The 66,005-nt window shown below is 45.9% G+C and overlaps 1 protein-coding gene across 1 annotated transcript; it reads left to right on the top strand.

The window, feature by feature from the left end:
• The first annotated feature begins 21,921 nt into the window (after positions 1-21,921).
• Positions 21,922-39,777, top strand: LOC141108994 (uncharacterized). Its single transcript, XM_073600951.1, has 3 exons — positions 21,922-22,592; positions 23,084-23,248; positions 38,463-39,777. The coding sequence occupies exons 1-3, from the start codon at positions 21,922-21,924 to the stop codon at positions 39,775-39,777; spliced, it is 2,151 nt and encodes a 716-aa protein (XP_073457052.1).
• Positions 39,778-66,005: the final 26,228 nt, after the last annotated feature.

Below are 66,005 nucleotides of genomic sequence, written 5' to 3'. Positions count from 1 at the left end.
GATGGGTATGTCAGGTATCAGTGGTGATTGACAAGGAGTATTGGGGATGGGTATGTCAGGTATCAGTAGTGATGACAAGGAGTATTGGGGATGGGTATGTCAGGTATCAGTAGTGATGACAAGGAGTATTGGGGATGGGTATGTCAGGTATCAGTAGTGATGACAAGGAGTATTGGGGATGGGTATGTCAGGTATCAGTAGTGATGACAAGGAGTATTGGGATGGGTATGTCAGGTATCAGTAGTGATGACAAGGGAGTATTGGGGATGGGTATGTCAGGTATCAGTAGTGATGACAAGGAGTATTGGGGATGGGTATGTCAGGTATCAGTAGGTGATGACAAGGGAGTATTGGGGATGGGTATGTCAGGTATCAGTAGTGATGACAAGGAGTATTGGGGATGGGTATGTCAGGTATCAGTAGTGATGACAAGGAGTATTGGGGATGGGTATGTCAGGTATCAGTAGTGATGACAAGGAGTATTGGGGATGGGTATGTCAGGTATCAGTAGTGATGACAAGGAGTATTGGGGATGGGTATGTCAGGTATCAGTAGTGATGACAAGGAGTATTGGGGATGGGTATGTCAGGTATCAGTAGTGATGACAAGGAGTATTGGGGATGGGTATGTCAGGTATCAGTAGTGATGACAAGGAGTATTGGGGATGGGTATGTCAGGTATCAGTAGTGATGACAAGGAGTATTGGGGATGGGTATGTCAGGTATCAGTAGTGATGACAAGGAGTATTGGGGATGGGTATGTCAGGTATCAGTAGTGATGACAAGGAGTATTGGGGATGGGTATGTCAGGTATCAGTGGTGATGACAAGGAGTATTGGGGATGGGTATGTCAGGTATCAGTAGTGATGACAAGGAGTATTGGGGATGGGTATGTCAGGTATCAGTAGTGATGACAAGGAGTATTGGGGATGGGTATGTCAGGTATCAGTAGTGATGACAAGGAGTATTGGGATGGGTATGTCAGGTATCAGTAGTGATGACAGGGAGTATTGGGGATGGGTATGTCAGGTATCAGTAGTGATGACAAGGAGTATTGGGGATGGGTATGTCAGGTATCAGTGGTGATGACAAGGAGTATTGGGGATGGGTATGTCAGGTATCAGTAGTGATGACAGGGAGTATTGGGGATGGGTATGTCAGGTATCAGTGGTGATGACAAGGAGTATTGGGGATGGGTATGTCAGGTATCAGTAGTGATGACAAGGAGTATTGGGGATGGGTATGTCAGGTATCAGTAGTGATGACAGGAGTATTGGGGATGGGTATGTCAGGTATCAGTAGTGATGACAAGGAGTATTGGGGATGGGTATGTCAGGTATCAGTGGTGATGACAAGGAGTATTGGGGATGGGTATGTCAGGTATCAGTGGTGATGACAAGGAGTGTTGGGGATGGGTATGTCAGGTATCAGTAGTGATGACAAGGAGTATTGGGGATGGGCATGTCAGGTATCAGTGGTGATGACAAGGAGTATTGGGGATGGGTATGTCAGGTATCAGTAGTGATGACAAGGAGTATTGGGGATGGGTATGTCAGGTATCAGTAGTGATGACAAGGAGTATTGGGGATGGGTATGTCAGGTATCAGTGGTGATGACAAGGAGTATTGGGGATGGGTATGTCAGGTATCAGTAGTGATGACAAGGAGTGTTGGGGATGGGTATGTCAGGTATCAGTAGTGATGACAGGGAGTATTGGGGATGGGTATGTCAGGTATCAGTAGTGATGACAGGGAGTATTGGGGATGGGTATGTCAGGTATCAGTAGTGATGACAGGGAGTATTGGGGATGGGTATGTCAGGTATCAGTGGTGATGACAAGGAGTATTGGGGATGGGTATGTCAGGTATCAGTGGTGATGACAAGGAGTATTGGGGATGGGTATGTCAGGTATCAGTAGTGATGACAGGGAGTATTGGGGATGGGTATGTCAGGTATCAGTGGTGATGACAAGGAGTATTGGGGATGGGTATGTCAGGTATCAGTAGTGATGACAAGGAGTATTGGGGATGGGTATGTCAGGTATCAGTAGTGATGACAAGGAGTATTGGGGATGGGTATGTCAGGTATCAGTAGTGATGACAAGGAGTATTGGGGATGGGTATGTCAGGTATCAGTAGTGATGACAAGGAGTATTGGGGATGGGTATGTCAGGTATCAGTGGTGATGACAAGGAGTATTGGGGATGGGTATGTCAGGTATCAGTAGTGATGACAAGGAGTGTTGGGGATGGGTATGTCAGGTATCAGTAGTGATGACAGGGAGTATTGGGGATGGGTATGTCAGGTATCAGTAGTGATGACAAGGAGTGTTGGGGATGGGTATGTCAGGTATCAGTAGTGATGACAAGGAGTATTGGGGATGGGTATGTCAGGTGTCAGTGGTGATGACAAGGAGTGTTGGGGATGGGTATGTCAGGTATCAGTAGTGATGACAAGGAGTATTGGGGATGGGTATGTCAGGTATCAGTAGTGATGACAAGGAGTGTTGGGGATGGGTATGTCAGGTATCAGTAGTGATGACAAGGAGTATTGGGGATGGGTATGTCAGGTATCAGTAGTGATGACAAGGAGTATTGGGGATGGGTATGTCAGGTATCAGTGGTGATGACAAGGAGTATTGGGGATGGGTATGTCAGGTATCAGTAGTGATGACAAGGAGTATTGGGGATGGGTATGTCAGGTATCAGTAGTGATGACAAGGAGTATTGGGGATGGGTATGTCAGGTATCAGTGGTGATGACAAGGAGTATTGGGGATGGGTACGTCAGGTATCAGTAGTGATGACAAGGAGTATTGGGGATGGGTACGTCAGGTATCAGTAGTGATGACAAGGAGTATTGGGGATGGGTATTTCAGGTATCAGTGGTGATGACAAGGAGTATTGGGGATGGGTATGTCAGGTATCAGTAGTGATGACAGGGAGTATTGGGGATGGGTATGTCAGGTATCAGTGGTGTTGACAAGGAGTATTGGGGATGGGTATGTCAGGTATCAGTGGTGATGACAAGGAGTATTGGGGATGGGTATGTCAGGTATCAGTAGTGATGACAGGGAGTATTGGGGATGGGTATGTCAGGTATCAGTAGTGATGACAGGGAGTATTGGGGATGGGTATGTCAGGTATCAGTAGTGATGACAAGGAGTATTGGGGATGGGTATGTCAGGTATCAGTGGTGATGACAAGGAGTATTGGGGATGGGTATGTCAGGTATCAGTAGTGATGACAAGGAGTATTGGGGATGGGTATGTCAGGTATCAGTAGTGATGACAAGGAGTATTGGGGATGGGTATGTCAGGTATCAGTAGTGATGACAAGGAGTATTGGGGATGGGTATGTCAGGTATCAGTGGTGATGACAAGGAGTATTGGGGATGGGTATGTCAGGTATCAGTAGTGATGACAGGGAGTATTGGGGATGGGTATGTCAGGTATCAGTAGTGATGACAGGGAGTATTGGGGATGGGTATGTCAGGTATCAGTGGTGATGACAAGGAGTATTGGGGATGGGTATGTCAGGTATCAGTGGTGATGACAAGGAGTATTGGGGATGGGTATGTCAGGTATCAGTAGTGATGACAAGGAGTATTGGGGATGGGTATGTCAGGTATCAGTGGTGATGACAAGGAGTATTGGGGATGGGTATGTCAGGTATCAGTGGTGATGACAAGGAGTATTGGGGATGGGTATGTCAGGTATCAGTAGTGATGACAGGGAGTATTGGGGATGGGTATGTCAGGTATCAGTGGTGATGACAGGGAGTATTGGGGATGGGTATGTCAGGTATCAGTAGTGATGACAAGGAGTATTGGGGATGGGTATGTCAGGTATCAGTAGTGATGACAAGGAGTATTGGGGATGGGTATGTCAGGTATCAGTGGTGATGACAAGGAGTATTGGGATGGGTATGTCAGGTATCAGTAGTGATGACAAGGAGTATTGGGGATGGGTATGTCAGGTATCAGTGGTGATGACAAGGAGTATTGGGGATGGGTATGTCAGGTATCAGTAGTGATGACAGGGAGTATTGGGGATGGGTATGTCAGGTATCAGTGGTGATGACAAGGAGTGTTGGGGATGGGTATGTCAGGTATCAGTAGTGATGACAGGGAGTATTGGGGATGGGTATGTCAGGTATCAGTAGTGATGACAAGGAGTATTGGGGATGGGTATGTCAGGTATCAGTAGTGATGACAAGGAGTATTGGGGATGGGTATGTCAGGTATCAGTAGTGATGACAGGGAGTATTGGGGTGGACATTAGTCAGATGTCTATGAGGAGGGCTCGGTCAGGTGACAGGGGGTACCTGGAACTGCTCTATGGCTTTCAATGGCTCTGTACAGTTGGTCAGGGTCTCCTTCAGATCCTCCCCGTTTGCGATGCCGATCTCCTGCAGACCGGAGAACATCCCCCCTGCATTCCCTCTCTTTCTCCCTCGGATCGCGGTAGAAGCCGAAGCCCCGGCCCCTGGTCCGCTCTGCTCCGGCATTTTTCCACTTCCAGCTCGGCTCATCTGTTTCCCGTCACTTCCGTCCTCAGAGCTGTTCGCTACTTCCCTTTCCTGGGAGGGGTTTGTCGGAAGTTATCCTGTTACCATAACAGCACAAGACGGATCTTCACATAACGACACCTACAGGGGAGCCGAGGAAATGGAGGAGCTATTGCTGAGTCGGGCATGGAAAATGCTACCTGCCTGGCTGTTATACCGACTGAAATTATTCCGTCCGTTCAGTCCTGATGTAATGGGGGACTCTGATGGGGACACCTGGCTGATGTAAGGGGGCTCACTGAAAATTCACAATAAATATTATTTTAAAGCATTAGAAATAGTACGGTGCTTAGTTTTTGATATACAAAAATGACTACATATAAACAGTTGTGCTCAAAAGTTTACATACCCTGGCAGAATGGCTATTAAAGGTTTGAATGGCTATTAAAGGTTTGCCTGTAATTAGTGTGTGTATATAAAAGGCCAATGAGTTTCTGGACTCCTGACAGACCCTTGCATCTTTCATCCAGTGCTGCACTGACGTTCTGGATTCTGAGTCATGGGGAAAGCAAAAGACTTGTCAAAGGATTTGCGGAAAAAGGTAGTTGAACTGTATAAAGCAGGAAAGGGATATAAAAAGATATACAAAGAATTGAGAATGACAATCAGCAGTGTTCAAACTCTAATCAAGAAGTGGAAAATGAGGGGTTCTGTTGAAACCAAACCACGGTCAGGTAGACCAACTAAAATTTCAGCCACAACTGCCAGGAAAATTGTTTGGGATGCAAAGAAAAACCCACAAATAACTTCAGGTGAAATACAGGACTCTGAAAACATGCGGTGTGGCTGTTTCAAGATGCACAATAAGGAGGCACTTGAAGAAAGATGGGCTGCATGGTCAAGTCACCAGTAGAAAGACATTACCTGGGACTCTTCAACTCTGGAAATCTCACATCAATCTCACACCTGGGTCTGAGTCCACCTGAGCGGTGAAACACCCTCTTCACAGTGTTGCTGAGACCTGCAGTTCCGCAGAGGGTTCTCATGCAAGTAGACTGAGCAGGCCTGAAGCCTATACTTCATAGAGAACTGACATTGTGCAGTTCAGAGACAACTATACTGGAGGCAGTTATAAGTGCGTTACACATCAAGAACAGTTTCAATCATCAGTTTATGTTACTTCTTTGCTTGTTAAACCCTTGGATTACAAACACTACAGTATAATAGCTAGTAGAAGACAGTAGACCAGAGACTACATCTTTCACTGAAAGGCCTTGTGTTCAGTTACAGTAACAAAGGACTACATCATACCTCAGGGTGAGTTCTTGAGTAATTGTACTGTGCTGTGTTTGATAACCTTGCATTACTGTGCTTAGTGCAGCGTACTGGAAGTGGGAAGGTGCCCAGTGTCAAGTTATTGTCACTCTGAGCATTCGTCCCACTTGGAGACGCGCTTGCAGGGGTCATCCAAGAAATCTTTACACATTAATAATTTGTGAATACTTATCACATTGTCATATTACGTTTGTATGGCAATGCAGTTATTGTGATTACCGTTTATACCAGTCTCAGTAAAATTACACAATTGGTGTGAAGTGTTCATTCTTCTACAGGTGGAACAGCGGATACCCAGGTAATGGTAAAGGTACATTGTTGGTATATTGTTATTGTGGGATTGTTCTTTGTTGTTTAGCTTCACACTAAAACTATCCCACAGCTGTGTCAAGAGGGTTGAGCAAATTTATTGGGGGTGAAATAGCAGAGTATAGGCCCAATTAAATATCAGCAGCTCCTTCGGGGGTCAGTGATACACGTGGGTGCTCTTCCAGGATTTCTGTTACTCTGCAATCAAGCCCACCCTCATGAAATCCAAAATGGACCCTCTTGCAGTGGTGTGAAGCAGAAGGCGTTCGCTCAGAGGCAAGCATGGCGATTGAGCTCTGGGGAGATGTTTGGGAGGAAGAACAAATCAGCCGAGTGGTGAAGGCACTGTCCCCAGACAGAAAGGCAATGGTGGTCGCTGTCAGACCAGACCATGGGACCTCCCGCACTTATGCATTGTTGGAGTGGAGGAAGGGAGTCCCTGAGAAATTTAAAGGCACAAGTGTGAAATTAGCTGATAAGACCAAGTTTTACCTGACACACCCAGAGGGACCAGGTGAAAGCCCTACCAGCTCCACGCAGGTGAAATCAGCCAAAGCAAAAGTTTCCACCCTGTCACGTCCAGCCACAGTTGAACCAGAGCTGTTTACAGCCTCAGCCTCGGTTCACACCAGAGGCGGCACGACTTGCAGGTCGCCTCACCGAGGCGACCTGCACACAACTGCCCGGGCGACTTGCAAAACGACTTCTGTATAGAGGTCTATGCAAGTCGCCCCAAGTCACCCCCAAAGTCGTACAGGAACCTTTTTCTAAGTCGGAGCGACTTGCGTTGCTCCGATTAGAACGGTTCCATTGTACTGAATGGGACGCTACTTGTCAGGCGACCTAGGTCGCCTGACAAGTCGTCCTAGTGTGAACCGAACATTAGGGAACTTTGTGGCAAAATGCCATAAGAGCAACCCCATGTACCCTGGAAATGCATACCAGAAACTCAGAGTTTTCTCTCGAAGACAGCCCGTACCTCCAGAGGAAGACAACTTTGAAGAATGGTTGGAGCAGACCACACAAGCCCTGGATGAATGGGTGTAGTATGGGTGTAACTTTAGTTATTGAATTACAAGAAACTTAGTAATAGTTTTAAGGTGATTACTTTTATATATATATATATATATATATATACATATATATATATATATATATATATATATATATATATATATATATATATATATACCCTGTTTCCCCGAAAATAAGACCTAGTGTGATGGTCTGTGATGGCTGCAATATAAGCCCTACCCCCCAAATAAGCCCTACCCTGTTTCCCCGAAAATAAGCCTTACCCTGAAAATAAGACCTACAAGGACTTTAACTAGGGCTTATTTGGGGGGTAGGGCTTATATTGCAGCCATCACCGACAATCACGCTAGGTCTTATTTTCAGGGAAACAGGGTATATATATATTTCTATATATATTTCTATATATGTAAAATGTATGTTTCTGAGCTAACAATGGACAATGGACAATAGTCCAGCATTTTGTGAAAAGAAGAGCTGCAGCTTTAGACTGTATTTGTGAGAGTCTGCTTGAATGAGACGATCCCTAAGAGAGGGGGACAGAGTTTGTTGCAGATATTCCCCCTCAAACCCCCCCCCCTGTAAAAAAACTTGTGCCTGTGAAAGACGGGACAGTGCTGAACATTTAAGAAATGCTTAATTATGTTGAAAAAATAACATTCTAGTTGAAATTGTTAGTTTTTTAAATCTAGGATTATTTGAAACAAAGAAAGTAAATGGCTGATTGATGTTAACACCCTTTAAAATCCTGAATAGCAGTCATGATTATTATAATTCTATTGGTGAATGTAATAGTGTCATGTTCTAGAATATAACACTAATGTTTTTTTTCTTTAATACAGAAGGAACCAGATCTATTCCTAGAAGTTTCGTAGATCTGTATGGTATTGAACAAGAGGTTGCAATAGAAACATCAATATGAGTTTTGTGATGTATAATGTTTGTGCACAAATGTAATGAACACCATATAATGTTCTTGTGAATTATTTCTACCATGGTTAATGACAACTTTGAATGGATGTCCTTTAATGAAAATCCACGTGGTGATAATTAATTAAGTAATATGAGCTCAATTAATAAGGGTAATAGAAGTGCACTCATGAATAACAGAAATAATGGCCATATGTTTTGTTGTTTGTGGAAAGTGTTGGTTAAATGTGTTTGTTGCTAACTATTTGTTACTTTCTAGGAAGGAACGGTAAAAATTTCACACTAAATACCTTTTTATTTTGTTTAGTTCCTAGACAATATTAAACAGCATCAACCCACCTGTCTGATATGGTTTGATGTCCAAGAACTAACGATGAAGATTACAGTCAAACTAAATCATTTATGTTGTTTTTATTGTTATTTTTATGCAATATGCAAATGTACTGAAAGTTTTCATTGGAACTGATTGTAAACCAGAGCAGCTAATACTCTCGATGCTGCATAATGGATTTATAAGGGTTTCCTCTGATTGAGTTGAATACAAAATGATATAGAACAAATAATGTTTGAATATTGACAGCAAGATTGTTTTGATATCTGGAATTATATAATACTTGAAATGGTTTGAAGGGTGTAAGAATACCCAAACATTTACATATTGTTATTTTCTGTGTATATGTAAGCTAAATTATGGCGGCATCTACTTCTGTATATTCTGCCATAATTATTTTGGTGGAACTGTAAGGCATTACCACTGTGGGAGTGTGTTTGGGGTTTTACATAAAGTACATTTTCCTGCATGATTGACAGTTGAACCAGAGCTGTTTACAGCCTCAGCCTCGGTTCACACCAGAGGTGGCACGACTTGCAGGTCGCCTCACCGAGGCGACCTGCACACAACTGCCCGGGCGACTTCCAAAACGACTTCTGTATAGAGGTCTATGCAAGTCGCCCCAAGTCGCCCCCAAAGTCGTACAGGAACCTTTTTCTAAGTCGGAGCGACTTGCGTCGCTCCGATTAGAACGGTTCCATTGTACTGAATGGGACGCTACTTGTCAGGCGACCTAGGTCGCCTGACAAGTCGTCCTAGTGTGAACCGAGCTTTAGGGAACTTTGTGGCAAAATGCCAGAAGAGCAACCCCATGTACCCTGGAAATGCATACCAGAAACTCAGAGTTTTCTCTCGAAGACAGCCTGTACCTCCAGAGGAAGACAACTTTGAAGAATGGTTGGAGCAGACCACACAAGCCCAGGATGAATGGGTGTAGTATGGGTGTAACTTTAGTTATTGAATTACAAGAAACTTAGTAATAGTTTTAAGGTGATTACTTATATATATATATATATGTATATATATATATATATATATATATATATATATATTTCTATATATGTAAAATGTATGTTTCTGAGCTAACAGATGGTCATTCACAGAGGGTCATTGTCTCTGGACCATTCTCTGTTTAGCCTGTTGTTAGTACCAGATTAAACCAGCTTTTCGCGCCTTATATTTAGCCTTTATAAGGTCAGACAATAGAGCAGGGCAGCGAGCCTCGTTAAGGGACGTAAGTGGTCCTGGATCTTGAACAGACTGTCGGCTTCCAGAACTATCTGAAAATTCAGAAGTTGAGGGGTTCCCTGGATTGAATGCTGAATTTATCCTGTATTGTAACATCTGTAATACATCTTTAATCGAAGCTAAGTAAATCTCTTTTATTACATTCTTTGTTTTGTGTGTTTTAATCATTGCATTACTGACCACATATCTAAAAGGGTAAATATATAAATGAATCTATGAATAAATGTAACACAGAATTTAACCCCTTGTTACAATGGGACATCCCTGAGAATCACAAGAAACAAAGAATCGCAGAGAGCTTAAGAGAGCTTGCTTCAGAAGCTATCCGAAATTTGAAGCTCAGCAAGCGAAACTGTGTGGCTCAGGACTACTTAGACATTCTGCAGGATGTGTTTGGGTGAACAGAGAAAGTTTCCGACCTGATCTATCAATTGGAGCATACTTATCAAAATGAGGGAGAAAAGCTGTCAGAGTACATGAGGTGTTTGGACGAGATCATACACCAGATCTTGTTGAAAAAGCGTCTAGACCCCCGAAAGGTGGATGAAATCTGAGCCAAGCAAGTCCTGAGGGGTGCCCTGCCTTTGGACCCCATCACGCTCTAGTTAAGAACCCATCAAGATGGTGGCATCCTGAAATATCCAGACCTGATCCGAATTGTGCCTGAAGAGTAGGCCATCCTTGAGAGGAAAAAGGAAAAAATCCAAAGGCCAAAATCTGTTGTTGGAGTCAGGACGACTAGTGCAACTGATGGCGACCCTCAGATCGAGCTTCTCAAGACCCAGGTGTCACAACTGATAGAGATGATGGCTCTGTTGACCGCCAGGTCCACTATTCCACCCGATCGAGGGAGCTCAAACGCCCAAGTTGTCAAGCTCTACAATTGTGAAAAAACAAGAGTCCTGTTTCAACTGCGGAGGAGTTGGACACTATAGAGGAGTGTGCCCAAATCCAAAGCCAGAAACATTGCACCAAAATCCGGCGGGAAACTTCAGAGGGCCCAGTGAAGGAGTCAGCCGGGCACCCTACTACATCAGTAAGCTCCAAAAAAATCAGCGACACCAAGAAACTGCAGCAAGATTTCAAACACCCCCACACGAGGCCACAGTTGTCACCTTCAAGCAACCCAGTGTCCACCCCCTTTGACTCAGACTGCCCAGCATCAGGGAGTTAATGCGCACCAGACCCCCAGAGCCAAACAAAAACTAAAACAGGATCAGAATCTCCGAAAGGGAGGAGCAAGGATACGACTCACCAAACAGGCTAAACCTGCCACTTCCCATGGATTCCCTCCTAAACTGGTGGGACCTTCTCCAATTGTCCCCATCCAAGTGGAAGGAATCTACGTCAAAGCCCTATTGGATACTGGAGCCCAAGTTACTACTTTACAGAGACTTCTATGAAAAGCATCTTAAACACTTGCCACTACAGAAACTGGAGGAATTAGAGATATGGGGCCTAGGGACCCAGAATTTCCCTTATGATGGCTACCTACCCAATAAGCTCATCTTTGACCCGAGTGTGGCGGGTAAGGCTGAAACCTTTGATTCCTTGGCAGTGGTGTGTCCTCGCCCCCCGGGGGCTGATAGAAGTTCTCTCATCATTGGGACCAATACTGACCTGGTCCGGAGACTCCTGACACCGCTTGTCAAAGGACAGGGCACTCCAACCATAAGGGTACACTCAATGCTAGCACAAGCATACCAGAATCTAGTGCAAGAGCAGAAAGCCCCATCAGAAGGGGTGGGAAAAATTTGGCGCCTAGACAGGAGTGAGAAGGTTGTGTAATCAGGTGAAGTAGTCTGTTCAAAAGCCTCTATCAAACTTAGTTGGAGACAACCTGGCCCTTTCATTGTCCTTGAGACGGACAGAGAAAAGGAAGATAAGGGGTTGGAAATAATCCCAGAAGTGTTGTCGACCAAGGCACTTCAGAGAAGCGGAGGGAGGGTCTCAGTCAGTGTCTGTAACACAACAACCTCACCGGTGAAGAAGCCAGCCAGTGTGTTGCTGGGGCAGGTGAATCAGGCAACCCCAGTCTCACCATGTGGTATCGTGGAAGGACAAGAGGGAGAGATTCCCATGGAGGAGTTCTACCCGAAAAACACTCCCCTTACACCTGGAGAACTGTCTTTTCCAAAAGTGAGTTCGATGTGGGGCTAGCAAAAAGTGCTGAACACAAAATCCGATTGGAGGAAGATAAACCCTTCTGAGAGAGGGTCAGGGCGGATTCCACTGGGAGACTTGGAACACTTGCGGGAACAGCTGGCTGAGCTGAAGAACACAGGGATTATCCGAGAGTCTCGGAGTCCGTATGCTTACCCTATAGTGGTGGTGAGGAAGAAGAATGGGTCATTACGGTTGTGTATTGACTATAGGACACTGAACCGAAGGACCATGCCTCACCAATACACCACACCCTGAATAGAAGATGCCTTACAGAGCCCGTCAAGGGCGAAGTGGTTCAGTGTGCTGGATTTAAAAAGTGGGTACTACCAGATCCCCATGCACCCTGAAGATAGGGAGAAGACCGCTTTGATTACCCCTGGACTCTTCAAATTCAATCGCATGCCACAAGGCTTGTTTGGAGCCCCAGCAACTTTCCAGAGATTGATAGAAAAGACTGTGGGCGACATGAACTTGATTGAGGTGCTGGTATATTTGGATGATGTCATCGTGTTTGGTCGAACATTGGAAGAGCACGAAGAGCGCCTGGAGAAAGTTCTGAAGAGACTCCATGATGAAGGCCTGAAGCTCTCTATGGAAAAGTGCCAATTCTATCAACCCTCAGTGAACTACCTAGGCCACTTCGTGTCTGCAGAAGGAGTGGCCACAGACCCTCACAAACTGATAGCTGTCACCTCTTGGCCCAGACACACGAATGTGACCGAGCTTAGATCATTCCTAGGGTTCTGTTCGTACTACTGGAGGTTCGTAGAAGGGTTTGCCAAGATAGCTCACCCACTTACTGAGCTATTGAAGAACCAAGAGGAAGCTGGTCTAGACTCAGATAAACCTGGAAAACCAAAAGAGGGACCCAGGAAGAAGAAAGAGTCCATCCAGGACCAGTGGACTCCGCAATGCGAAGAGACCTTCAGACAGCTGAAGTGGAGCCTTACCACTGCTCCGGTTTTGGCCTATGCAGACCCTACCAGACCCTACGAACTGCATGTGGATGCCAGCCGAGACGGGCTGGGCGGAGTGCTTTACCAACAGCATGACGGGCATTTAAGGCCTATTGCTTATGTGAGCCGGAGTATGGCACCTGCTGAGAGGAATGATCCCACCCACAAACTAGAATTTCTGGCCTTGAAGTGGGCTGTGGTGGACAAGCTCAAAGACTATTTATATAGCGCTGAATTTGTGATCAAGACAGACAATAACCCTCTCACGTACTTGCTCACTACAGCAAAAATTGGACGCCACAGGCCATAGATGGTTAGCTGCACTCTCGGGATTTACTTTCAATTTAAAACAGGAGTTGGGAACCAAGACGCAGATGCACTGTCAAGAAGGCCCCACTACCATCAGAACCATTTAGAAGAATGGACCCAGCTTACCCCTGAAGGAGTAAGATTGTGTTAGTGAAGGGGCAGAACAACAAGTAAGAGGTGGAGACAGGGCTGAGGAAGTCGGAGTGTCCACCGCGGGGGTGCCTAAGTGCTATTGTGATGTCACTCAAATCGTGGAAGAGGGGCTGCCTAAGTTATCTCGGAAAGTCCTCCGGAAGGATCAACAAAAAGATCCCCTCTGCAATCTGGCATTAAAGGCCTTGGAGAACCAACACCCTGATCTACTTCTCCAGAGCACTCAGAAGGAAGCTCACCTGCTACATAAAGAGTGGGATCGGTTGCAGCTGCAGCAAGGGGTGGTCTACTGAAGGGGCCCCTCTGAGGATCCTGAAGGGAAGTGGCAGTTGTTTCTGCCAGAGAAACATAGAGAGAAGGTACTGATCGCCTTGCATGATCAGCATGGCCATTTGGGATCGGAAAGGACTCTCCAACTAGTAAGGGACAGGTTCTATTGACCTTACATGAGGACTGAAGTGGAGAGCTACTGTCACTCCTGCCTCAGGTGCATACAAAGGAAGACCTTACCCCAGCAAGCCGCCCCAATAGGTCATTTAGAGAGTCAAGGGCCAATGGATCTGGTCTGCAAGGACTTCCTATGCTTGGACTCTGACTTGAGTGGGCAGGGAAACATTCTAGTAGTCTCTGATCACTTCACCCGCTATAAAAACTATCAGAGGAATCCACGCTTAGGATGTTTACAACTGCTGCCTCCCTGTAAAAAGGTTCCACCTAGGTGAAACCCAATTAAAGTATAAAAAATAATCATATACACCATGATATATATGTGTATATATATATATATATATATATATATATATATATATATATGTATATATGTCCAGCAGGACAGATCCTTCCTATCATATAATGATATAAAGTGACATGTGCTAGAAAATGATATGTGCAGATAAAATAAAAATAAAGAATAATAAATAAAAATACTCAAGTAGAAATGCAATTCAATAGATAAAATTATCAACTGGTGTTGCTAGTACCCATCAATCAGCACTAGCAAGCTGTGTAATACGTATAAAGATATAAACATTTATAAAATTGATGTAAAAGTGACTAGTAAAACTACTATTGGTGATATCTGACAGTAAAAAAATCAAAAATAAGTGTCCATAAAATGTGACATAGTGCTTCATCCAATTAGTGAAAGTTTTCTTTAAAAGTATATATAAGCAAAGAACGTGCTGGCAGTGATGAATGTGCTCCCCTCTTGCGTTTTCACTCACCAGAGCGCTTCACCCCTGCAGGGGTACAAGCGTGAAGTAAAGATGATGTGATCCCGGTCAGGGAGTTACAATAATCCCCTAGTTCCCAGCTTCAGGGCAAAGGACCAAAGCAAAAAGAAAGGAGACTCCACTGTCTCCCCTCTGCAGCGTAATTCCCAGCCAGATATCCACATATATATTATAAAAAAGAAGAAACGATCCGCCTAGCGTGACTCCGTATTGCTTCTTTTATTAAAAGTTAAATGCAAACAAATCCAAGGAAATTAAAAAGGGAGAGGGAGCTCACATGCTCACACACTCTCCATACATAGCGGGGAAGCAACGCTCTCCTATCTCGGAGCTTGCGTTCCACCGTCGTGTACCAGAAACCAGAACTCCCGGATATGACATAATGCGTATCAAGTTAGTCCTGCCTTACGCGTTTCGTCACACGGACGTCATCTGAGGTGCTGCCATCTTGATGCACCCCACGTCTTATATCCCGGGTATAGCTGTCACTGCAGCCAATCATCTGGTGTGTGCCGCTGACAAGCAGTAATCAGACCGAATCAAAATTTCACAGCCAGAGAAATCCAATCCATAATAGCAATACTCATCTGGCGCCGCCTGTTGGTGTGAAGAAAAACTACCCACACATTACAGGTCTATTTAAACCCTCCTTAGGCGCCTCCTGGTGGCAAAGAAAAAAGGAAATGTGCACACACAGAGCAGCAATGACAGAAACAACCTGGTACAATCCAGATAGTACATGGTAAAACAAAATTAACAAAAACAAATGTAATAATTAAAACAACTAATACCCATAAGTTTGTAATATACATAAAAACAGGACGGGCATGGCATGAGGAAATCTAATGTTAAAATGAAGTTAAAAAACATACAAAAAATGAAAAATAATATTAATAAAAATAAAAATAAAAATTATATATATTAATTAAAAAGGAGGAAAGGAAGAGAGAGAGAGGCTATATCATTTATTAACCCATATGTTAATAAAAATAGATATAAAAACGATCTAGATACTCATAGGAGTAGTTCGAAATATATATACATGTATTAGGAGATTGTGGGTTGTGAAGAGAATGACATTCTATAATAGAGTTCTATACTAGGAACTCACTATGTGTATTGGAGATTAAGGGTTGTGAAGAGAATGGAGTTCTAAACTAGGAACTCACTAGTTAAGACTACACGAGAAATACCTACATTAATTAAAAATTGGATAAAAAACAATTAAGATCAATGTATTATCAATGTACTATCTTTCCAACCCTCTAGGTACTAAACTCCCTAGGCGGTATATCCACTTGGTCTCGTTCTGGGACACTTTTATTCTTTTATTTCAACCTCTCCAGTGATCACTAATCAAATTGATAAATAAATCAGATACCAGGGTTGATAAACAACACTGGTCCAAGCGCTCACAGGATTGCAAGGAAAAAGTGGAAATGAATCTACTAAGCCAATAAAAAAAATATAAAACAAGTGGCAAGCTGCTGTTATAAAAGAAAAAACAAAAATAAAACCAAATATACTCTCTTATGGAAAGATAGTATTAACAGATGTTAATACTATCTTTCCATAAGAGAGTATATTTAATTAAATCGATACCATAGAAGATTAATCTTGTGGGATCCCTGTTATGAAACTCATCAAAATGTCTAGAAAGGTTATGTTTCGGAAGACCCTTCTTGATATTATTTATATGTTCTCTGATTCTAACAAAAAGAGGCCTAGTAGTTCTTCCCACATATTGTAACCGGCAGGGACATTCGATCACATATGTGACATGGGTACTGTCACATGTGATCAATTTAAAAGATACCCTTTTCTTTGGTTGTTTCTTACTCACACGACAGGGTAAGCATTGAATATGGAGATAGGAAATATGGATCAAAATTCCCTATTGAGAAATAAGAAGAAGGATACCAATCCCTCTCAAATGGAAATGGCTTTCATCACTGGATTCAACAATCAATATCGATCGAACATATTGAACATATTATGAACATATTATGATAATATGAACATATTATCAAGAAATATTGGCCAATCCTGAAATCTGACAGAACCTTGGCGAAAATACTCTCAAAGAAGCCAAGATGTATCTATAAAAAGGCCCCCAATTTGAGAAACCAGCTGGTACATAATATAGTTGATCCACCTAAGACTATAAAACTGTTCCCTCAAATGAAAGGTTTCTATAGATGTCAAAAATTCCTACCCTGTTGTGTGAGTAAGAAACAACCAAAGAAAAGGGTATCTTTTAAATCTAGAACTGGTAAAGAGTATCAAATTAGGGAATTATTAATATTATTATTCAGGATTTATATAGCGCCAACAGTTTACGCAGCGCTTTACAATATAAAAGGGAGACAATATAGTTATAATACAATAAAATACAGGAGGATTAAGAGGGCCTTGCTCAAAAGAGCTTACAATCTAATAGGGTGGGGCAGGTGGTACAAAAGGTTGTAACTGTGGTGAATGAGCTGGTGGAAGTGGTAGGAGATTAGTTGGAGACGTGATAGGCTTTCCTGAAGAGATGAGTTTTCAGGGATCACCTGAAGGTAGCAAGAGTAGGGGATAGCCGGATAGATGGAGGTAGCGAGTTCCAGAGGATGGGAGAGGCTCTGGAGAAATCCTGGAGACGAGCATGGGAGGAGGAGATGAGAGAGCTTGAAAGCAGGAGGTCTTGAGAAGAGCGGAGAGGTCCATTTGGGTGATATTTGGAGACAAGATTAGTGATGTAGCTCGGGGCAGAGTTGTGAATGGCTTTGTATGTTGTGGTTAGAATTTTGAATTTAATTCGCTGGGTGATTGGGAGCCAGTGTAGGGATTGGAGTAGAGGGTTGGCAGACACTGAGTGGTTGGTAAGGTGGATAAGTCTGGCAGCAGCATTCATGATAGACTGTAGAGGGGATAGCCTATGGAGAGGTAAGCCAATGAGAAGGGAGTTGCAATAGTCAAGGCGAGAGATAACAAGGGAGTGAATGAGGAGCTTGGTGGTTTCATTTGTTAAAAAGGGGCGAATTTTAGAGATGTTACGGAGGTGAATTGTACAAACTTTTGACAACGATTGGATTTGAGGCTGAAATGACAAGTCAGTGTCTAGGATTACACCTAGTACCCTGGCGTGAGGGGAGGGACTGATGGTTGCATTGTTTTTTTTGATGGAAAAGTCATGGAGGGGTCACGGGCGGGGGGAATATTAATAGCTCAGTTTTAGAGAGATTTAGTTTAAGGAAGTGGTGCAACATCCATGCTGATATGTCAGTTAGTAAGTTAGTAATGCGAGAGGAGACTGAAGGAGTGAGGTGAGGTGTAGACAGATAGATTTGGGTGTCATCAGCGTATAAGTGGTATTGGAAGCCGTGGGCAGTTATTAAGTGACCAAGGGAGGAGATGTAGATAGAGAATAGAGAAGGGGTCCAAGAACCGAGCCTTGGGGGACCCCCAAAGAAAGGGGCAATGGAGAGGAGGAGACAGAGTTGTAGGTGACACTGAAGGAGCGCTGTGATAAAAAGGCAGAGAACCAGGATAGAGCAGAATCTCAGAGGCCAAGGGAATGTAGTTTATTGAGAAGGAGCGGGTGGCCAACAGTATCAAAGGCCGCAGAGAGGTCAAGTAGTAGGAGTATGGAGTACTGGCTGTTGGTTTTAGCAGTTAGTAAATCGTTATTGAGTTTTAGTAAGGCAGTTTCCGTGGAGTGCTGCGAGCGAAAGCCAGACTGTAAGGGGTCAAGAAGGTTATTTTCATTGAGGTAGGAGCTAAGACGGTTGTAGACTAAGCGTTCTAGAAGTTTAGAGGTGAATGGGAGCAATGAGATGGGTCTTAAGTTGTTCAGGTCGGTAGGGTCCAGTGAGGGCTTTTAAAGAATGGGAGTGATCTGCGCATGTTTTAGAGGGAAGGGGAAGATGCCACTAGAGAGGGAGAGATTGAAGATGTGGGAATTGATCACATGTGACAGTACCCATGTCACATATGTGATTGAATGTCCCTGCCGGTTACAATATGTGGGAAGAACTACTAGGCCTCTTTTTATTAGAATCAGAGAACATATAAATAATATCAAGAAGGGTTTTCCGAAACATAACCTTTCTAGACATTTTGATGAGTTTCATAACAGGGATCCCACGGGTTTAATCTTCTATGGTATTGATTTGATTAGTGATCACTGGAGAGGTGGAAATAAAAGAATAAAAGTGTCCCAGAGCGAGACCAAGTGGATATACCGCCTAGGGAGTTTAGTACCTAGAGGGTTGAACGTGGACATTGATCTTAATTGTTTTTATCCAATTTTTAATTGATGTAGGTATTTCTCGTGTACTCTTAACTAGTGAGTTTCTAGTTTAGAAATCCATTCTCTTCACAACCCTTAATCTCCAATACACATAGTGAGTTCCTAGTATAGAACTCTATTATAGAACTTCATTCTCTTCACAACCCACAATCTCCTAATACATATATATATATTTCTAACTACTCCTATGAGTATCTAGGTCGTTTTTATATCTATTTTTATTAACATATGGGTTAATAAATGATATAGCCTCTCTCTCTCTTCCTTTCCTCCTTTTTAATTAATATATATAATTTTTATTTTTATTTTTATTAATATTATTTTTCATTTTTTGTATGTTTTTTAACTTCATTTTAACATTAGGTTTCCTCATGCCATGCCCGTCCTGTTTTTATGTATATTACAAACTTATGGGTATTAGTTGTGTTAATTATTACATTTGTTTTTGTTAATTTAGTTTTACCATGTAAGGATTGTACCGGGTTGTTTCTGTCATTGCTGCTCTGTGTGTGCACATTTCCTTTTTTTCCTTGCCACTAGGAGGCGCCTAAGGAGGGTTTAAATAGACCTGTAATGTGTGGGTAGTTTTTCTTCACACCAATAGGCAGCGCCAGATGAGTATTGCTATTATGGATTGGATTTCTCTGGTGGTGAATATGTGAAATTTTGATTCGGTCTGATTACTGCTTGTCAGCGGCACACACCAGATGATTGGCCGCAGTGACAGCTACACCTGGGATATAAGACGTGGGGTGTATCAAGATGGCAGCGCCTCAGATGACGTCCGTGTGATGAAACGCGTAAGGCAGGACTAACTTGATACGCATTACGTCATATCCGGGAGTTCTGGTTTCTGGTACACGATGGTGGAACGCAAGCTCCAAGAAAGGAGAGCATTGCTTCCCCACTATGTTCGGAGAGTGTGTGAGCATGTAAGCTCCCTCTCCCTTTTTAATTTCCTTGGATTTGTTTGCATTTAACTTTTAATAAAAGAAGCAATACGGAGTCATGCTATGCGGATTGTTTCTTCTTTTTTATAATATTTATGTGGATATCTGGCCGGGAATTATGCTGCAGAGGGGAAACAGTGGAGTCTCCTTTCTTTTTGCCCATGGATGGTGCTTTGCCCTGAAGCTGGGAACTAGGGGGATATTGTAACTCCATGGCCAGGATCACATCATCTTTACTTCAGGCTTGTACTCCTGCAGGGGTGAAGCGCTCTGGTGAGTGAAAACACAAGAGGGGAGCACAGTCATCACTGCCAGCTCGTACTTTGCTTATATATACTTTTAAAGAAAACTTTCACTAATTGGATGAAGCACTATGTCACTTTTTATGGACACTTATTTTTGATTTTTTTACTGTCAGATATCACCAATAGTAGTTTTACTAGTCACTTTTACAGCAATTTTATAAATGTTTATATCTTTATACGTATTACACAGCTTGCTAGTGCTGATTGATGGGTACTAGTAACACCAGTTGATAATTTTATCTATTGAATTGCATTTCTACTTGAGTATTTTTATTTATTTTTTTTTTTTTTATTTTATCTGCACATATCATTTTCTAGCACATGTCACTTTATCTGTCTGTTATCTTTATCTGTCCCTGCTGATTTTTCAATATATATATATATATATATATATATATATATATATATATATATATATATATATATATATATATATGTCATGGTTATGCAATAGAGTTTCTTTGTCAGCTCACCTGTCTCCATGTATTCCTCTCTAGAGACCAGCTGCCTCTCACCTGACTGCTTTTGTAACCTCTCCTCTAAGCATGGCCCCACCCCAGGCCCTATCAGGAAACCCTATATTAACCTGTGCACTGCAAGCCAGCAGTGCTGATCAACCATTGTGTGTTAGCCTCTGTGTGTACTTGCTGTGTTCCCTACGTCTGATTCCTGTTACCGACTTTGGCCTGTTCTTAACTATTCCTGTCTGCTCGTGACCCTGACCTTTGGCGTGTCCCCGACCATCCCTGTTTGCCTGTGACCCTGAACCTTGGTGTGTACTCTGTTGTCCTTGTCTGCTTGTGGCCCCGACCTTGGCTTGTCCCTTACTTCCTTGTTGTTCCAGCCTGCTGCCTCCTTCCTCTTCTCCTGTAGTCTACTGTGAGCGTGAGCTGTGAGACCCTGGGGTCCGCGACCTGGAGCCAGACTGCAGCGCAGTCCATCCTTACCACTAAAGGCTCTGGTGAACACCTGCTGGCTCTTAGACTCCGCGCCCTGGGGAATCTATGCTCTAGCTCCCAGTGGGATCTGTGTCAGTGATCCAGTAGACCTGCTTCCTGGACCTCCCAGAGTTCAGTCTGTAGCAGTCAGCCGTAGGGTCCACTACCTTGCGGTGCACTCCTGATCCCAACGGTGTGCATCTGTCACCCAGCCTCTAGGTGACCTGACAATATATATATCATGGTATATACACATAAAAAATGTTCTCACATAGAACAGTGCCATTCCCTATTTTGTTTTTTATACTTCACCCGCTATGCTCAGGCATTCACTGCCAAAGATCAGCAGGCATCTACAGTGGCAAAGATTCTAGTGGAAAAGTTCTTCGTCCACTATGGCTTACCTCAACGGATCCACTCAGACCAGGGAAGAGACTTTGAGAGTGCTCTCATCAGACGACTGTTGGATCTACTAGGCATTCAGAAGTCCAGGACTACTCCCTACCACCCACAAGGAGACCCTCAACCAGAGAGGTTTAATCAAACACTTCTCAACATGTTGGGGACTCTGGCCTCTGATCAAAAACATTGGAGTAAGAACATCACCGCCTTAGTACATGCTTACAATAGCACCATGAGTGATCCTACAGGGTATTCACCCCACCGTCTAATGTTTGGACGAGAAGGCAGACTACTGGTAGATTTAGCTTTCGGAACTTCTCTAGACCATACCTCAGAGATTTCTCACTGAGGGTATGTATACAGATTGCGGAGGAGTCTGAAAACCGCGTATGAAAAGCCTTGAGCCACGTCAGACACCAGAGGAAGTAGAAACAAGAGGAACTTTGATTTCAAGGTACAGATTCAGGATCTACAACCTGGTGACCGAGTCTTGTTATGAAATCTAGGCATACCAGGCAGACACAAGATGGCTGATCGGTGGAAGTCACAGCCATATATTGTATGCAGACAACTTTCAGGGCTGCCAGTGTATGAGATCAGGCCGGAAGGGAGCACGGGACCACTGAAGACCTGGCAAAGGAACCACCTTCTACCTCTCACAGAAGCAGTCAGAACAACCTCACAGAGGCAACTACCATCTACGTCGACTACTATACCTCGACCAGTAACTAGGTCTCAGCCTGGATCCCTAGCAACAGAGGATAGTGAGGATGAAGAAATGGAAATAAGCTGGCTGTGGCCATCTGAAATGCCAGGAGGAAATAATGGGACTCTTAGGCCGGAAGCCCCAGAATTTGTGCCACTAACTGGACACTCTGAAGAGCACTTGTCTCCCACTAATATTGAAGTGCAAGAGTCTGAAATGGGAAATAATAGTACTTGTCCAAAGGTGGTGACTACACCCAAAAGACAGAGAGTTAAAAGAGACATTCGCCCACCAAAAAGACTAACTTACGATGCATTGGGTGAATGCTCCGAACAGACTCGGGTTACTGCCAGAAGAAATTCTGAGATTCCTGGTCCCTCCACTGTCAATTCGGAGAGGGACAACCCCATCTCACCCCTTGACACATCTGTACCAGACACTATAGTGTCAGCTGAGAGTACACAGAACAGTCTCCCATCATATGATAACTGGTGGGAGGCTCCTCTGTCAGTATTGTGCAATCCCATAGAGGCAAAAATGTAAAATAGAGCTAAAATTTTGAATATCTTTGGGGACCAAAGACTTAAAGCAGGGGGAGTATGTTGCACTGGTATTTTTGCCTTCTAATGCCATGTAATGCTAAACAATGGACAATGCTATAAATTGGTATTTGGCTCCCTCTAGTGGTATAAATGTGAAAGAGACTTTGTTTATTTTTCGTTTGAAGAGCATAAGGAAAGCCTTACAGGAAGTGACTTAATTGTTTACCTTGTGAAATGACTCACCTACCCACAATGCTCACTCACCTAGCAATGAACACTGAGTGACTGCATGCTGAGTAGGATATAAAAGGCCCAGCGTGGCCATTTTCTTTCTCTTCTGGACGCGTGGCCTGCCTGCAAGGATCTGTGGAGAGGTGTTCCAGAGAGCGCGGCCTACATCTTGCGGAGCGGAGCAAGCCACAGATTCTGCTCTACCCCAGTGTGCTGGAGAAGCAGTGTGATCGGATCGGGAAGGATACAGAGAACCTGATGGAGCCATTTGAGGGTTCCGGTCATCTCGCGGAGCGGAGCAGCGTGACGGAGCTGGCTGGCAGCAGGACTGAGTCAACCGGAGCGGAGGTTCCCAACTTTCCAGGCCTGGTGTGGTGAGAGGGCTGTCGCCCAAAGTTCTTTGATGCACTTTACACACTTAGACTCATACCACAGTGTTTCTGAGACCTGCAGTTCCACAGAGGGTTCTTATGCAAGTAGACTGAGCAGGCCTCAAGCCTATACTTCACAGAGAACTGACATTTTGTGGCTCAGAGACAACTATACCGGAGGCAGTTATAAGTGCGTTACACATCAAGAACAGTTTCAATCATCAGTTTATGTTACTTCTTTGCTTATTAAACCCTTGGATTACAAACATTACAGTATAATAGCTAGCAGAAGACAGAAGACCAGAGACTACATCTTTCAGTGAAAGGCCTTGTGTTCAGTTACAGTAACAAAGGACTGCATCATACCTCAGGGGGAGTTCTTGAGTAATTGTACTGTGCTGTGTTTGATAACCTTGCATTACTGTGCTTAGTGCAGCGTACTGGAAGTGGGAAGGTGCCCAGTGTCAAGGCATTGTCACTCTGAGCATTAGTCCCACATGGAGACGCGCCTGCAGGGGTCATCCAAGAAATCTTTACACATTAATAATTTGTGAATACGTATCACATTGTCATATTACCTTTGTATGCCAATGCAGTTATTGTGATTACCGTTTATACCAATCTCAGTAAAATTACATTCTGGTTAATTACAATTGGTGTGAAGTGTTGTTCATTCTTCTACAGGTTTAACAGCGGTACCCAGGTAACGGTAAAGGTACATTATTGGTATATTGTTATTGTGGGATTGTTCTTTGTTGTTTAGCTTCACACTAAAACTATCCCCCTGTGCCAAGAGGGTTGAGCAAATTTATTGGGGGTGAAATAGCATAGTATAGGCCCAATCAAATATCAGCAGCTCCTTCAGGGGTCAGTGCTACACTACATTTGGAGAGGAGTCAACAAGGCCTCTGATGAAAAGTACACTATTCCTACTGTGAAACATGGAGGTGGATTGCTGATGTTTTGGGGATGTGTGAGCTACAAAGGCACAGGAAATTTGGTCGAAATTGTTGGCAAGATGAATGCAGTATGTTATCAAAAATTACTGGAGGAACATTTGCATTCATCAGCCAGGAAGCTGCGCATGGGATGTACTTGGACATTCCAACATGACAAGGATCCAAAACATAAGGCCAAGTTGACCTGTCATTGGCTGCAGCAGAACAAATTGAAGGTTCTGGAGTGGCCATCTCAGTCTCCTGACCTCAATATCATTGAGCCACTCTGGGGAGATCTCAAACGTGCAGTTCATCAAGACAGCCCAAGAATTTACTGGAACTGGAGGCTTTTTACCATCTGAGAAGATAAAGAGCCTCATCCACAAATACCACAAAATTCTTTAAGCTGTCATTGATGTTAAAGGTGGCAATACATGGCATTAACCACTTCAGCCCTGGAAGATTTCACTGCTCAATGACCAGGCCATTTTTTGCGATACGGCACTGCGTTGCTTTAACTGACAATTGCGCGGTCGTGCGACCTTGTACCCAAACAAAATTGACGTCCTTTTTTCCCCACAAATAGAGCTTTCTTTTGGTTTTATTTTTTGCGCTATAAACAAAAGAAGAGCGACATTTTTTTAAAAAAAACAATATCTTTTACTTTTTGCTATAAAAAAAATCCAACATTTTTTTTTCAAAAAAATTTATTTTTTCCTCAGTTTAGGCCGATATGTATTCTTCTACATATTTTTAGTTAAAAAAATCGCAATAAGCGTATATTAATTTATAGCATCTACAAAATAGGGGATAGATTTATGACATTTTTATTATTTTTTTTTTTTTTTACTAGTAATAACGGCGATCTGCGATTTTTATGGGGACTGCTGCGGACAAAGTGGACACTTTTGATACATTTTTGGGACCATTGACAATTATACAGCGATCAGTGCTATAAAAATGCATCGATTACTGTATAAATGTCATTGGCAGGGAAGGGGTTAACACTAGGGGGCGATCTAGGTGTGTTCTAACTGTGGGGGGATGGGACTGTCTAGGAGGAGAGAGATCGGTGTTCATATTTAGTATAAACACACAATCTGTCTCTACTCCCCTGAAAGAACCGGGATTTGTGTGTTTACACACACAGATCCCGGTTCTCGCTCTGTCACGATCGCTGCGGGGGCGCACCCCTAGTGTCCAAAAGGCAAAGCGACGTAAGGTAACGTCGATTTGCCCAGCAAAACCAACCTGCCGCAGTAAAGCTGCGGCGCCTGGTCCGGAAGTGGTTAAGAACTGGGGTATGTAAACTTTTGATCAGGGTCATTTGGTAGTTTCTGTTCTCATTATGATTTAAAAAAAGTAAACACAGCTGATTGATAATAAATGGCTTCAGCCAAACACTAACCATGAGTGAAAAGAAAGTCTTTGTGTTATCATTCATATTCTCTGAAAACTGGCCAAGAAATCATAAATTCTGCCAGGGTATGTAAACTTATGAGCACAACTGTATACTAGGATTGATTGTCTGTTCAATCAAAAGACAAAAAGCCAGACAAAAGCCCAGTGTCTGCAGCCCCAATGATTGAGATTCTAAGTCCTTGGTGCCCAAAGTGCGGTCCTTTGGTACTTGTTGTGTGGCCTTTGGATCCTAGCAGTTTGTAGTGAGATTGGGAAACACTCGATCCAAATCAATGTTGTTCCGGCAGCAGAAGTGAAATCTTTGTCCTGTTGCTGGAAAAGAGCCCTGTATACTGTATGTAGCTGATGCAGCATACAATTTATACAGCGCTGACAGTGGCTTATAGCACTTAAAGTGAAAGGTAAAATTAAGTTAGGCTTTATTCTGTCTGTTGCTCCAGCAGGCTTCAGTGACGTTCTCTTCTCCTTGCCTACTCTGGATTGTGGGCAGTCCATCTGTGTCATCCCATACAATGCAGGCCTATTGACCCTGCATTGTAGACAAGCAAGAAAGCTTGCAACTATTTTGATGTCCAAATGCCTTCTTCTACTGAGAACACTGAGGGGAATTTACTAAGACAGGAGCAGACAGAATCTGGCGCAGCTGTGCATGGCAACCAGTCAGCTTCTTGTTTTCATTTTCAAAGCTTAAAGGGATTATAAACCCTCATTTAAAAAAAATAAAATAAATAACAAACATGTCTATACTTACCTGCTCTGTTCCCCCCTGGTGCTCCAGGCCCCTCCTCTTCATTGGGTGCCCCCACGGAAAGCCGCTTTCCATGAGGGCACCCATACGGGGTCGCCCCCGAGTCCTGCATCTACGTCCATTGACACAGACACGAACTCGGCCCCGTCCCCTGCTCCCGTGTCACGGGATGTGATTGATAGCAGCGGGAGCCAATGGGTCATGCTGCTATCAATCTGTCCAATGAGGAGAGAGACAACAGCGGGAGCCCCTGCACTTGTGCACATCACTGAAATGGATCGGACTCAGGTAAGAAACAGGGGTCTGGGGGGAGAGCTGCACACAGAAGGTTCTTCAACTTCATGCAAATAATGCATGAAGGTGAAAAACCTTGAGGCTTTACAACCACTTTAACTGAACAAACATAAGCTACAAACTGATTGGTTACTATGCATGGCTGCCTCAGATTCTGTCTGCTCCAGTTTCATTGATTGTGTTTTTAGCCATCCTAGGTTGATAGAGGCTACAACACTCCACATTATTCTTCAGTTGCAAGTCGGCTGTGTGTGTGTGTACTGAACCCCCCCCCCCCCCCCCCCGTGATGTACAATTGTGAAAAATGATACAGAACCTTGTTTAGAAGCTCATCCATTTAGAATGTACTTAAAATGATAATAAATCCTCAGTTTTTAACGCTCAGCTCTTTAACTACTTGTTTACTGGGCACTTAAACCCCCTTCCTGCCCAGTCCAGTTTTCAGCTTTCAGCGCTGTCTCTCTTTGAATGACAATTGCGCGGTCATGCTACACTGTACCCATATAAAATTGTTATAATTTTTTCACACAAATAGAGCTTTTTTGGTGGTATTTAAACATCACTGGGGTTTTTATTTTTTGCTTAACAAACAACAACAAAAAAAAATTTTGAAAAAAAAAAGCAGTTTTTATAGTTTATTAGTTATAAAATTTTGCAAACAGGTAATTTTTCTCCTTCACTGATGTGAGGCGGCACTGATGGGCACTGATGAGGCTGCACTGATAGGTGGCACTGATGGGCACTGAAGGGCACTGATTGGCAGCACTGATAGGTGGCACTGATAGGTAGCACTGATGGGCACTGATTGGTGGCACTAATGGGCACTGATTGGTGGCACTGATGGGCACTGATAGGTGGCACTGATGGGTGCTGATAGGCACTAGTAGGTGACACTGATAGGCAGCACTGATAGGTGGCATTGATGATGAGGCGCTGATGGGCACTGATTGGCAGCACTGATGGGCACTGATAGGTGGCACTGGTGGGCATTGATAGGAGGCACTGGTGGGCACTGCTTAGCAGCAGTGGGTGTCCGTGTGTGGGACAGATGTCCGTTTACACAAAGAAATAAAAACGTGTGTCACTGTATGTGAGGCATAGGAGCAATGAATAGCTCCCAGCCTCCATCCCTAAATTGCGAGACTAACTAGGAGAGGAAGATTTGGAACTTTATATGAAGCGTGCGGTGTAAATGGGTTACAAATGTGTCTGGCAGGTAAATCATAGTAGTATAAAACCGCTATAACATTGTACAATGTAAACAGGGAACCATTTTATATAAAGATAAAAAGTTTTATTCCATACATGTAATGCATACAAGCATCAAAGCATAATAACATAGTAATACATGGTAGTGTCAGACTTTTTTGATCCATATGGATATCGCTTCACATCTAGACTCCTACTTGTTCCATAGCAGGGTGGGTTACTTAGTTGATTGCCCTCTTTCCATATTACCCCCCTCTCATATACTGATACCCATTGATAATAATTCTTATCATCTATGAATATATTTAGATCCGTACACTGCATCTGCTCCTGATGAGTGGAGTTATTCCACGAAACGCATCGAGCTACTTGATGCTACCCATGTGTTTACATTCTAGGAACTACTCTCGCATGTTACTGTATCATATTGTACAATTGTATGTGTTGTATATTTTATCTATCCATTTACACAGGCCGATAATCAACTTTTTTTTTTTTATTCCTCACGCTGTTAGCGTGAGGAAAAAAAGCCGATTGCCGGCTTCTGTTTGCAAGTGTTGTGCTGGAGGAAGTGTAAATAGCTGTACAGAAGAAGTTGTCCCTAAAAAGTTCTACTAAAGTCAAGTGGGCATCTCATAATACCCTTTTACCCATCCAAGTTTAACCCCCTAATAAAAACATACAACAAAGCACTGGACTGTTACTTGCCTCAAGTGTGCTGTGAAGATGCGGTGTGCCTGGCTGTGCAGGGTGGGGGATCCCTTTCTACTTGCGGCTCCATAGGGGGTGCGCTACACGCTCATGTTTAAATAAAGAGTTACAAAAAAATACAAATATTAATACAATTAAACCTTTTTCTTGACACACTTGAGTGGTAATGGCCATTATAAAGGGTTAGGCTATAGATCTCGGGTTGGGCTATAGATCTCTATATCACTAGTTAAGTGTGTCAAGAAAATATAGTATAAAATGAATGTAAGTATGTGAGCTTGAGAAATTATTTCAGAATTGTTTAAAACCTGAGGAAGGGACCTGAGGGGTTCCAAAAGCTGGCATCTTTAATAATAAGTTAACCAGTGAAAGGGTACCACTTAAACTTTAGAGTTGATCGATGGCTAATGTAGCACAAGACTTTGTTTTTAAAAACAGTAGACATAAAACTTTCAAAATGCAGAATTGTCCCTTAAAGCCACATTTTTCAACATTAATTCCCTATAAGTAGCAGTGAGATGCATTTCCCATAGCTGTGCACACCAGGGATTTAATCGCAGTTAAATACAGCCGTTTCCTTGTACAAGACAAAGGAAAGGTAACACTTGGCTGAGCAAACACTATAGACTCAATAATGATCTCACCATATAGCAGAAGTATCATAGAAACATAGAAGAGTGACGGCATAAAAAAGTCCAAGTGGTCCATTGAGTCTGCCCTTTATCATAATACATAGCTTCGGATTCTGGACTGCATACATTGATGACCAGGTATGTATATATAACATTATATACTGTATGTGTGTGTGTGGACCAGATACGCAGGTGTCTAAATCTGCTACTTTTTCTCCTGCCAGTCCAGTCTACATTTCTTTACATTTAACTCCATAAAACTCCAGCTCAATAACGTTTTAATTTGCATAAGTACAGAACACAAATGGAAGTTCTGTACTGTAGAATTCAATGATGTATTGATGTACAATGATGTATAACGCGTTGTTCGGGTGGGGAGAGAAGGTTGTAAGTCCGAGTGGTCGTTAGGTAAATCGTTAAACAAGGAGTATCTGTATATGCAAAAATATAGCAATCAAAAATCAAATTTTCTTTACACTGTGTCAATCTTAGATCATGTGAATGCTTTTTGTTCTAAGCAATGTATTGCCGGCTCCATTTAGTATATATTGAGAAACATTCCTTGCAAGTAGACAAAGTTAATTCCACAAATTTACGAAGACATTCAGACACGCCATTCCAGCATTTTCTGAGGCAATAGAAGACAGGAAAAGGACAGCAAGACAGGGATCAACTCATTAGAAGAAGAAATGAGATAAAAAAAAAGAGAGTATAGAGAGAAGAAAAAAAATAAGTCATTCCTTCCAAGCCTTCAATAAATATTCTATCCACAGATTCCACTTTTTATCAAATGAGTTTTGTGTATTGTACAGCCAGTCTACATTTCTTTAGATTGGTAGTTCAGTGCTGTTGCTCTTATTATGTTTGCTGTGTGTAATTTTTAATATCTGTTCTTATTATGTATATATAGATGCTGCACAGTATCACTTCCCTGTTGTTCTGTATGCTGGGTATAATTCTCAGTATCTGTTCTTATGGGTGTAATTCTCAGTATCTGTACTTATTCTGTATGTACAGACACAAATTTATATGTAAAAAATTAAAATGTACATGTGAAAGCTGGTCCTAATGTAGGGTGACCAGACTCCCCGATTTTCGGGGTCAGTCCCCGGACTGAGGACACTGTCCCCGGACCAAGACTGTCTCCAGTTTTGTCCCCAGCAGGGGCGGCGCCAGGCAGGGCAGCTGATAAGCCAGTCCAGCTGGTCCTGAGCTCAGCAGAGGGGGCCCGGGCAGCCTCACAGATGATCTGTGCGTCAGTGGGGGGAGTTACAAGCACCGATCTCCCTGTGTGGCTTTCAATAAAACAACTGACAGCCGCTTCTCCTTCTCCTCCCCCCCTCCAACGCCTCTCAGCTGCTTTATTGAAAGCCACACAGGGAGATCGGTGCTTGTAACTCCCCCCACTGACGCACAGATCATCCCCCGCTACCCATCAAATTTCCCTAATCTCTGGGCCCCTGTGCCCCTCCTGAAGCTCACTGTGTCTTCCTCCGGCTCCCTACCTCCTCCTCCCTAACTAAACAGAGTCAGTGATCACTGACTGTCCATTCATAACTGAGCATAGTAAACTGTGTGTATGATGCTTCAGTTTATGAATGGACAGGAGCCTCTGTCTCCTGTCCATTCATCTTCAGTGCAGCTGAGGCTACAGAGAAAGGTACTGGAGAATCTGTGTCCTCAGTCCCTTTCCCTGTCTTAAAGGGGAGATGTCAGGGGTTTGTTTAGGGCTGATGAAAAAAAAAGAAAGAATTGTAATAAATAAATGATAAACTACATTGTAAAAAAAAAAAAAAACACTGAAAAAGCCCCCCCCCCCATGGAAAGCATTGTAAAAAAATAACTAAAAAATATAAATTGTAAAAATAATTAAAATAGATAATATCGTAAAAAAAAAAGAAAAAAAATTACTGTTGACACCATCCACTTCTCTACTGACACCATCCACTTCTCTACTGACACCATCCACTGCCCTACTGACACCATCCACTGCTCTGCTGACACTGTCCACTTCCCTCACAAAATGTTTGTAACAAAATAGCACAAAAATAAAATTGTAAAAAATATTAAAAATAAAAAATAAACAAAAAAAATTGACACTGTCTATTGCTTTACTGACACTATCCACTGCCCTGCTGACACCATCCTGCACATACTACCCACCGCCATATACTCCACACTCTTCTCCTGCACATACTACGCACTTCCATATGCTCTGCACTCCTCTCCCTTAGCTGATCATTATATTAGTGTCACTGTTGATGTCAGTGTCAGTTAGTCAGTTAAGACAGCCATAGATGATTAGAATCTTGCCTGGTTTAGCAGGGACAGGCTAAGATTCAAACCATCTATAGGCGCACCCCTGAAATCTGCACATAGCGCACCTCTGAACTCTGCACACATTGCACCCCTGAACTCTGCACATAGCACACCTCTGAATTCTGCTCATATCACACCCCTGAAATCTGCACATAGCGCACCCCTGAACTCTGCACATAGCGCACCTCTGAACTCTGCACATATCACACCCCTGAAATCTGCACATAGCGCACCCCTGAACTCTGCACATAGCACACCTCTGAATTCTGCTCATATCACACCCCTGAAATCTGCACATAGCGCACCCCTGAACTCTGCACATAGCGCACCTCTGAACTCTGCACATATCACACCCCTGAAATCTGCACATAGCGCACCCCTGAAATCTGCACATAGCTCACCCCTGAACTCTGCACATAGCGCACCTCTGCGCTTTTTTGGTAAGAATAAAATACAAAATATGCATTGAAAAGTTTGTTCTCTATCTCATCTTCTTAACATTTGGTAGTCATATCCCCAAAAATTCTAGAAGTATCGTTTTTTTTTTTTTTTTTATCTCATAGACGAAATGTGAGAAATAATGTATACATCATACATACATTCCATAAACACATACCACATACACTGCATATATCATTTGAGGAAAATATGCTTATATAATATTTTACCATTTTCCAATAAAAAAAAAAAAAAAAATGTCCCCAGATTTCACTTTAAAAATCTGGTCACCTTATCCTAATACCTCCTGCAGTCAGTCTGGATGGAAGCCCTGTGAACTCATCCATAGTTACTATCTGAATTGATATGTTTTAATATTTTATATGTTTATATAAACGTAATAGGTAATGCTATACTTACCTCCTGTTACCTGCAAAGGGAATTGAACTCCCAGTTATCTCTCAACAGGAGACATCACTAGAATACAATCACTGGAAAGCCCCTGGTGTAAACATTGTCACCATGACTTCTTGGAACAAAATGGTGAAAATGTCCTCTGCAAGCTTAGCTAAAAATCGATCTCCAATATAAATGCAAGTAAATGCATACAAAGTGAAATTTCCCAAATCTTATTGAAACATGTGGAGTTTTGGAATGCATCAGAACAGAAGTGCAGTGGACAAAAGTGCATAGTTTGAACAGCAGTAGCTGGGTAGGTATGTTTAAAATATTTCTGATTGCTTTTCTTAAATTGTTTACTTTTTAACTTTGGTATTTTAGATGTTCGTATTGGTGATTGCTTAACCACTTACAGCCTGGAAGATTTGGCTGCTTAATGACCAGGCCATTTTTTGCGATACTGCGCCGCTTTAACTGACAATTGCGCAGTTGTGCGACGCTGTACCCAAACAAAATTGATGTCCTTTTTTTCCCACAAATAGAGCTTTCTTTTGGTGGTATTTGATCACCTCTGCGTTTTATTTTTTTTGTGCTATAAACAAAAAAAAGAGCGACAGTTTTGAAAAAAAAACAATATTTTTTACTTTTTGCTATAATAAATATCCCCAAAATGTTTTTAAAAAACAAATTTCTTCCTGAGCTTAGGCCAATATTTATTCTTCTACATATTTTTGGTAAAAAAATTGCAATAAGTGTATATTGATTGGTTTGTGCAAAAGTTATAGTGTCTACAAACTATGGGAAAGATTTATGGCATTTTTATGACATTTTTATTATTTTTTTTTTTTACTATTAATGGCAGCGATCTGCGATTTTTATCATGACTGCGACATTGTGGCAGACAGATCGGATACTTCTGACACATTTTTGGACCGTTGACATTTATACAGCGATCAGTGCTATAAAAATGCACTGTTTACTGTGTAAATATCACTGGCCGGGAAGGGATTAACACTAGGGGGCGATCAAGTGGTTAAATGTTTTTTTTTTCCTGGGTGTGTTCTAACTGTGGGGGGATAGAGCTGACTAGAGGAAGAGACCTATCATTTTTCCTACTTAGTAGGAACAAACAATATGTCTCTTCTCTCCTGACAGAACAGGGATTTGTGTGTTTGCATGTTCCCTCTGCGTTTCTTCCGGGTATGCTGGCTCTGGTGCTGTGAGTGGCCACGAAGATGTCACTCCCGTGCATGCGTTCTGGCAAATTCCGGCAGCATACACCGGACCTGCAGAGTGTATGCGCCACTGACGTCAACAGCTGCATGCAGGGTCAATATCTCCTAAACCATGCAGGCTTAAGAGATATTCTTTTTACCTACAGGTAAGCCTTATTATAGGCTTACCTGTAGGTAAAAATCACCAAACGAAGTATACAACCGCTTTAAGGGGCCCTTATGTACTTAGGAAAGGTGATGTAAATAGCATATGGATGTTTGAGTATCAACATTTCTCCCTATTCCCTTGTAAAAATCCCTGCATTAATGCCCTGCTCCACCATCTTCATAAAATGTGTTTTGAATTTCTTAGTTGAATCACCTTTGAATTCCATATACACTATATTACCAAAAGTATTGGGACACCTGCCTTTACACGCACATGAATTTTAATGGCATCCCAGTCTTAGTCCATAGGGTTTAATATTTGGTTGCCCACCCTTTGCAGCTATAACAGCTTCATCTCTTCTGGGAAGGCTGTCCAGAAGGTTTAGAAGTGTGTCTATGGGAATGTTTGACCATTCTTCCAGAAGCACATTTGTGAGGTCAGGGCACTGATGTTGGACAAGAAGGCCCGCAGTCTCTGCTCTGATTCACCTGGAAGGTTTTCTATCAGGTTGAGGTCAGGACTCTGTGCAGGCCAGTCAAGTTCCCCCACCCCAAACTCACTCATCCATGTCTTTATGGACCTTGCTTTGTGCACTGGTCAAAGTCATTTGGTGGAGGGGGGATTATGGTGTGGGGTTGTTTTTCAGGGGTTGGGCTTGGCCCTTTAGTTCCAGTGAAGGGAACTCTTAAGGTGTCAGCATACCAAAACATTTTGGACAATTTCATGCTCCCAACTTTGTGGGAACAGTTTGGGGATGGCCCCTTCCTGTTCTAACATGACTGCGCACCAGTGCACAAAGCAAGGTCCATAAAGACATGGATGAGCGAGTTTTGGCGAAGGAACTTGACTGGCCTGAACAGAGTCCTGACCTCAACCTGACAGAACACCTTTGGGATGAATTAGAGCGGAGACTGTGAGCCAGGCCTTCTCGTCCAACATCAGTGCCTGGCCTCACAAATCTGCTTTTGGAAGAACGGTCAAACATTCCCATGGACACACTCCTAAACCTTGTGGACAGCCTTCCCAGAAGAGTTGAAGCTGTTATAGCTGCAAAGGGTGCGCCAACGCAATATTGAACCCTACGGACTAAGACTGGGATGCCATTAAAGGTCATGTGTGCATGTAAAGGTAGGCCTCCCAATACTTTTGGTAATATACGGTATATGTATTCATGAGATGGTTGCCTTAACACCTCACTGCTATACAAATCAGCATCAAGGATAACAGTGCACCCCCCTTCATCAGATTTTTTTTTTATCACAATAGTTTTATCCTCACTTAACTCTTTCAATGCAATACACTCCTCTTTACTGAGATTACCCTCCTTGATATGCTGTATTTAAAGGATACCACTTTACCTGCCAACCTAGTTCTTGTTCTATATCATCTATACTAGAAGCTTTCTCAATATGCTCACAGCCCTCGGTGAGTAATGCACATAGAGTTGATAAGGATGAATAAAGACAATGATCCATCCAGTTCAACCTGTGTAGGTGTGTGTGTGAAAAAAATCACACGTATCCCACTCATATCCTCATATATTGTTTTCGCTAAGATGCCTGTCCTAGTGTCTTTTAAACCTATCCATACTTCCTGCCGACACCACCGATTGTGGAAGGGAGTTCCACATCTGTACCGCCCTGACAGTGAAAAACCCCCTACACAGCTTAACCACTTCACGCAAATCTCCGTACACGTACGTCAGTACATGGACGCTAAATACTGGGGTTATGGTTATTTTCAGGAATGGCGTGCATTTCTCTTTCACATAAAAGTGGTCTCTGCAGCGAATTTGCTGCGAGATCACTTTTATCGGTGGTGGTAGAGGTGCCCACCCCCCTCCCGCCACGCTCTGGTTGTCTCCGCCGCTTGCCGCAGCCGTTGGTAGCAGCGGAGACAATGGCATCCTGTCACCTCACTGTCTGGATGTCAAGTGAGGGGAAGATGGCTCTCGCTAGGCTCCATAGCATTGGAGGGCGGAAGCGACGTCAAACATAGGAATAAAAGTGACCCAAAATTTTTCTTTCAAAAAGACAGTGTCAAAATAAAAAATAAAAAGTAAAATAAAAAAAATGTAAAAAATTTAAAGCGCCCCGTCCCGACGAGCTCGCCTGCAGAAGTGAACGCATACATGAGTAGCGCCCGCATATGAAAATGGTGTTCAAACCACACATGTGAGGTATTACCGTGATCGTAAGAGCAAGAGCAATAATTCTAGCCCTAGACCCCCTCTGTAACTCAAAACTGGTAACCTGTAGAAAATTTTAAAACGCCGCCTATGGAGGTTTTTAAGGGTAACAGTTTTTCTCCATTCCACGAGCGGGCGCAATTTTGAAGCGTGACATGTTGGGTATCAATTTACTTGGCGTAACATTATCTTTCACAATATAAAAATAATTGGGCTAACTTTACTGTTGTCTTATTTATTTATAAAAGTGTATTTTTACCCAAAAAAAATGCGCTTATAAGACGCGCAAATACGGTGTTTCAGAAAGTATTGCAATGACTGACATTTTATTCTCTAAGGTGTTAGAAAAAAAAATATATAATGTTTGGGGGTCTAAGTAAAAAAGCAAAAAAAAAAAAAAATGATTTAACTTGTAAACAACAAGTGTCAAAAAGAGGCTCGGCCCTTAAGTGGTTAAGGTTAAACTGCTTCTCCTCCATTCTCATTGTGTAGCCCTGTGTCCTCTTACACTCCCTGGGACTAAAAAGTTTCATACTTACGCTGGGATCACAGAAAGCAAAATTAACCATTTCCTTATTATTATTATAACCTGTGCTACTAGATATAACATCACTCTCCGTACTGTTTTCATTATAGTAATGCTTTTTCAAAGTAAGACCTCTAGCAGTAATTCTCCTTTGCGTAGGTGGTCAGTAGAAGGATGAATGCCCCTTTATGGTGGCTATTAGAAGGAAAAATGCTCACTCATGTTGGTAATCAGTATGAGCAGAATTTTCCTATATGTTAAGGATCAGTAGAAGGAATAATGCCCCCTTACGTTGGTGATCAGTATGAGCAGAATACTCCCTTATGTTGGTGTTCATTAGAAGGAAGAATGCTCCTTTACATTCATGATCAGTAGGAGGAGAATACTCCCTAACATTGGTGGTCAATGGAAAGATGAATGCGCCCTTACATTGATGGTCATTTGAAGGAAAAATGCTCCCTCATGTTGGTAGTGAGTAGATGAGAGAATTCTCCCTGATGTTGGTGGTCAATAGAAGGATTAGAATAGAAGGAATTACATTGGTGATCACTAGGAAGAGAATATTTCCTTACATTAGCGGTCAGTAGATGGAAGAATACTCCCTTATATTGGTAGTCAATAGAAGGAAGAACTCTTCATTACGTTGGTGGTCAGTAGATTGAAGAATGCCCTGTTATGATGGCGATCACACTTGTACGACTGTGAATAACGTCCAGAAGGCCAGTATTTTCAATAGGAATCTAAGATAAAAAAACATAGAGATGTGACCTCAACTAGTAGGAGGAAGTTGTAAAACTAACCTTGGAAAGCATTTTATCGAAAGAGTAGTTAATGCTTGGAACAGACTTTTAGCGAAGGTTGCAAATTAGTCAAGATAGTGAATTTAAACATGCTTGGGACACACCTACATGTACTGTATATTCAGACAAAAAGGTTTAAAAATGGATGCTAACTCCTCTGGATTGAGAGAAGGAACCAGGGAAAGCAAAATATAAGAAGATTAAAGTGATATTTTTTTCTTTAAAAATAACAAACATGTTAAACTTGCCTGCTCTGTGCAGTGGTTTTGCACAGAGCAGCCCAGATCCTCCTCTTGACGGGTCCCTCTTTGGTACTCCTGTCCCCTGCCTCCTGTCGAGTGCCCCCACAGCAAGTAGCTTGCTATATGGGCTCCCGAGTCGAGCCGCAGCTCCATGTGTCCATTCAGACACAAAGCCGTGGTTCGGCTCCACCCCCTCTCTCTCCTGATTGGCTAACTGACTTTGATTGACAGCAGTGGAAGCCAATGGAGCCACTGCTGTGTCTCAGCCAATCAGGAGGGAGAGTCCTGGATGGCCAAGGCACTCGTGCACATCGCTGCAAGAGATAGGGCTCAGGTAAGTGTTAGGGGTGCTGAGGGGGGCTGCTGCACACAGAAGGTTTTTTTATTTTAATGCATAGAATGCATTAAGCTAAAAAATCTTCTGCCTTTACAACCACTTTAAAGTGATTGTAAAGGATCACCTTGTAAAACAACACGTTCAGTTTAAACTAGAAATAAAAGGCAAAACATTTTTGTATAGATATAAAAATACATTATAAATACCTTTTTCCTCTTTTTATAAGTGATCACATTCCCTTTGTTCTCTGCTGCATAAGAGCTGGGGGGGAGGAGAAGCAGCAGTACACTGAGCTTCCCAGTGAATGGCTGTGCAGTGGGGGGGGGGGGGGACGACAAATATGATCATTGGAGGAGAGCACACTTTGTTCTCCTGCTCAGTGTGGTCAGTTTTTAGTAGGAAAGCAGTGTGGCAGTGGGAGTGGCAGTAACATCAGGGATTTCACATGAAGAAAGCAATACAAAGAGAACAGGATACATTCTCATACAAGTACATGGTACAGCAGGAGCTGTATTTGCTGTCATTCCTCCCCTTCCTTTTATCTAGGAAAAAAAAGCTCTAATTCAAAGGTGGCCATTGAATAAATATTTTTTGCTTTCTTTCTTCACTTCCTTGCTTTTTCTCCCTCTAGGTATATTTTTGCTATGGCCATATTGTCTAGGAGACTTCTCACTTGTATGTTTTTGGTATCGACTGTTGCTTTTTTTGGAGGATTTTTAACTAAAAAGCCTTCAGTGGTGTCCTTTGTAGAAAGACGACCTTCATGTACATGTTGTAATGGTAGACTAACCACTGACACCATCACGCCTTTGAGAGACAATCGGACATTTATCATATCAGCATATAATGACCCCCGAGGAAGCAATAGACGCTTGGTCCGTATTCTCAGCATTATCCACCACAAAGAGGTAAAGGATTTATACTGCTGGTTTTGTTGCAGCACCAACAAATCTCTACAGGTTTCAAAAGTTTATATAGACATGCACGAAGACCGTTTTGGCTTTCCCTATGTTACTACAGACTTATTGTGCGTAGAGCCTCTAGACTGCTATGCTAAGTACTTATCGGTACAAACCTCTTTATCCACAAATGTGACACAATTTCCTCTATTCCAAATACGCAAAGACTTGCAACCATTTACAGCAAATTTTACAGTTTGTATTTCCACAATGTTTGGAAATTATAGTAATGTCCTGCAATTCATCCAGACCATGGAGATGTATCAGCTACTTGGTGCCCAAAAAGTTGTGATATACCTTAACAACTGCAGTCCTCAAGTGGAAAAAATTATGAGGTATTATATAACACAAGGAACCTTAGAAGTAGTACCGTGGCCAATTCAACAATACCTAAGACCTGGCAAAGCTTGGCACCATTCTTTGGATGCCAAAGATATTGGGTATTATGGTCAACTAGCCACACTCAATGACTGCATTTATCGAAATATGTACAGAAGTCGTTTTGTCCTTCTCAATGACATTGATGAGATTATTTTACCATTTCGGCATCAAACGTGGGGCACCCTAATGGATGAACTTCAGCAACAAAACCCAGGCGTGGAAATATTCCAGTTTGAAAATCACATCTTCCCACAAACTGTTGCCACTGATGGTAACTTTTCCAACATTTCATCATGGAAAGATGTTCCTGGCACAAGCATACTGCAATATGTTCATCGTGAGCCTGATCGAGTAGATTATTTTAATGCTCGTAAAATGATTGTCAATCCAAGGAAAGTCATCCAGACTTCGGTTCATTCTGTTTTAAAGGGATTTGGAGAGTCAATAGATGTCCCTCTGGAGACAGCCTTAGTTTACCACTGCCGAGGACCTCTGCAGAAGAACCTAGCTAGAACGTCTTTGATTGAAGATAAAACTATCTGGCGATATAATGCATCACTGATTAGCAAAGTTAATGCAGTATTGAAAAAAACAACTTTATTGTGATAGCATATTTAGCATTAAGACTTTAAGGTATATTTTAATTGCAATCAAAGTAACTCAGAGTTCAAAACCTCCCTAAAAGCTCTTGTGCTTCTGACTGACATACTAATGAAATTCCCTTTGGCTGTAAGAATCCACTCCTCTGGACTAGGGATGAGCTTTATGTTCGGGTCGAACATGAGTTCGACTCGAACATTGGCTGTTCGCCCGTTCGCCGAATAGCGAACAATTTGGGGAGTTCGCGGTAAATTCGAAAGCCACAGAACACCCTTTAAAAGTCTATGGGAGAAATCAAAAGTGCTAATTTTAAAGGTTAATATGCAAGCTATTGTCATAAAAAGTGTTTGGGGACCCGGGTCCTGCCCCAGAGGACATGTATCAATGCAAAAAAATGTTTTAAAAACAGCCATTTTTTTGGGAGCAGTGATTTTAATAATGGGGGGGGTGTCTATAGTATGCCTGTAAAGTGACGCATGTTTCCCGTGTTTAGAATAGTCCCTGCACAAAATTACATTTCTAAAGGAAAAAAAGTCATTTAAAACTACTCGCGGCTATTAATGAATTGTCAGGTCCCGCAATACAGATAAAAATCATTGAAAAAAAAAAACAGCATGGCATTCCCCCACAGTCCATTATCAGTCTCTTTGGGTCTGGTATGAATATTAAGGGGAACCCCGAACCAAAATTAAAAAATAAAAATTGCGTGGGGGTCCCCCTAAATTCCATACCAGGCCCTTCAGGTCTGGTATGGATATTAAGGGGAACCCCGTGCCAACATTTAAAAAAAAATTGCGTGGGGGTCCCCCCAAAAATCCATACCAGACCCTTATCCGAGCACGCAACCTGACAGGCCGCAGGAAAAGAGGGGGGATGAGAGAGCGCCCCCCTCCTGAACTGTACCAGGCCACATGCCCTCAACATGGGGAGGATGTCCCCATGTTGGTGGGGACAAGGGCCTCATCCCCACAACCCTTGCCCGGTGGTTGTGGAGGTATGCGGGTGGGGGGCTTATCGGAATCTGGAAGCCCCGTTTAACAAGGGGACCCCCAGATCCCGGCCCCCCTGTGTGAAATGGTAATGGGGTACAAGTACCCCTACCATTTCACATAAAAGTGTCAAAAGTGTTAAAAAAGACAATAGCCGGTTTTTGACAATTCCTTTATTTATGTCTTTTTCTTTCCTCGATTCTTCTTCCATCTTCTTCTGGTCTTCCTTCGGTTTTCTTCCTCCATCTTGTTCTTCCCCCGGTCCTCTGCTTCTTCCTCCGGTCTTCTTCTCCGGCATCTTCCTCCGGCTTCTTCTTCCCCACTTCATCCTCCGGACGATCCGCCTCAATGGGAGGCTCCCGCTGTGTGACGCTTCTGTTCTTGTGGCAGCTCTTATATAACTGAAGGCGGTTCAGTTACGTGAACGGGTGACCCTGCCCCCCTCTGACACCATGGGGAAAGCCATAGGGAAGTCCCCGTGTGTCAGAGGGGGGTGGGGTCACTGGGTGGCCCCGCCCTCAGTTATATAAGAGCTGTCACAAGAACAGAAGCTTCACACAGTGGGAGACTCCCATTGAGGATGAAGCGGAGAAGAAGAAGCCGGAGGAAGATGCCAGAGGAGAAGACCAGAGGAAGAAGCAGAGGACCGGAGGAAGAAGCAGAGGAAGACGCGGGGGAAGAACAAGATGGAGGAAGAAAAAGAAAACTGAAGGAAGACCAGAAGAAGCGGGGAAAGAAGAAGACATTGATAAAGGAATGGTCAAAAACTGGCTATTGTCTTTTTTAACATTTTTGACACTTTTATGTGAAATGGTAGGGGTACTTGTACCCCATTACCATTTCACACAGAGGGGCCGGGATCTGGGGGTCCCCTTGTTAAAGGGGGCTTCCATATTCCGATAAGCCCCCCTCCCGCATACCTCCCCATGGTGAGGGCATGTGGCCTGGTACAGTTCAGGAGAGGGGGCGCTCTCTCGAACCCCCCTCTTTTCCTGCAGCCTGCCAGGTTGTGTACTCGGATAAGGGTCTGGTATGGATTTTTGGGGGGACCCTCACGCCATTTTTTTTTTTAATTTTGGGGTGGGTTTCCCCTTAAAATCCATACCAGACCTGAAGGGTCTGGTGTGGATTTTGAGGGGGACCCCTACACCATTTTTTTTTTTTAAATTGGCGCAGGGTTCCCCTTAATATCCATACCAGACCTGAAGGGCCTGGTATGGAATTTAGGGGGACCCCCACGCAATTTTTTTTTTAGTAATTTTGGTTCGGGGTTCCCCTTAGCATTCATACCAGACCCAAATGGCATGGTAATAGACTGTGGGGGAATCCCATGCTGTTTTTTTCAATTACTTTTATCTGTATTGCAGGACCCGACAATTCATTAATAGCCGCAAGCAGTTTTGAATTACTTTTTTTCCTTTAGAAATGTCATTTTGTGCAGGGACTATTCTAAACACAGGAAACATGCGCTACTTTACAGGCATACTATAGACATCCCCCCGGTATGAAATTTAAAGGAATATTTCACTTTTATTGTTTCACTTTAGGCATTATTAAAATCACTGCTCCCGAAAAATCGGCCGTTTTGAAAACTATTTTTTGCATTGATACATGTCCCCTGAGGCAGGACCCGGGTCCCCAAACACTTTTCATGACAATAACTTGCATATCAACCCTTAAAATTCACACTTTTTTATTTTTCACGTTCGTTTCCCATAGAATTTAACGGTGTTCGCATGTTCGAACTAATTTTTTGCCTGTTCGCATGTTCTGCTGCAAACCGAGGGGGTGTTTGGCTCATCCCTACTTTGGACCATGTCACGATTGAAACATGGCAGCTGGGGGCGTGGCCGAGAGTGGCATGTGAGATGACATGCATCATGGAGCTCCCGCACTGATCCTCCAACAATCCTCTTCCCAGCCAGCTAAAACGCCCGAAATCGGGCTAAACTCTTTACCGGAACCTTCTCTGTAGTGCCCGGTTACACTGCAAAGACTCTCAGGGACCATGCAGACCTAAAAACATGCAGAGCTAGATTCAGCAATGTCAAGAAACGCCTACAAAGGCTTAGGGCCACATACGCCATGCTTTTTCCGGCAAAACTCCGGATGATAGCAGGGAGTCAGTCCCACTTCTTTGAAGCGGCTGCCGAGGCATCCTCATGGCTGGACGCCAATGAGCATATCTTCAGACAAGCAGCTAGAGGAGCAGCAGAAGGGGATTGTTTCGATACCCCCATGATTCTATAAATACACCATGAAGTCTTACATTGTTTGGCTGGGAAGCCGTTACCTACTGAACTTCCACAATTAATGAGAGCAAGTGAAGTTATTTCAAACACAGTTCAGTGACTTTATATTCCAGAATACCCACAAGTTGAACCCAAGCGGTTTCTGAGGTTACGGGTTGAGTTGTTATGTGCAACCCACTCTTGTGCCCAGTTTTTATACATACACCCAAGTAAACCCAAGTAAACCCTACCCTGTAGGATAGAGGGACTTTTCCTACTATTTTGGAGATTTTACTTTCCACGTAGCAAAAGGGGTAAGGAGATTGTTTGTTTTACAGCTCTACTTATTATTTTTATGCTATGTTACTGCCGCAGCTTCAACTCAAGCAAGAACCAACAAGCAAACAGGAGAGACTGTGATGTATACGGTTTCGTCTTCCATGCCATTCTGGATCAACATATATGTGACTCAGGTACTTTGATTTTGTTACACTTGGCGCACCTCAATTACGCACACCCTAAAGCGCCTAGGGTACACAAGATGCCTTACCCTACATTCCCTATAAGATTTTACCTAAATGTGTACTGTTGCTTTGTTTTCCTGGAACGTTAGGGGTATTCAGAGTCCTCTAAAATGTACCATGGTAACCACTATTCTTAAAAAATACTCCCCCGCCATTTATGTACTGCAGGAGACTCACTTGGTACTGGAGACGGTTTCACGTATGGGGTTCTCCTGGGTGGGATGGGCGTACCATTCCACGCACACCTCTTATTCTAGGGGTGTGAGTGTGTTGGTGCATTGTGCCGTTGATTTTCAAATGATAGACAAATTGATAGATACAGAGGGACGATATGTGATAATATTGTGTAAAATCCACAATTTGAAATGTATACTTGCTGCCATATATGTGCCACCTCCTTTTACTACTGAGGTACTAAGGTTGATATTGACATATCAGTTGGGCCACCCAGATGTTCCCTTGATTATTCTGGGTAATTTGAATTGCTACATGGATCCGGTCCTGAATAAGTACCCTCCTCCGATGGCTTCACGCACGAGAGCCCGAATGGCATTGCAGAAATTCACGGAGGAGTTTGGATGGCTTGATCCGTGGCGCAGTCGTACGTAACCCCCTGCAGAAACAATTTTCCTGTTTTTCTAAGACTCACCTCTCCCTGTCAAGGATTGATATGTGCCTCTGCACACCCCAAATGGTACATTTGCTGGAGGATATTAGATATCTGGTAAGGGGGGTATCAGACCATTCGCCCCTATTGGTTTTATTGGTCGCTAAACCTGCTGCTGACCTGCCTAAGGCACCATGGAAGCTCAACCTATTTCCTTCTCATGAGCGGGTGTTGTCTGAGATCTCTGGGTTCTGGAGAAGACATGAGGGTCATCTTAGGGTTGACATGGGAGACATTTAAAGCGTTCCTCAGGGGACTCTTGATTGCTGAGGTTTCAGTCATTAAGTCTAAAACACATGCAATTAAAGATCAGACTGAACAGTTGGTGAGCAGACTCGAGGCAGAATATATTGCAGACCCCTCTGACGCCGCCAGGGATGCGTGGCTAGCGGCGCAGGAGGCGCTGGGTCAATTTACAGGAGAGGCAGCAGATCGAAAAAGATTTTTCAACAAGCAAGCCTTTTATGAGGAGGGAGAGCAGACAGGCCGCCTTCTGGCAAAAATAGTAAAGGCCTCCCAGTCGTCTCCATCCATCAGGGCACTACGCACAGAGGGGGGGAAACTGGGGAATACTGCAACTCAGTTTATGACAGAACTAGTAAGGTTCTACTCCGACCTATATAAATCTAGGACGACCTATTCAAACACTGACCTTAGGGAGTACTTGCGGGGAATAGAGCTGCCTGGACTCCTGGACTCCCCAATTAGAATTGAGGAACTACAAGAAGCTCTTAGCCTCTTCCTGAATTAAAAAGCCCCCTAGACAACGGTCTTCCAATGAAAATCTTCAACAATATGGGGGGGTCATTCTACCTCATCTATTAAAAGTCCTTAACTATGCAAGGGAATGCCGGAACCTGCCTGATTCCATGACCAGAGCCAATATAGTTCTTCTGCTAAAACCGGGCAAAGACCCCCTTAGATCCAGGATCATATAGACCGATATCACTCTTACAGAGTGATATAAAAATCCTAGCGAAGGTTCTGGCCCTGAGACTCAACGGGGTCATTTCTTCCATTATCCACGTGGATCAGGCGGGCTTCATGCCCCAAAAGTCTACCGCTATCAACCTACGCAGGCTTTTCCTGAACCTTCAAACACAGGCAGACAACATGAGAGATAGGGCCTTGCTCTTGCTGGATGCCCACAAGGCGTTCGACAGTGTGGAGTGGGAATACCTGTGGGCTGTCATGGGCAAGTTTGACTTTGGCGAAGGGTTCCTGTCATGGGTGAAGCTGTTATACTGCTCGCCTCAGGCGGCCATTAGGGAGGCGGGACATATTTCTGCACCATTTACCCTGCATAGAGGCACTCAACAGGGTTGCCCACTGTCGCCCCTCCTGTTCGCCATCGCCATCGAGCCCATGGCAGCCCTGATCAGAGCAAATCAGGGGTTGTGTTCATTCCAATACAGAGAGATCCGAGAGAAGCTTATGCTTTATGCGGATGATGCCATGGTGCTTCTGGGAGACACATCTGACACCCTTAGGGTAGCCATGGCAATAATCTGCGAATTTGGGAACTATTTGGGACCGACCATTAACTGGACCAAATCTACTGCTGCTGGATGTAAATCCGGACAGCGTAGGGCAGATGATACAAATTATACCAGTATCAAATGGCATTAAATACTTAGGTATTCAAGTCACGTCAGAACCACTTGATTTTATATCCCTTAACCTGACCCCAATACTAAATAGAATTCAGGAAAAGACCAAAATTTGGTCCCGCCTTAAAATGTCTTTGGTCGGAAGAATTAATTTGATAAAGATGATTTTTATGCCCCAATTATTATATATACTGCACAACACACCTATGGTGATTCCTCTAAAGATGTTTAGAAGGATAAAACTAGAACAGCTACAAAAGTCTAAGGAATCGGGAGGCCTTGCCCTTCCCAATCCTTGGGCCTATTACCTGGCAGCCCAGGCACAACATTTTGCCTGTAGAGGTGAAAGGGGAGGAGGGGAGTATACAATGCAAACCCATTAGAGCCCTGATGTGCCATGCCTCCGGTCACGACGACGTACCCACTGGTATGAAGGCCCTAGCATATGCAAAATCAAATAAACGATTTCCCACGTACGCCCTGATGCAAAAGATATGGAATAAACTTAGGCAGCTGCAGGGGGTAGAGGGCTTCACTAAATACAGCCCTATATGGGCAAATAGATATTATGAGGAGCTGATGTGGCTGGACTGTGGCGCTCGGTGGAGGAGATACGGGGTTACCCATGTGAGACACATTTTTACAGTGGGAAAATTGATTCCCTTCCATGAGCTAAGGGAAAAATTCCACATCCTGCAATCAATGCTCTTCTATTACCTGCAGCTGCAACATGTGGTGAAGGCACAGGCTGGGGGGGCCCGTGGACTCTTTCACCGACACCGATCTTTCCATATATGGCTGATGTATTACAGTTTCGGGGCTTTGTCTCGAGAATTTATTCTACGGTTCTCAACATTTACTTGAGGGGATTTCCTCAGACGGCATCTAGTAAATAGGAGAGGGACATGGGAACATTTGAGGATGAGCAATGGGAGGAGTCACTCCAGGCAGTTCAGATTTGTTCGGTAAATGTAGCTCAGAGGCTATCTCAAATATATATATTGTACTCAGAGTGCACTTCACACCCGACCGATTGTTCAGGATGGGAGTGAGACCAGACTCCAATTGCCCCAGGTGTGCGAGAGATCATGGGGGATTAATACATATGCTCTGGAGGTGCCCCAAACTGCATCTATTTTGGACAGGGGTATTGACCACCATTAATAGGGTGTACCAAACCAACATTCCTACAGACCCAAAGCCATGTCTACCATGGGATACTAGATGACATTCCCATGGAGGATAATGCTAGACAGGCTGCGGCCAGGGCCCTGTTTCAGGCTCGCAAGCTGATCCTCCGGCATTGGAAGGCAACTGAGCCTCCAGTGTTGAAGGAGTGGATAGCCCAAATGAGGGAAAGCATTAGAATGGAGAAATATGTCTTTCAGCACAGAGGACGACCGGGAAAGTTTGAAAGACTTTGGGTGCCCTGGTTAGATACCCCCGGCCTCTCTCCGGTGGATCTTGTTATGGATAGAATGCTGAGATAAAGGGAGGGGAAGGGAGGTGCAAGTCAGAAGGGCGCAAATTATGGAGAATTCACCATAGGCAACTTTGATTGAGAGGCTGCCAGGAGTAGAGCTAAGCTACAAAGTAATAATACCTGCATTGGTTGGGATGGATTGGCATGGAGAGCTGCGAGAACTGATTGAATATACCTCTTGTAAGGTTTATTGCACTTGTATAGTATGACTAGAGTATATGCTTGAGATGTAAGCTGTAAAATCTGTTTATGTGCTTTGTTATCTAATAAATATCTTTGATTTAAAAAAAAAAAGAAACATGGCAGCTGCTACTGCCAACTTGTTTTTAAGGGTGCAAAATTTGACGCCATCATCTTCACATGTAGGCAGAGCTCCCAATCCGCTCCTTCTAGTTAAGTGTCTAGTTAAGCAAGGACGTGAATGACATTTGTCTGTTCCCTTTCCAGGATCTGTTTAAGCTGTGCCCCCTCTCTCAACCCTCTGTAGTCTCATTCACAAACACCTGAGCTTAAAAGGGTATTTCTAATAAAAAATTATGATTGATATAATTGTCAATGAAATCTGCAATCTAACTTCACACCTACTTAGCATTTCAAGTGTTTACCAGACCCATACCTGAAAGACCTTGAGGGACTGATCTTCAAGACACTAAGGGCGGCCATACATGATTCAAACCATTAATGGGCAGTCTGAATGTACCAGGTTGATTGATCGATCAACTTGGGTACAACCAGCCTGCCGTATTCCTCTGTCACTGCCACCAGCAGGTTAATGGGGAAAAAGCAGGAAGTGTAACCAATGTGGAGTGCAGCGCCAGACCGAAAAACTATGCCACACGCCGATCAGATGTGAAGGCTGTGTGGCTACATGTTTCAGAACCACCAAGCTCTTTTGTCAAGCCTGTTTGGTGCTTTTTATACCCTGGGCAAGTTTAACCCTTACAAATACATGTGATATAGGAAGGTGCTTCTAAGTAAAATGGAGCTAAAAGATTATCATAAATTCTCATACGTTAAGATAAATAATAGATGGAATAAAGCAATAAAATTATAAATGGATAAATAATGATCTATATGTGTATATGTAGGTCACTCCTGAACTAATATATATACGGTAAAACCTTGGGTGAGAGTAACTTGGTTTGAGAGTGTTTTGCAAGACCAGCAGATTTTTAAAATATATTTTGACTTGATAAACAAGCGATGTCCTAATTTGCAAGTAGTGTCATGTCACAACTGAGTATAAATGATTGTAGCAAGTGGTTACATTTAATGAAGGTACAACATTTAGCAACTCACATGGTTGATGATTAAAACAGGCACATCTAAGTATGCAGGCATCCGGAGTAAAGCTGTCCACATAGACCGTCCTCCACACCGCCATTGACGTCATCCCTCCACACTGTGCTCCACGAGCGCTTCAAGCCTCGCTTATAGATCGCTCTACTGCAGGGTAATCTTCCCGGTCATAATTTCAGACTGACAGCGGTGAGAGCAGGCAGTGCAGAGGGTGGTCTATGTGGACAGCTTTAACCCGGATGCCCGCATACTTAGAACTGCCTCTTTTAATCATCAACTATGTGAGTTGCTAAATGTTGTACCTTCATTTAATGTGACCATATTGCTACACTTAGAGGTGCCTCTCTTCTCTTTTATATACTGTAGCTCCTGCTGGATTTTGCTTTTAATCCCCTTGTGGAGGCTGCCATTTGTGATTTGTGGATGGACATTTTATGGTTACACAACATGCTATAATCCTTTTTTATGGACTATAAACTGAAGGACTTCTGAATAAATGGCTGTGGAACGAATCATCTGAGTTTCCAATATTTCTTATGGGAAAGTTTGCTTTGGTATACGAGTGCTTTGGATTACAAGCATGGTTCCGGAACAAATTATGCTCGCAATCCAAGGTTTATATATACCTCTCTTTGATCTACCGTCAATAAAGTGGCATAATGATACCTTAGAAATGAAATTTGTGGACCACAAAATGGACAATTGGATTAAATAACGGTGTCCATTCGATCTCCACATCGAGACCACATCGAGACCACCTGGGTTTAGAAAAGTCAGAGTGTATATCAAGTATGTCTCCTGTTCACATAATTTCTTAAATCGTTCTGCCAGGGGTTGGTCACTCTAAATCAGTTCAATGACCCAAAGGTTAAGCCAATCAGATTTTCAGCAAAATGTTTAGGCACACTATGTTATGTACTGCTGTAGACAGGGAAGGAGAGGGAGAAATACACAGCGCCTTCTAAGTGTAGCATAAAAACAACCTTTAATCCAAAATAAGAATATTACTCACAAAATGAGTAGAATGACAAGCAAAAGGAACACTGTAGTGAGGTCCTGTCTGTCATCAGTCCGGATGAGAAGCCACCAGCGGGTGATGATCGGGTCAGTAGATCCAGAGCGCCGGTGTCAGAAACCATGAATCAGACCGAGACAGAAGTACAGTTAACAAACAAGATATTTGGGGGGCACACCTTCTCATTAAAGCTGGTGCAGCAGGATTTGGTCCCGACGAAATCTCCAGACGAAACGCGTCGGTAGACTCCACTGCCTGCCACAATTTTACTACAAGCGCTTTTTTAACACAGAGAATGTAAGTGTTTTACCTTTAAAATAAATCTTTTAAAAAAAATGTCATTACACTATTTGGCCCTTTTCTTTTACTTTCTATGGGCCACCACGAGATTGAATTATATATGGAAGAGTTTGGCCTAGAGTCCTAGAAATAACATCTAGATCCTTCATCGGTTTGCTGGGAGACCCCAACTCCATTGTCTGTTGGCAATACAAGCATTACTGACTCAGGGGACGTATGTCTCTATGAGTCCAACAGTTCCGGTAAGCCTTTATTGCTTCCACACGAGGGATTCAACATTTCTGAGACACTCCCTCCAATCTGCTATCCACTTGGTGTATAATACTACCATCTATGGGACTTTTATTGTTCTCCAGATTCTTCTATATTTATTAGATGTGTACTAGAGAATCTCTTCAATATTTTTTCTGGACATATGTTATTATAAATGATTTTTTGTTTTATACCTTGGTGCAATTTAGAATTTTTGTATCTTAATTAGTGCTGCACTATTTTTTCTTGTGTTTTTAAACTAGCCTTGCTGGAGGTGAATGTTTTTTTGCATGTGTGCGCTGTAAATTTTTCTTCTATTGTATGGTCTTATGGGTGCACCAGCTTTAATGAGAAGGTGTGTCCCCCAAATATCTTGTTTGTTTATTGTATGGATTCTGACCAAATCCTTTTGGGATAGGAGCACCCTACTCCCTCATTAAGTACCTCTCATTAGTGTCCACTTGTGTCATAGGTGGAGACCTCAAGATTCTCCCATTTAGAAGAGTGTAGCTCTCATGGTTCAGAGAAGCAGGATCTCCCAAATCTATGGATAGTGTAGGACCCACTAATCATGGGGTCTGTAAATTTTTCTTCAGAAGTACAGTTAAATCACACTTGTTTAATAATAAAAGTAAATAGAACAAATGTAGTCAAAACATAGCCAAAGTTCGGTAACCGGAACGGATAGTCAGACAAGCCAGAAAGTCAGGAAGCCAAGGAACAGCGTAGTGGAACAGCAAGCAGGATCTGGAACCAGAAGGAATGTCAGCCAAGCAAGTCTTTAACAGGAACGCAGTAGATAGTCTCTGTGATGTTGACCAGAGATCATCTGGGCTGGACGGCTTAAGTAGGCAGGACTGACAAGCAGGATATCATCAACAGGTGAGTCAGTGTGGAGCGATAGGAGCTGGCAATTAGCCGACAGCTGAGAGAATCAGAGAATGAAGGGCTGAGCACAGCTCTGACAACTGGTGAATGGTTCTACTTCCTAGTAGTGGCAGGGCTGTCTTAATAGCACCATGGGCCCCTGGGCAAAGTAATGCACTGGGGCCGCTACCAGCCTGCCCCAATTTACTCACCTACGCTCAAGAATTAAAGTATAAATAGTTGATAGAATGAAATATATATTTAACAGTATTTTCAATAAAATTGATTTTAGACAATAAAAAACACGCCATAAATCAAAGACTAATCAACAGGCAGAAGGGCACAGTACGAGGGGGAGGATGGGGTCAGGAAATCACAGTATGGGGGAGGGGGATCAGAAGAGCGCAAACCTGGGATCAGGAGGGCACAGTACAGGTTCCGGGACACGGCCATTCTGGGACAGCTTAGAAAAAAACGTGACTGTCCCAGCAAATCCGGGACAGTTGGCAATTATGATGAAATACAAGGTTATCATGGGGCCCCCATACACCTGGGGCCCCTGGGCAGTGCCTGGGGGTGCCCATGCATTAAGGAGGCCCTGGGTAGCAGTGGAACGCACAATCGGGTGGAGTGATGTCATCATCTGAAAGTGATGCAGGACGTGGGAGGTTACGCGTTTGCGGAGCATGTGCTCCTTCTTCAGGCCATAACAGTGCCATGTTGGGAAAGGGCTATTTATGGGGAAGTGAGCTGGCAAACAAGAGAGCTCAGAAGAACCTCATAAACTAACTCGGGTCACATTATAATATAATACTGTAAAATAAAATATCCAAATGCTAAACACGAAACATATGCATAAATTATAAAATGTATGTATATAAGAGTATATACTGTATATTTATAGAATATATAAAAAATATACTGTATACACACACATACGTATTATTAGTTAATTAAAACCACATTCATATGTTTCACTATACTACAGTATTTTAAATCTGCCTGTGCTGTTAAAAAACATTTACTGGCTAGGGGAATACATTCCTGCTTACAAGTAAATGCATTATTATTTAGTACTTCCCCATCAGATGAGCCCCCTCCTTACATCAGTGTCCACATTAGAGGAGCCCCTCCTTACATCAGTGTCTCTATCAGAGGAGCCCCTCCTTACATCTGTGTCCCCAGCAGCAGAGCCCCTCCTTACATCACTGTCCCTATCAGCAGAGCCCCTCCTTACATCAGTGTCCTCATCAGCGGAGCCACTCCTTACATCTGTGTCCCCAGCAGCAGAGCCCCTCCTTACATCACTGTCCCCATCAGCAGAGCCCCTCCTTACATCAGTGTCCCCATCAGAGCAGCCCCTCCTTACATCAGTGTCCCCATCAGCTGATCCCCTCCTTCATCTGGTGTCCCCAGCAGCGGAACCCTTCCTTACATCTGTGTCCCCATCAGCAGAGCCCCTCCTTACATCTGTGTCCCCAGTAGCGGAGCCCCTCCTTACATCTGTGTCCCCAGCAGTGGAGCCCCTCCTTACATCACTGTCGCCAGCAGTGGAGCCCCTCCTTACATCACTGTCCCAATGAGCAGAGCCCCTCCTTACATCAGTGTCCCCATCAGCGGAGCCACTCCTTACATCTGTGTCCCCAGCAGCGGAGCCCCTCCTTACATCACTGTCCCCATCAGCATAGCAACTCCTTACATCTGTGTCCCCAACAGTGGAGCCCCTCCTTACATTACTGTACCTATCAGCGGAGACCCTCCTTATATCAGTATCCCTAGCAGCAGAGCCCCTCCTTATATCAGCGTCCCCATCAGCGAAGCCCCTCCATACATCACTGTCCCCAGCAGCGCAGCACCTCGCTGCATCGCTGTCCCCAGCGGAACCCCTCCTTACATCACTGTCCCCAGCGGAGCCCCTCCTTACATCACTGTCCCCAGTGGAGCCATTCCTTACATCAGTGTCCCAAGCAGCAGAGCCCCTCCTTACATCAGTGTCCCCAGCAGCAGAGCCCCTCCTTACATCAGTGTCTCCAGCAGTCGAGCTCCTCCATACATCTGGTGTCCCCATCAGTGGAGCCTCTCCTTACATCACTGTCCCCATCAGCGGAGCCCCTCCTTACATCAGTGTCCCCATCAGCAGAGCCCCTTCTTACATCAGTGTGCCCATCAGTGGAGCCCCTTCTTACATCAGTGTCCCCATCAGCAGAGCCCCTCCTTACATCAATGTCCCCATCAGCAGAGCCCCTTCTTACATCAGTGTCCCCATCAGAGGAGCCCCTCCTTACATCAGTGTCTCCATCAGCGGAGCCCATCCTTCATCTGGTGTCCCCAGCAGCGGAGCCCCTCCTTACATCTGTGTCCTCAGCAGCAGAGCCCCTCCTTACATCTGTGTCCCCATCAGCAGAGCCCCTCCTTACATCATTGTCCCCATCAGCGGAGCCCCTCCTTCATCTGGTGTCACCAGCAGCAGAGCCGCTCCTTACATCAGTCTCTCCAGCAGTCGAGCTCCTCCATACATCTGGTGTCCCCATCAGTGGAGCCTCTCCTTACATCACTGTCCCCATCAGCGGAGCCCCTCCTTACATCAGTGTCAACATCAGCAGAGCCCCTTCTTACATCAGTGTGCCCATCAGCGGAGCCCCTTCTTACATCAGTGTCCCCATCAGCAGAGCCCCTCCTTACATCAATGTCCCCATCAGCGGAGCCCCTTCTTACATCAGTGTCCCCATCAGAGGAGCCCCTCCTTACATCAGTGTCTCCATCAGCGGAGCCCATCCTTCATCTGGTGTCCCCAGCAGCGGAGCCCCTCCTTACATCTGTGTCCTCAGCAGCAGAGCCCCTCCTTACATCTGTGTCCCCATCAGCAGAGCCCCTCCTTACATCAGTGTCCCCATCAGCGGAGCCCCTCCTTCATCTGGTGTCACCAGCAGCGGAGCCTCTCCTTACATCTGTGTCCCCATCAGATGAGGCCCTTCCTTACATCAGTGTCCCAATCAGAGAAGCCCCCCCTTACATCACTGTTCCCATCAGCAGAGCCCCTCCTTACATCAGTTTCCCCATCAGCTGAGCTCCTCCTTACATCTGTGTCACCATTAGCAGAGCCCGCCCTTAAATCCCTTTCCCCATCAGCAGAGCCCCTCCTTACATCAGTGTCCTCATCAGCGGAGCCCCTCCTTACATCACTGTCCCCATCAGCAGAGCCCTTCTTACATCAGTGTCCCCATCAGCGGAGCCCCTCCATGCATCTGTGTCCCCAGAAGCGGAGCCCCTCCTTACATCACTATGCCCATCAGCGGAGCCCCTCCTTAAAATCTGTGTCCCCATCAGCGGAGCCCCTCCTTACATCAGTGGTCCCCATCAGCAGAGCCCCTCCTTACATCTATGTCCCCATCAGCGGAGCCCTCCTTACATCACTGTCCCCATCAGCAGAGCCCTTCCTTACATCAGTGTCCCCATCAGCGGAGCCCATCCTTACATCTGTGCTCCCCGTCAGCAGAGCCCCTCCTTACATCAGTGTCCCCAACAGCGGAGCCCCTCCTTACATTACTGTACCTATCAGCGGAGACCCTCCTTATATCAGTATCCCTAGCAGCAGAGCCCCTCCTTATATCAGCGTCCCCATCAGCGAAGCCCCTCCTTACATCACTGTCCCCAGCAGCGCAGCACCTCGTTGCATCGCTGTCCCCAGCGGAACCCCTCCTTACATCACTGTCCCCAGCGGAGCCCCTCCTTACATCACTGTCCCCAGTGGAGCCATTCCTTACATCAGTGTCCCAAGCAGCAGAGCCCCTCCTTACATCAGTGTCCCAAGCAGCAGAGCCCCTCCTTACATCAGTGTCTCCAGCAGTCAAGCTCCTCCATACATCTGGTGTCCCCATCAGTGGAGCCTCTCCTTACATCACTGTCCCCATCCGCTGAGCCCCTCCTTACATCAGTGTCCCCATCAGCGGAGCCCATCCTTAGATCTGTGCTCCCAGCAGCGGAGCCCCTCCTTACATCACTGTCCCCATCAGCGGAGCCCCTCCTTACATCTGTTTCCCCATCAGAGGTGCCCCTCCTTACATTACTATCCCCATCAGCAGAGCCCCTCCTTACTTCTGTGTCCCCAGCAGCGGAGCCCCTCCTTACATCTGTGTCCTCAGCAGCAGAGCCCCTCCTTACATCTGTGTCCCCATCAGCAGAGCCCCTCCTTACATCAGTGTCCCCATCAGCGGAGCCCCTCCTTCATCTGGCGTCACCAGCAGCGGAGCCTCTCCTTACATCTGTGTCCCCATCAGATGAGGCCCCTCCTTACATCAGTGTCCCCATCAGAGAAGCCCCCCCTTACATCACTGTTCCCATCAGCAGAGCCCCTCCTTACATCAGTTTCCCCATCAGCTGAGCTCCTCCTTACATCTGTGTCACCATTAGCAGAGCCCGCCCTTAAATCCCTTTCCCCATCAGCAGAGCCCCTCCTTACATCAGTGTCCTCATCAGCGGAGCCCCTCCTTACATCACTGTCCCCATCAGCAGAGCCCTTCTTACATCAGTTTCCCCATCAGCGGAGCCCCTCCATGCATCTGTGTCCCCAGAAGCGGAGCCCCTCCTTACATCACTATGCCCATCAGCGGAGCCCCTCCTTAAAATCTGTGTCCCCATCAGCGGAGCCCCTCCTTACATCAGTGGTCCCCATCAGCGGAGCCCCTCCTTACATCTATGTCCCCATCAGCGGAGCCCTCCTTACATCACTGTCCCCATCAGCAGAGCCCTTCCTTACATCAGTGTCCCATCAGCGGAGCCCATCCTTACATCTGTGCTCCCCGTCAGCAGAGCCCCTCCTTACATCAGTGTCCCCAACAGCGGAGCCCCTCCTTACATTACTGTACCTATCAGCGGAGACCCTCCTTATATCAGTATCCCTAGCAGCAGAGCCCCTCCTTATATCAGCGTCCCCATCAGCGAAGCCCCTCCTTACATCACTGTCCCCAGCAGCGCAGCACCTCGTTGCATCGCTGTCCCCAGCGGAACCCCTCCTTACATCACTGTCCCCAGCGGAGCCCCTCCTTACATCACTGTCCCCAGTGGAGCCATTCCTTACATCAGTGTCCCAAGCAGCAGAGCCCCTCCTTACATCAGTGTCCCCAGCAGCAGAGCCCCTCCTTACATCAGTGTCTCCAGCAGTCAAGCTCCTCCATACATCTGGTGTCCCCATCAGTGGAGCCTCTCCTTACATCACTGTCCCCATCCGCTGAGCCCCTCCTTACATCAGTGTCCCCATCAGCGGAGCCCATCCTTAGATCTGTGCTCCCAGCAGCGGAGCCCCTCCTTACATCACTGTCCCCATCAGCGGAGCCCCTCCTTACATCTGTTTCCCCATCAGAGGTGCCCCTCCTTACATCACTGTCCCCATCAGCAGAGCCCCTCCTTACTTCTGTGTCCCCAGTAGTGGAGCCCCTCCTTACATCTGTGTCCCCAGCAGTGGAGCCCCTCCTTAAATCACTGTCGCCAGCAGTGGAACCCCTCCTTACATCACTGTCCCAATGAGCAGAGCCACTCCTTACATCAGTGTCCCCATCAGTGGAGCCACTCCTTACATCTGTGTCCCCAGCAGCGGAGCCCCTCCTTACATTACTGTCCCCATCAGTAGAGCCCCACCTTACATCAGTGTCCCCAACAGCAGAGCCCCTCCTTACATTACTGTACCTATCAGCGGAGACCCTCCTTATATCAGTATTCCTAGCAGCGGAGCCCCTTCTTATATCAGCGTCCCCATCAGCGAAGTCCCTCCTTACATCACTGTCCCCAGCAGCGGAGCACCTCTTTACATCACTGTCCCCAGCGGAACCCCTCCTTACATCACTGTCCCCAGCGGAGCCCCTCTTTACATCACTGTCCTCAGTGGAGCCATTCCTTACATCGGTGTCCCAAGCAGCAGAGCCCCTCCTTACATCAGTGTCCCCAGCAGCAGAGCCCCTCCTTACATCAGTGTCCCCAGCAGTCAAGCTCCTCCATACATCTGGTGTCCCCATCAGCGGAGCCTCTCCTTACATCACTGTCCCCATCAGCGGAGTCCCTCCTTACATCAGTGTCCCCATCAGCGGAGCCCCTTCTTACATCAGTGTGCTCATCAACGGAGCCCCTTCTTACATCAGTGTCCCCATCAGCAGAGCCCTTCCTTACATCAGTGTCCCCATCAGTGGAGCCCCTTCTTATATCAGTGTCCCCATCAGAGGAGCCCCTCCTTACATCAGTGTCCCCATCAGCGGAGCCCATGCTTCATCTGGTGTCCCCAGCAGCGGAGCCCCTCCTTACATCTGTGTCTCCAGCAGCGGAGCCCCTCCTTACATCTGTGTCCCCATCAGCATAGCCCCTCCTTACATCAGTGTCCCCATCAGCAGAGCCCCTCCTTCATCTGGTGTCCCCATCAGAGGAGCCCCTCCTTACATCAGTGTCTCCATCAGAGGAGCCCCTCCTTACATCACTGTCCCCATCAGCAGAGCCCCTCCTTACATCAGTGTCCCCATCAGCGGAGCCCCTCCTTAGATCTGTGTCCCCAGCAGCAGAGCCCCTCCTTACATCACTGTCCCCATCAGCTGAGAACCTCCTTACATCAGTGTCCCCATCAGCGGAGCCCCTCCTTAAAATCGGTGTCCCCATCAGCGGAGCCCCTCCTTACATCAGTGTCCCCATCAGCGGAGCCCCTCCTTACATCTGTGTCTCCATCAGAGGAACCCTCCTTACATCACTGTCCCCATCAGCAGAGCCCCTCCTTAGATCAGTGTCCCCATCAGTGGAGCCCATCCTTACATCTGTGCTCCCAGCAGCGGAGCCCCTCTTTACATCTGTGTCCCCATCAGCAGAACCCCTCCTTACATCACTGTCCCCATCAGCGGAGCCCCTCCTTACATCTGTTTCCCCATCAGAGGTGCCCCTCCTTACATCACTGTCCCCATCAGCAGAGCCCCTTCTTATATCAGTGTCCCCAGCAGCGGAGCCCCTCCTTGCATCACTGTGCCCATAAGCGGAGCCCCTCCTTAAATCAGTTTCCCCATCAGAGGAGCCCCTCCTTACATCAATGTCCCCATCAGCAGTGCCCCTCCTTACATCACTGTCTCCAGCAGCGGAGCCTCTCCTTACATCACTGTCCCCAGCAGCGGAGCCCCTACTTACATCAGTGTCCCCATCAGCAGAGCCCCTCCTTCATCTGATGTCCCCAGCAGCGGAGCCCCTCCTTACATCTGTGTCCCCATCAGCAGAGCCCCTCATTACATCTGTGTCCCCAGCAGCGGAACCCCTCCATACATCTGAGTCCCCAGCAGCGGAGCCCCTACTTACATCACTGTCCCCATTACAGAGCCCCTCCTTGAATCAGTGTCCTCATCAGCGGAGCCCCTCCTCACATCTGTGTCCAAAGCAGCAGAGCCCCTCCTTACATCACTGTCCCCATCAGCAGAGACCCTCCTTACATCAGTGTCCCCATCAGCGGAGCCCCTTCTTACATCAGTGTGCCCATCAGCAGAGCCCCTTCTTACATCAGTGTCCCCATCAGCGGAGCCCATCCTTCATCTGGTGTCCCCAGCAGCGGAGCCCCACCTTACATCTGTGTCCCCAGCAGCGGAGCCCCTCCTTACATCTGTGTCCCCATCAGCAGAACCCCTCCTTACATCAGTGTCCCCATCAGCGGAGCCCCTCCTTCATCTGGTGTCCCCATCAGAGGAGCTCCTCCTTACATCAGTGTCTCCATCAGAGGAGCCCCTCCTTACATCACTGTCCCCATCAGCAGAGCCCCTCCTTACATCAGTGTCCCCATCAGCGGAGCCCCTCCTTAGATCTGTGTCCCCAGCAGCAGAGCCCCTCCTTACATCACTGTCCCCATCTGCTGAGCCCCTCCTTACATCAGTGTCCCCATCAGCTGAGCCCCTCCTTCATCTGTGTCCCCAGCAGAGGAGCCCTTCCTTACATCTGTGTCCCCAGCAGTGGAGCCCCTCCTTACTTCACTGTCGCCAGCAGTAGAGCCCCTCCTTACATCAGTGTCCCCAACAGCGGAGCCCCTCCTTACATTACTGTACCTATCAGCGGAGACCCTCCTTATATCAGTATCCCTAGCAACGGAGCCCCTTCTTATATCAGCGTCCCCATCAGCGAAGCCCCTCCTTACATCACTGTCCCCAGCAGCGGAGCCCCTCTTTACATCACTGTCCCCAATGGAACCCCTCCTTACATCACTGTCCCCAGCGGAGCCCCTCTTTACATCACTGTCCCCAGCGGAGCCATTCCTTACATCGGTGTTCCCAGCAGCAGAGCCCCTCCTTACATCAGTGTCCCCAGCAGTTGCGCTCCTCCATACATCTGGTGTCCCCATCAGCGGAGCCTCTCCTTACATCACTGTCCCCATAAGCGGAGCCCCTCCTTACATCAGTGTCCCCATCAGCGGAGCCCCTTCTTACATCAGTGTGCCCATCAGCGGAGCCCCTTCTTACATCAGTATCCACATCAGCAGAGCCCTTCCTTACATCAGTGTCCCCATCAGTGGAGCCCCTTCTTACATCAGTGTCCCCATCAGAGGAGCCCCTCCTTACATCAGTGTCCCCATCAACGGAGCCCATCCTTCATCTGGTGTCCCCAGCAGCGGAGCCCCTCCTTACATCTGTGTCCCCATCAGCAGAGCCCCTCCTTACATCTGTGTCCCCAGCAGCGGAACCCCTCCATACATCTGAGTCCCCAGCAGCAGGGCCCCTCCTTACATCACTGTCCCCATTACAGAGCCCCTCCTTGAATCAGTGTCCTCATCAGCGGAGCCCCTCCTTACATCTGTGTCCCAAGCAGCAGAGCCCCTCCTTACATCACTGTCCCCATCAGCAGAGCCCCTCCTTACATCAGTGTCCCCATCAGCGGAGCCCCTTCTTACATCAGTGTCCCCATGAGAGGAGGCCCTCCTTACATCAGTGTCCCCATCAGCAGAGCCCCTCCTTCATCTGGTGTCCCCAGCAGCGGAGCCCCTCCTTACATCTGTGTCCCCAGCAGCGGAGCCCCTCCTTACATCTGTGTCCCCATCACCAGAGCCCCTCCTTACATCAGTGTCCCCATCAGCGGAGCCCCTCCTTCATCTGGTGTCCCCAGCAGCAGAGCCCCTCCTCACATCTGTGTCCCCATCAGATGAGCCCCCTCCTTACATCAGTGTCCACATCAGAGGAGCCCCTCCTTACATCAGTGTCTCTATCAGAGGAGCCCCTCCTTACATCACTGTCCCCATCAGCAGAGCCCCTCCTTACATCAGTGTCCTCATCAGCGGAGCCCCTCCTTACATCCCCCATTAGCAGAGCCCCTCCTTACATCAGTGTCCCCATCAGAGCAGCCCCTCCTTACATCTGTGTCCCCAGCAGTGGAGCCCCTTCTTACATCAGTGTCCCCATCAGCGGAGCCCCTCCTTACATCTGTGTCCACAGCAGCGGAACCCCTCCATACATCTGAGTCCCCAGCAGCGGAGCCCCTCCTTACATCAGTGTCCCCATCAGAGCAGCCCCTCCTTACATCAGTGTCCCCATCAACTGATCCCCTCCTTCATCTGGTGTCCCCAGCAGCGGAACCCCTCCTTACATCTGTGTCCCCATCAGCAGAGCCCCTCCTTACTTCTGTGTCCCCAGTAGCAGAGCCCCTCCTTACATCTGTGTCCCCAGCAGTGGAGCCCCTTCTTACATCAGTGTCCCCATCAGAGGAGCCCCTCCTTACATCAGTGTCCCCATCAGCGGAGCCCATCCTTCATCTGGTGTCCCCAGCAACGGAGCCCCTCCTTACATCTGTGTCCCCATCAGCAGAGCCCCTCCTTACATCTGTGTCCCCAGCAGCGGAACCCCTCCATACATCTGAGTCCCCAGCAGCGGAGCCTCTCCTAACATCACTGTCCCCATTACAGAGCCCCTCCTTGAATCAGTGTCCTCATCAGCGGAGCCCCTCCTTACATCCCCCATCAGCAGAGCCCCTCCTTACATCAGTGTCCCCATCAGAGCAGCCCCTCCTCACATCAGTGTCCCCATCAGCTGATCCCCACCTTCATCTGGTGTCCCCAGAAGCGGAACCCCTCCTTACATCTGTGTCCCCATCAGCAGAGCCCCTCCTTACTTCTGTGTCCCCAGTAGTGGAGCCCCTCCTTACATCTGTGTCTCCAGCAGTGGAGCCCCTCCTTACATCACTGTCGCCAGCAGTGGAACACCTCCTTACATCACTGTCCCAATGAGCAGAGCCACTCCTTACATCAGTGTCCCCATCAGTGGAGCCACTCCTTACATCTGTGTCCCCAGCAGCGGAGCCCCTCCTTACATCACTGTCCCCATCAGTAGAGCCCCTCCTTACATCAGTGTCCCCAACAGCGGAGCCCCTCCTTACATTACTGTACCTATCAGCGGAGACCCTCCTTATATCAGTATCCCTAGCAGCGGAGCCCCTTCTTATATCAGCGTCCCCATCAGCGAAGCCCCTCCTTACATCACTGTCCCCAGCAGCGGAGCCCCTCTTTACATTACTGTCCCCAGTGGAACCCCTCCTTACATCACTGTCCCCAGCGGAGCCCCTCCTTACATCACTGTCCCCAGCGGAGCCATTCCTTACATCGGTGTTCCAAGCAGCAGAGCCCCTCCTTACATCAGTGTCCCCACCAGCAGAGCTCCTCCTTACATCAGTGTCCCCAGCAGTCGAGCTCCTCCATACATCTGGTGTCCCCATCAGCGGAGCCTCTCCTTACATCACTGTCCCCATCAGGGGAGCCCCTCCTTACATCAGTGTCCCCATCAGCGGAGCCCCTTCTTACATCAGTGTGCCCATCAGCGGAGCCCCTTCTTACATCAGTGTCCCCATCAGCAGAGCCCTTCCTTACATTAGTGTCCCCATCAGCGGAGCCCCTTCTTACATCAGTGTCCACATCAGAGGAGCCCCTTCTTACATCAGTGTCCACATCAGAGGAGCCCCTCCTTACATCAGTGTCCCCATAAGCGGAGCCCATCCTTCATCTGATGTCCCCAGCAGTGGAGCCCCTCCTTACATCTGTGTCCCCAGCAGCGGAGCCCCTCATTACATCTGTGTCCCCAGCAGCAGAGCCCCTCCTTACATCAGTGTCCCCATCAGCAGAGCCCCTCCTTCACCTGGTGTCCCCAGCAGCGGAGCCTCTCCTTACATTTGTATCCCCATCAGATGAGCCCCCTCCTTACATCAGTGTCCCCATCAGAGGAGCCCCTCCTTACATCAGTGTCTCCATCAGAGGAGCCCCTCCTTACATCACTGTCCCCATTAGCAGAGCCCCTCCTTACATCAGTGTCCCCATCAGCGGAGCCCCTCCTTAGATCTGTGTCCCCATCAGCTGAGCCCCTCCTTACATCAGTGTCCCCATCAGCTGAGCCCCTCCTTCATCTGTGTCCCCAGCAGAGGAGCCCCTCCTTACATCTGTGTCCCCAGCAGTGGAGCCCCTCCTTACATCACTGTCGCCAGCAGTGGAGCCCTTCCTTACATCACTGTCCCAATGAACAGAGCCCCTCCTTACATCAGTTTCCCCATCAGTGGAGCCATTCCTTACATCTGTGTCCCCAGCAGCGGAGCCCCTCATTAATTCACTGTCCACATCAGTAGAGCCCCTCCTTACATCAGTGTCCCCAACAGTGGAGCCCCTCCTTACATTACTGTACCTATCAGCGGAGACCCTCCTTATATCAGTATCCCTAGCAGCGGAGCCCCTCCTTACATCAGCGTTCCCATCAGCTGAGCCAATCCTTACATCAGCGTCCCCAGCAGTGGAGCCCCTCCTTACATCAGTGTCCCCATCAGCGGAGTCCCTCCTTACATCAGTGTCCCCATCAGCAGAGCCCCTCCTTCATCTGGTGTCCCCAGCAGCGGAGCCTCTCCTTACATTTGTATCCCCATCAGATGAGCCCCCTCCTTACATCAGTGTCCCCATCAGAGGAGCCCCTCCTTACATCAGTGTCTCCATCAGAGGAGCCCCTCCTTACATCACTGTCCCCATCAGCAGAGCCCCTCCTTAAATCAGTGTCCCCATCAGCAGAGCCCCTCCTTAGATCTGTGTCCCTAGCAGCAGAGCCCCTCCTTACATCACTGTCCCCATCAGCTGAGCCCCTCCTTACATCAGTGTCCCCATCAGCAGAGCCCCTCCTTCATCTGGTGTCCCCAGCAGCGGAGCCTCTCCTTACATTTGTATCCCCATCAGATGAGCCCCCTCCTTACATCAGTGTCCCCATCAGAGGAGCCCCTCCTTACATCAGTGTCTCCATCAGAGGAGCCCCTCCTTACATCACTGTCCCCATTAGCAGAGCCCCTCCTTACATCAGTGTCCCCATCAGCGGAGCCCCTCCTTAGATCTGTGTCCCCATCAGCTGAGCCCCTCCTTACATCAGTGTCCCCATCAGCTGAGCCCCTCCTTCATCTGTGTCCCCAGCAGAGGAGCCCCTCCTTACATCTGTGTCCCCAGCAGTGGAGCCCCTCCTTACATCACTGTCGCCAGCAGTGGAGCCCTTCCTTACATCACTGTTCCAATGAACAGAGCCCCTCCTTACATCAGTTTCCCCATCAGTGGAGCGATTCCTTACATCTGTGTCCCCAGCAGCGGAGCCCCTCATTAATTCACTGTCCACATCAGTAGAGCCCCTCCTTACATCAGTGTCCCCAACAGTGGAGCCCCTCCTTACATTACTGTACCTATCAGCGGAGACCCTCCTTATATCAGTATCCCTAGCAGCGGAGCCCCTCCTTACATCAGCGTTCCCATCAGCTGAGCCAATCCTTACATCAGAGTCTCCAGCAGTGGAGCCCCTCCTTACATCAGTGTCCCCATCAGCAGAGTCCCTCCTTACATCAGTGTCCCCATCAGCGGAGTCCCTCCTTACATCAGTGTCCCCATCAGCAGAGCCCCTCCTTCATCTGGTGTCCCCAGCAGCGGAGCCTCTCCTTACATTTGTATCCCCATCAGATGAGCCCCCTCCTTACATCAGTGTCCCCATCAGAGGAGCCCCTCCTTACATCAGTGTCTCCATCAGAGGAGCCCCTCCTTACATCACTGTCCCCATCAGCAGAGCCCCTCCTTAAATCAGTGTCCCCATCAGCGGAGCCCCTCCTTAGATCTGTGTCCCCAGCAGCAGAGCCCCTCCTTACATCACTGTCCCCATCAGCTGAGCCCCTCCTTACATCAGTGTCCCCATCAGCTGAGCCCCTCCTTCATCTGTGTCCCCAGCAGAGGAGCCCCTCCTTACATCTGTGTCCCCAGCAGTGGAGCCCCTCCTTACATCACTGTCGCCAGCAGTGGAGCCCTTCCTTACATCACTGTCCCAATGAACAGAGCCCCTCCTTACATCAGTTTCCCCATCAGTGGAGCCATTCCTTACATCTGTGTCCCCAGCAGCGGAGCCCCTCATTAATTCACTGTCCACTTCAGTAGAGCCCCTCCTTACATCAGTGTCCCCAACAGTGGAGCCCCTCCTTACATTACTGTACCTATCAGCGGAGACCTTCCCTATATCAGTATCCCTAGCAGTGGAGCCCCTCCTTACATCAGCGTTCCCATCAGCGGAGCCAATCCTTACATCAGAGTCCCCAGCAGTGGAGCCCCTCCTTACATCAGTGTCCCCATCAGCGGAGTCCCTCCTTACATCAGTGTGCCCATCAGCGGAGCCCCTCCTTCATCTGGTGCCCCAGCAGCGGAACCCCTCCTTACATGTGTGTCCCCATCGGCAGAGCCCCTCCTTACTTCTGTTTCCCCAGCAGCGGAGCCCCTCCTTACATCTGTGTCCCCAGTAGTGGAGCCCCTCCTTACATCACTGTCCCAATCAGCAGAGCCCCTCCTTACATCAGTGTCCCCATCAGTGAAGCCACTCCTTACATCAGTGTCCCCATCAGAGGAGCCCCTCCTTACATCAGTGTCCCCATCAGCGGAGCCCCTCCTTACATCTGTGTCCCCATCAGCAGAGCCCCTCCTTACATCACTGTCCCCATCAGCAGAGCCCCTCCTTGCATCAGTGTCCCCATCAGCAGCACCCCTCCTTACATCAGTGCCCCCTTCAGTGGAACCCCTCCTTACATCTGTGTCCCCAGCAGCGGAGCCCCTCCTTACATTACTGTCCCCATCAGCGAAGGGGCTCGGCTGCTGGGGACACCAGATGTAAGGAGGAGCTCCTCTGATGGGGACACTGGTGTAAGGAGGGGCTCCGCTGGGGACAATGATGTAAAGAGGGGCTCCGCTGGGGACTGTGATGTAAGGAGGGGCGCGGCTGGGGACAGTGATGTAAGGAGGGACTCCGCTAGGGACAGTGATGTAAGGAAGGGCTCTTCTGCTGGGGACTGTAATGTAAGGAGGGGCTCCGCTGATGGGGACACAGATGTAAGGAGGAGCTCTGCTGGGGACACTGATGTAAGGAGGGGCTCCGCTGGGGACACTGATGTAAGGAGGGGGTCCGCTGGGGACAGTGATGTAAGGAGGGGGTCCGCTGGGGACAGTGATGTAAGGTGTGGCTCCTCTGCTCCTTACACTGATGTAAGGAGGGACTCCACTGATGGGGACACTGATGGAAAAACAAACACCTAAACATTCTCAAAAAAACATTTTAAACAATATGGGGATTTGGTCACACCATATTGCTATATGGTGCTAAGCCCACTTACTGCGACAAAGTACCCCATGATTAGTGGGCCCTACACTATCCATAGATTTGGGAGATCCTGCTTCTCTGAATCATGAGAGCTACATTCTTCTAAATGGGAGAATGTTTTTTTGAGAATGTTTAGGTGTTTTTAAACTAGCCTTGCTGGAGGTGAATGTTTTTTTGCATGTGTGCGCTGTAAATTTTTCTTCTATTGTATGGTCTTATGGCTGCACCAGCTTTAATGAGAAGGTGTGCCCCCCAAATATCTTGTTTGTTTATTGTATGGATTCTGACCAAATCCTTTTGGGATAGGAGCACCCTATTCCCTCATTAAGTACCTCTCATTAGTGTCCACTTGTGTCATAGGTGGAGACCTCAAGATTCT

Source organism: Aquarana catesbeiana, linkage group LG09 (genome assembly GCF_042186555.1).
Source record: "Aquarana catesbeiana isolate 2022-GZ linkage group LG09, ASM4218655v1, whole genome shotgun sequence".
NCBI classification, from domain to species: domain Eukaryota; kingdom Metazoa; phylum Chordata; class Amphibia; order Anura; family Ranidae; genus Aquarana; species Aquarana catesbeiana.
This window is presented reverse-complemented; position numbering and strand designations above follow the sequence as displayed.

What these genes read in the sequence shown, in the direction of transcription:
- LOC141108994 (XM_073600951.1), top strand. Translation starts at nt 21,922, where the DNA reads ATGGCTGATCGGTGGAAGTCACAGCCATATATTGTATGCAGACAACTT. An exon ending in CTCCCATCATATGATAACTG is followed by an intron (nt 22,593 to 23,083) that starts GTGGGAGGCTCC and finishes GCTCTACCCCAG; the next exon opens with TGTGCTGGAGAAGCAGTGTG. An exon ending in AACTTTCCAGGCCTGGTGTG is followed by an intron (nt 23,249 to 38,462) that starts GTGAGAGGGCTG and finishes TTCTCCCTCTAG; the next exon opens with GTATATTTTTGCTATGGCCA.